Genomic DNA, 50,945 nt, shown 5'->3' on the forward strand with positions numbered 1-50,945 from the left:
CCCAAATCTCACACAGGCACTTTTATTAACATACAGCACAGATGTACAAGAAATAAATACTCAGAAATAAATTATCAGCATTTATTAAATAATAATGCTTAGTTTTCTGTCTTCATTTATGTTGGAAGTGGTAGCAGAGCTGTACGTTTTAATTAGTTTCAAAAATCTCTCAGTCAGAATATGTCATGTCATGTTTAGGTGGAAACTAGCGAGCTAACTTCCAGTTAACTTGTAACTCCGTTAAATTTAATAACTTCTGTTTTCATGGTGTAACTTAATTGTTACACCCGGTAAAGCAGCAACGCTGATCATTTTATTAAAGATGAAAGAATTTAGACTGTTTTTAACTCTCAGTGTTCCTTTGACTTTGGGACCTGAAGGGGATGGAGTACCGCAATATGGATTTTAGGCCATATCGCCCAGCCCTAAGAGAGCCAAATTTGCGGCTCAAGTAACATTGACTACATTGATATTAGGGCTGGGCGATATGACCCAAAATTCATATCTCGATATTTTTTAGCTGCATGGCGATATAAGATATATATCTCAATATTTTTTTTAAAAAAGCCATAAGTTAAGAACAAAAAGAGAGTTCTTAGTCACACTGTGTCCCAGATGTCACACGGGCATTTTCTTTACATACAGCGTAGATGTACATGAAGAAATTACTCATAAATAAATTATCAGCATTTATTAAATAATCATGGTCCATAAATAAAAGAAAACAATGTTGTTTTTGTGCATAACAAAAAGCTCACAATTGTGCAGTCAAAATGTAAACTAATAGAAGCTGAGCATAATAACAAAGAGACAGATTTCACAGCTGCACCACGTCTCTGAACAGGTGCCATTTGTGGTCCTTATACACACACAGTACGGTAATATTACGTTGAAGCACAGTACGTATCACTCCGCGAGGCGGCTCCATCAAGCGGTGCAGCTCCTTAGCTTAGCAAAGTCATATTAAAACATTTTTTGACAGATTGCTGAGCGCTGTGCACCACATAAAATCGGTTCGCGGTCAGTAAGCACAACCAGAATTCATACATAAGGCGCACTGTCGAGTTTTGAGAAAATGAAAGGATTTTAGGCCGTGCAGCCCCTTCGGGCTGCATGTCGTTAGCGCGGTTAGCTCGCTAACGCGTTGACGCCGTCCAGCCCCACGCACGGGGCGATCCGCGGTAACTCGCTAACGGAGATTTTCCGCTTTCATCTTGTCATTGCCTGCAGGTGAAGCTATGGGGGAGGCGGAGTTGTGTTCAGTGAAGGAGAGGCGAGGCCGAGTAACGTTTCGTAGAGACAAAAGTGGACGAAAGAGAGGCAAACCTGCGGCTCCACAACGTAACATAGACTATATCGATATAAACGATATTGTCACATCTTATATCTCGTATGAAAATATATCGATATTTTTAAAAAACTCGATATATCGCCCAGCCCTAATTGATATAAACGATATTGTCACATCTCATATAAAAATATATCGATATATTTTAAAACTCAATACATCGCCCATTGTGAAGCACAGCACGTATCACTCCACAAGGCTCCTGCTTACGATGCCGTAATGCTTCGACAATCCATCAAGCGGTGCGGGTTCATAGCTTAGCAAAGTTGTACTAAAACATTTGACACATTTTCGAGCGCTGTGTACCACATAAAATCGTTTCGAGGTCAGTAAACACAACCAGAATTCAGTTGCAGCTTCTTAACGTTGCCCAACATTATACCAGTATTACCGTGAATGGTATGATATGGCCCAGCCTTAGTCCCAGGTATTTAAAACCTAGTGGGAGCTGTCCATTAAGAGGATCGTTGACCCACTTTAGGGACTACTTAAGTGAGTCAATGATCATTGACAAGCCATGGTGTGAAAAAAAAAGGCTATGGGTCATTATCATAAGAGATTTTGTGTGAAAGCATTGGGAGACCCTGGCTCAGCCCATCATGTGCCTGCTGAAATCACCTCACCGGTTTAGACATTTCTGCTCAAAGGTAGTCGTTTACCCCACATATCCACATCACAATACAACCCCTTCACACATGTGTGTGACGCGCGCGCACGCACGCACGCACACACACACACAAATGGCGAAATGTAAATTATGTAACTGGGTAAAAACAAATGTTTTTTTCTCTTTTTCTACGTTTTCAATTCCGTTGCGTGCTTTGTCTCCACACTACTTCCTGTTATTGGGGGAGCGCGGTGCGCACAGTCCCTTGGCCTTACAGATCTGCAGGTCCGCAGAGATCTGAGCAAAAGCAAATACTGAGCGAGGGGCTGTGTAAATGGATAAAAGCAAACACTGAAATAAGTTTTTGCACGCAGCAGTGAATTTTGTTCGCTAAAAGTTAGCCTTTCTTCGCTCAAAAAAAGTTTATCCTCAAAAAGCAACACTCGTGCTGGCAAATTCTTTTTACGTGCGCTCAGACGAGTGGCACAAAAATAACGCCATAGTAGACGGTGAGTAAATCTAAAAACATATCTTCGCTTTTCTTTAAAACTCCCGCCTTTGTGCTCAAGCGTTCTTTTTTACCAGTGGTTGTCGTTCATAAGTCCTGCAGGGAAAGACGTAGGATACACGTTTCGTAGAGGATCTTTTAACATGACAGTTTTACATACCTGTTATCTCAGATATCCAATAGTCTGCATTCACGGATGATTTCTTCATCGAGCTTTAGTAAGGTTTTAGATTTCATCGCCTGCTGCTAAATTCTACTGCGCCGAACAGCGATAACACCGCGTCACTTCCGTTTTTCTTCTTCTTCTTCTTCATTGTGTTTCCGGCAGGCTAGTCGGAAACTTGTACTAGCGCCCTCCCAATGATTCAAGTTAAGCACTGTCTCATTTTACATCGCGGGTCTCATAAAGATAATGATGAGATAATGGGTTTCATGTCTTGTTAGTTGTTTCCCTCCGTGCTCTGTGCGCAGGCTGCCCCACTCACCCCAGCACTGTTAGTATGCAAATCAGAGCAGAGCAAAATTATGCAGCCAATCTCTATCGTCACAATGTAACTGACAGTGAATTATTTTAATGTTTTAATTTTATATTTGTTTTAAATATTTTTTTAATTTTTCCTTTAGTTGCGAGACTTTGTTTTAAACTTGGTGTAGCGGAAGTAACGCTCAACACGGACTGTGCCTAAAGTGGGTGGACCGCAGGTTTTGACTCTTGCCACCGCCTTGAAGCTGGACTCAGGTATATAAAGAACACATGTGAAAGTATTGTGGTTAAGCTAAATGCAATTTATCAACCTACCTTTAAGGTGAAGTGCAGCTGTGAAGAACGCTACGGCAGGCGTTTAATGTGACTCTGTTAATTTGAGTTTCCATGAAATGAATGTCTTATTTTATTCATACTTTATTTTGCAAATTTATTTGAGAATTAGGCCATTTAATTAAGATAGATTTTATGTTGTTGGTTGTAAAGATCTGGATGGAGATTTTTTTTTATTCTGTATTTCTATTTTTCAGTTTTATTTTTCAAGACTTGATTTATTGCCTTTTTCTTTGTAACTTGGCCTACTTTTTAAAGTTTTGTTAATATTCACATTTCTCTCTGCCCCCTCGCCTGTCTAGAACCGGCTCAGATGGTGTTACTGATCTGACAGAAGTAAACAGTAAATCACAGTTTCATACTCCTAAAGAAACCAAGCAGTAACTGTCTGCGGATTTTGCGAAAACTTATTTGATACTCTACTGCAGTAGAGTCCGAAGATAACATGATCCTGAGAATGAGTTTGTCTTCTATGCTTTGTAAGGACCTTGAGTAAAGGTGCCCACAAATAAAGTGCAATAATAAATTATTATTATTATTATTACTACTACTACTACTACAGAGTACTGTGTGAGAAATTATTCTTAAAATAGAGATAAAGACTAACCGACTGTCACCTCTGTAACATAAAACCACTGTCTTTGAGTAAGACCTGGCTTTTTCAATGTAATTGAGATCTCTGTATCACCCTTCAAATTAATGCAGGCTATTGGTTTGGTCTTCTGAGGTGAATAAATTCTAAAATATCAGCGAATTTATTTCATACTTCTATTCTTTTTTCTGATGATCAAAACCCCAATTTTGAATATGCACAGACTCTTTTCAATCAGTGTATCATTAATTCTTTAATTTTCCAATGGACAATGAAACCAGGTCTCGTAAAGCAGACAAATTGAATTTTAAAATTAAATTTGTTCCAGCAGCCCTTTTTTACATTTCATATTTTTGATCCAAATCTAAAATTGAAATAATCAAAACAAGTACTATTTCCTTTTGATAGGCAATTCAAAATCAAATAATATATATTTGTTCTTTGATTGTCAGTTTAAAAAAAAGAAGAGCGAGTGATCCACTGATTCAGTCACTGTTACAATATGCCTGTGCTCACGTTTTGAATCCAGCAGTTTACAGGGAGCATTTAATAGTGAATAATATTTAATATTAAAAACAAACTCAGATACGTTTAATCTTCCTGAAGTTTTTTTTTCCCCAGATAGACTTTTTCTTTATTGTATGTGGATAAAAACTTGTTTGAATTTATTTGTGTTTATGTGAAGACATGATAACTATGCCATTTTCAAATTAAAAAAACATTTCAATACGTAATTTGCATTTAATACTAATGGTTCAAAGAATGTCAGGCTGAATGGTGGGCCCCCACACATTTTCACCTCACCAAATCTGACCTTCTTTGCAAAACGTTTGGACACACCTGTCTTAGAGATCACAGTTCAGAAAAAGAGTTGGTCTCAAAAAGATTTAAGGTTTTATGTAAACTTTATAAACATAACTTTTAAGTGCATATTGAAATTTAAGCCTACATCACAACATATGAATTGATAATGACTCAATATTATTTGTCTTGTGTGTGTCAATTTACAGCTTCTACTCCTGTGTAGTAAAACCTCTTTATTGAATGACAGAGAAATCTAGGCTATTAAACAAAAGCAACAAGCCAAATAAAATTCATGCTTTATTTTGTACAACAAAGCTTAGTTTAGTAAAAACGATTAAGAACTTGAATCTACAGCTGTTTTAAGCTGTTTTATATGTTTTTAGTATCACCTCTACAACTTAAAAGAATAACAAAAGTACAAATACAGACAAATGTAAAATTAGCCGGGCTTGTTTGTCCCAGTGATCACAGTGGCTATGATGTCAGAGGCTTGACCCTGGTAGGGTCTCCCAGGCAAATTGTCCCTGTGTGAGGGGCCAGCGATGAGCGATTTAGGTGACCCCTTTGAAGCAAGGAAAAACAAGGGACCAGTTCACCCTGCCCAGGACATGGATACTGGTGCCTATCCCTATGCCAGGCCTAGGGAGGAGGCTTAAGAGAGAACACCTGGTGGGCACGCCTTAACCCATGGGGCTCTTGCAGACTCCGCACCTGCAGAAAGCACTGTAGAGGGCGGGTGCAATGCATTTTGGGTCGCAGTGAAGGGCAGAGGCTCCAGGAGTTGTAACCCTGGCTCATGGTAGGAAAACTGAAGTTGACAAATAGAATGTCACCTCTCTGGTAGGACATAAATCTGAGCTAGTGCATGAGATTGAGAGGGACTGGATATAGACATAGTAAGGTTCACCTGAATGCATGGCTCAGGCGCTGGAGACGTTCCAGACTCTTCCAAACTCTAGATTCCCCATACACAGAAAGGCAACAGGCAGGGATGGGTATACTAATATCCCACCAAGTTCACTGTCTGTACAATAGGGTTTTCCCAGTGGACGAGTGTGTCTTTTCCCCTGCACCTTTGGGTCAGGGAACAGGTCCTGGTCCTGATTATAGGTGAATGACAGTTCAGAATATCCAGCTTTATTAAAGTCAGTAGGTGGGGTGCTGGAAAGTGACACATCTGGACAATTTATTTTCCTATTTTTAGACTTTAGTGTGCAATATCATGTAGACATGAACATTAGAGGGGTGTGATTTTTTGTGATGTTTTGTCACTGGACTTTTGTGCCAACCACCATGTCTGAGCATAAGTTATTCGCATAAGTGCATGTGGTACTAGGACACCCCAGGTCAAAGGTCAAGGATAGATTTTGTCAATGTTTTATTGGTGGTCTTGGACACATGAGTGAATAGAGGAACAGAGCTGCCAACTGATCACCACCTGGTGGTGAGATGGATCAAGTAGCAGTTTTCTGAGGAAGCCTGGGCACATTGAGTCTGAGTGGACCATGTTCTGCACCTTCACTGTTGAGGCACCTGCACAGAGCTATGGCTGGGAGTTGCCTGTTATGGGGTAATCCCTGTACAGATGGTGAATAACCAAGGTGAAGGGAGTTGTCAAACTGAAAGAGCTCCTGTGGTTATCCTGTGGGATTCCAAAGGAAACAGATTCCACTGGGCCAAGCAGAGTGTGGCTCTGGAAGAAGCTGAAACAAAATCTCTGGTGCAGGAGTCTGGTTAATCCATGAAACAAGACTTTTGATCTCCCTCAAAGAGATTCTGGCAAACTACCAAGTGACTCAGGAGGGCAAAGTGGTGCTGTACTCATATGGTGTATAGTATGGGTGGGGTGCTGCTGACTTGAACTGAGGAAACAAGAAATAGACAACCTGAAGGATTTTCTGAATCCCACTGACATGCTTTCTGTACATGAAGTAGAGTCTGGAAACTAGGGGGATGACTTGCCCGTAACTGGGGCTGAGGTCATTGAGGTAGTTAAACAACTCCTTGGTGGCAGGGCTGCTGGGGTGGATGAGATTCACCATGAGTTTCTCAACACTCTGAATGTTGTGGCACTTTCTTGGCTGACACACCTCTCTGCTTTTTCAATCTAAGGCTACAACTCTGACTGGAGTGGTAGCCTAAGAAGGGGGGACTGGAAGATGTGCTCCAATTACAGAGGCAACACATTATTCTGACTCCTGGAAAGATCTATGCCAGGGTACAAGAGAAATGACTGTGTTAATCGAACCACAGGTTCAGGTCCAGCTCTTTATCCTCATAGGAGCATGGGGTATCTGGCTTGTTGTCATCTGGTCTTTAAGTGATGACGTGATGAACCCTGCTTTTAGATCCTAACTGCTCCATGTTTATCAAGGCTGTTGTGTTTTTAACACGTTTTAAGGCTTTGTATCTTGTTCTATGTACACGACTTAAATAATAAAAATAATGTGGCATGCAGCCAATTGAGGTGGCTCAGACATCTGAATAGGATGCCTCCTGAGCTTTTCCTAGGTGAGGTGTTCCAACACAAAGGGGCCCAAGGGCAGACCCGGGCCACACTACAGAAATTATATATTATCGCTAACCTAGAACCTAATGCCTTGGTGTCCCCCAAATGAGCTGAAGCAGGTTGTCGGGATGAGTGATGTCTATAATTCTCTGCCTAGACTGCCCTAACATTTGGCCCTGGAAAAGTGCCATAAAAGGGATGGATGGCTGTAAAATCAGTGTTTTCCTTATACAAAAAAAGGCTAACAATTGGAATAAACAATTCAGAGAGTAGAGTTAATTACTATTCTAGACAGGATATATACCATATTGACCTGAAAATGGTATGAGCGCTTCCTTCAGGCTTTGAAGTGATTTGGTTCCTCATGAACATGTGCTCCACTATTAAACTGTTCCACCTAACAGCTTTCAAACATTATCTAAGAAGGAAGCTTTTAACAAACATGGATTTTCATGTGTCTTCTCAACTGTATCCTATAAGTGAATCTTTTCGCACAGGTGCTACAGAAATATGGCTTTTCACCTGTGTGCGTTCTCATGTGAGTTTTCAAGTTTGTCCTATCACTGTATCTTTTACCACAGAGGTTACAGGAATATGGCTTCTCACCTGTGTGAATTCTCATGTGAGTTTTCAAGTTAGTCCTATCACTGTATCTTTTTCCACAGGTGCTACAGGAATATGGCTTCTCACCAGTATGGACTCTTATATGAGATTTCAAGTTCATCAGATCACTGAACCTTTTCCCGCATGTGCTACAACAATGTGGTTTCTCACCTGTGTGACTTCTCATGTGAGTTTTTAATGCAGACAGGTAACTAAATATTTTTCCACATATGCTACAAGAATATGGCTTCTCACCTGTGTGACTTCTCATGTGAGTTTTTAACGCAGACATGTAACTAAAAATTTTTCCACAAGTGCTACAAGAATGTGGCTTCTCACCTGTGTGGACTCTCTGGTGTTTTGTCAGTTTGTATTTATATTCAAAGGTTTTTCCACAAGTGTCACATTTTAAAGACTTTTTACTTGTGTCAGTTTCACACTGACTCTCTGACACAGGACAGCCGTCTGCTGTGTTACTGTTTCTGTGATGTCCTCTCTTCTCAGGCTTTGCATTTCTTTTTGATCCTGAGTCTACATGCTCACTTTCATCCTCATCTCGACTTTCTGGTTCAGGAGAGTTGTAAGAAAGAAGCTGGTCACTGTTTGGTTCAGGTTCCTCATAAGTAGAAGTCACCATAAAGGTATCAGTCTCGACCTTCAGCACAAGCACCTGACTAGTGCAGAGTTCCTCTGGTTCCTCTTTAATCTGTGGAAGCTCTGGGTCCTCCTGGTCAAGACTCAAGTTGCCCCCCTGGTTAAAAACTTGCTGGTCATCCAGATCCTCCTCTTGCTTACAGACATGTTGTTGCAGGAAGTCTGAAGGGACAAACATAATAGAAAAAACGCATCTGATAAAAGATTATTTTCACTTTAAACATATGAAAATAATAAAACAACTCAAAATTTACATATAAACATTTCTGCCGTGTCAAAAAATTAATAAATAAATAAATAAAAATCAGTGACCAATATAACCACCCTTCTTTTCAATAACTGTCATAACCCTTCAATTCATGGAGTCTGTCAGCGTCTTAATCTGTTGATGACCAACCGCTTGTGCAGCAGCAACCACAGCATCCCAGACACTGTTCAGAGAGGTGTATTGTTTTCCCATCCTGTAAATCTCCCATTTAAGCAGGGCCCACAGGCTCTCAATAGGCTTTAGGTCCGGTGAGGAAGGGGGCCATGTCATTATTTTTTCATCCTTAAGGCTAGCCATTCAGTGGAATACTTCGATGCATGCGATTGTCCTGCATAAAATTCATGGTCTTCTTGAAAGATGCAGATTTTTCCCGTACCACTGCTTGAAGAAAGTGCCTTCTAAAAAAAAAATAAAAATCTTTGCAACAAAATGTTTGATGGTCCTGTGGTCACGCCCCAATATTTGAGCAATTTCAAAAGTGCTGCATCCCTCTGAAAGACCGTACACATTTTTTGAGTTTTAAGAGTCTTTTAAATTTCTCTTTTGGCCCATTTTGCCTGAGGAAGAGAAGCTGCCTAAAAATTATGCACACATTTCTATAAAGTGGTGACATCCTTAGACCACGCCTTCACTCATTACGCAAATAAACATCACCTGATATGCTTAAGTCCAATAAGCACTCAAGTTTATACAGCTCAAAGTTTAAAAATATGCATAAAATTATGATATGGCCAAAATACGCTGTTCAAACAATGTTTGACTGCATTGTTCTGGACAGAGATCTTGGATGTTGTTCCGGGGAGCCACTCGCCTAGCTTGAAGGTCACTGCACAGAGTGCTTCCATTACCACTGAGACCAATGTTTCAGCTTCTCAAAGCTTCTCGTTCTCCTTCATCCTGATGTTGCTATCACTTGGTATTATCTACCTTTATTACTATGGCCATTGTCCTCTGCTTGTCCACCACTACTATACCAGTTGGTTAGGACTACTATGATTATATTTAGAAATATACATTTTTGTATTTGATTAAATAGATATAAAATAGCACTTGGTGAAAATTTTATATTTATTCCAAGAGCTGCAGAACCTAAAGTTTTACACTGTCAAGATGGAGGCATATGATCACATTACAGCACGCAGTGATCAAACCCATATTTTGTTCACCACATGAAAGAGCTGTTAAGCATTTATGCACACAGTGTGAATGCTCTCCAATCCAATCAGAACAATGTCATTTGTTTAGAAAGGCTGGACAAGTTTGTAAGTGATCCAATCAGAAGTAATCTTCTTGTGCAGTGACGTTAGATGTGCACATTTAATCTGCACCTGGTAAACAGGTTCGGAGAGTGGGTTTAGCCAACTCCCATACCTCCAGTTTCTAATCAAAATGTGACGAAATCTCAACATTTAGGAAGCAGAGAAGAGTACATGCACAGAGACATTTCAGATATAATGTCAATGAAAATAAGATGCTTTGCAAACCATGTGGAGCAACACTCTTCAGTAAAAACCCAACAAACCACTTTATTGTTTAGTCAATTAAATCAACTTTAGATTTTGTCTATGAAAGTTTTATGATATTTAGTTAACTTAAACTAGACTAAAACAATTTAAATGTCTAAATTATGACCAAAACTGAATGATGTTTTACTTGAATAAAACTAACTCCAAAAAAAAAAAAAAAAGAATTTTGAACAAAAATTCAAAAGTTAAAAGATGAATTAAACAAAAAATATTTATCTACGCAACATAACATTTTATTGTTTGTTATTAAAATATTTGAATCTTGTCCTATTTTCGCTGGAATTACATTTCCTATCCTTGGAGTTTTCAAGGCAGTAACAATGTTTTTACTATGTTTACTGACAGTGTTGGTCAAGTTACTTGAAAAAAGTAGTCAGTAACTAATTACTGACTACTTCCCCAAAAAGTAATCCCGTTACTTTACTGATTACTTATTTTCAAAAGTAATTAATTACTTAGTTACTTTTTAAAAACATGATTTACAACCTGAATAGGTGATGAAGCGATAGATCTTTCAGCCCAATTCTACTTTTTCTGCATAATCCAGCATACAAAATGTAATCAAAAGGAAAAGTCTCTTTTTAAAACTTGTTTTATTAGTTTTAATCTTTTAACTTTATGCATCAAGCAAAAATTTAATTATATTCAACATTCTCTGACTGGAAAAAAAATTGTTTTAACATTTAAACCTATTTTCTGCACCTTCCAGCACATAAAAATATAATATTTTTTGTGTTTGTACTGAGTCTTTCAAATAAATGCAAGTGGTGCAGGTGTGCCGCAGCGGTCAGTGGAAGAATCCGCGAGTTTCTCTGAATTTCCCATTACGTGGTAGTGTACTGGGTGCTTTCTTGGAAGTTTATGGGGTTTTTTCGCTGTAAAAAGAAGTTTTCTTCCCACGCAGTGCAAAGCGTACGCTAATGTTTTTGTCACTTTTTAGTAAGTAAGGTCAGTACTTCCACGTTTCAAACGCTGCATGCTCATACTCTCTCCTGCACTCGATATATTATCCATTGTTGATCTGCACACAGCTGTTGCCACAAACGTCACACTCGCTTACGTCATTGTCATGAGACACTCTTGCAAAAAATAAATAAATAAATAAATCACGGTTATAGTAACGCAGTAACGCAGCGTGCTTACGGTAAAGTAACAGTAATCTAATTACCTTTTTTGCAATAGTAATCCCTTACTTGATTACTTGAAAAAGTAATCGGATTATAGTAACGTGTTATTGCCCATCTCTGTTTACTGAGCACAAACATCTAACTGGGAATAAATTAAGTTCCATTTTATGTTATTTTTGGGTTGTACCATTATTTACATTCTCAAGATTGTTTCTTTCTAAACTTTTAGCAACATTTGTGGGTAAATATAAAGAATTTAAAAATGATTCAGCTTCAGTAAGCAAAGAATTGTATTCAGTTTGGACAAAATGCTGCATTAAAATCTAGTCTCACCTCTTCAGTCTAAGAATTTAAGTCAGTTTATCAGCTGACTGATAGAAAGTATAGAGTTAGCTTAGGAAAGGTATAATAATAGAGGTATAATGATACTTGCATTTGGCTCTTAAATTCATCCTCTACCTCTAAAAGTAAAAGTAATTTGGTGTCTCGTTTGGAATCCTACACGAGTCATATTTGTTTTTACTAAGAATATTACATGCCTTTGTCATGTTTTTCACATTTCCAGATTGTATCCAGTAGTCTGAGCCGCTCTTCCCCAGTCCAGACGATGATTCCTTCAGCCTCCTGCTTCACTACAAGCGAGTCTACATCCTGAGTGGTGGAGACTTCCTCCTGTTCCTCTTTAATCTGTGGGAGCTCTGGGCTCTGCTTGTTCAGACTGGAATTTCTCTCCTGGTTACAGACCTGCTGGTCATCCAGACCCTCCTCTTCCTCACACTTCATGTTGTTGTGGGAGGTCTTGAGGGACAAACGGACACAACAAAAAGGTTACTAATGAGATGACAGGGAAACACAAATGTGACAAATGTTTTGAGACAAAATATGAAAACGATAAATAAAGTGGAGGAATGATAAGATTGTTTTTTTATAAATATTTGCGAGATACATCTTACAGGGTTTTTGTATTAACGAGTACTGCAACAGCAGTGAAAAGCTTTCAGCTGCAATATTCTCATTTGGATTTATCTTCACATTATTAGCTCAGTCAGTGTGCACAACTGAAAAGACAGTTCATTTAAGTTCTGCCATGTTTCATCAAATACCAGTATTACTGAGGAACAGCAAAATGTGCAGGTCCACTGTAAACACTTATGGTGAGGACTCTGTCAAGAGTAACATAATAGAGAAAGTTTTGGTGCTCTACTCAAAGCTTTGAGGCATCTACCCGTGCCAATTACACACTCTTTTTGACAACATATCCCATATCGCTTATGTGGTACATGTGGGTTCTCTCCGGGTACTCCAGCTTCCTCCCATATTTCAAAGGCATGCAGTTAGTGGGGTTAGGTTAATTGGTGACTGGTTGCCCATAGGCAAGAATCTGAGTAAGAATGGTTGTCTGTCTCTGTGTGTTAGCCCTGCATCAGGTTGGCGACCTGTCCAGGGTGTACCAAGCTTCCTGCACTACGACAGCTGAGATAGGTTCCAGACATAATCCCACTCTCCGATAACAGACATCAGTGCATTGATGTCTGTTGTGGTGATGAGAGAGCTGAGCGTAAAAGCAAAGCCATCAGTTTATGGTCCCACCCTCACCTACGCATCCATCTCCACATTAGTCGCTCATGAGCTCTGGGTAATGACACATCACATTACAGAGAATAACTTCCTCCCAGAGTAACAAAAACTGTAATTTAATGACATCCGGAATCCGTTTCTGACCTTGGTCAGACACCTGGGGCTGAAGCCATGCACATCTCCACAAACACATAAGAGATACACAACAGGTTACTGCTGTTATGTGGTTGTTTTTTCACCATCAGTGGTGTCATTTTTAGTAATATATTATTTTTATTGCTGTTATGACTACTGTCAAAATAAATTTCTCTTCAAATTCACATTGTAATATAAGATAGCATATCATAATAGGTATATAAGATATAATATAATCTATACAAATTTACATAAATGACATTGCATAAATTTATATTACATATTATAGTCTAAGGAGCTTGGAAAGAAAAGTGTCTGGACTTCTTTAAGTTGCTTGAAGACGTTTCACCTCTCATCCGAGAAGCTTCATCAGTTCTAGGGTCAAATGGTGGAGAGTTCCAGATTTAAGCCCTGTGGCAGTAACCCTCGAGAGGGACAAAAAGACCCCCTAAGATCCTCTACCTAATCACATAACATATTACATATTATACAACACATTGGGTAAATTCCCTGCTTATAGAGTCTAGGGGAAACCAGCAAGTGCCATTAACTGGTCTAGACTGGTTGCTCTTAATGATCTGTTACTCTATATTTTTCACATGTTTGTACAGGATATTGTATTTGATTTAATTGTTATGTGCTTATGTGGTACATGTTTTTTGAGTTTTGCTGCCATGATGCCAGGACTCTCTTTGAAATGAGATTTTTTACCTGGATAAATAAAGGACTATTAAATATAAGTATAGATGTATACGTATACAGCATTATAATTTATTGAATACATAACAGAAACATTGCTGAAATGGCGAATATTGAACCCCTTGTTAACCTCGTTTATAAGAACCCAGCTGCGGGTTTTGTAGTCCATCTCTTGCACAGTCTGGAGTCACTGCAGCTCTCTGAACTGTGCTTCTCTTTTAAAGTGCTTATTAATTCCCATTCACACCTTTAATCGGCCTCGTTACGCTTTCCTTCAAGGTCGAGGAAAAGTAGCTAGAATAAGGAGACATAATAGGAGGTATTTCAGGACTATCTGGACCTGCCCCACTTTCTCTGTACGTATCTTTGATTTAAACGTGTAAAGCCGCCTTTTTACTAGTCACGCCCCTCCCGTGTCTCACTGAACTTCGGGCTGAAAGGTTTTCATTAAAAAGAGAGCGAGAGAAACTTGTGTTATTCCTATTATAAACAGCTCGTAGCTCCTTGCTGGTTTGAGATCTGAGCCTGCAAACTGAGCTCTGATCAGGGTCCTACAGGAGTCGTATTCCCGCGTTAGCTCATTGACGCCGTTTTACACACCTGTGTGACTTTATCTCGGATATCCAACAGTCTGCTGATCTCTTCACTGATGTCTTTTCAATTTCTGAGATTTCTTCGGCTGCAGTTCGTCTCTCCTTAAACTCTCGGACACTGAAGACGCTGCTAAATAGTAAGAGTCACGTCACTTCCGCTTTCCTTCTTCTATTGCATTTACAGCAGACTAGACCCATCAAAGGTGTGTTGCTGCCCTCCTTACACAAAAAAGTCCTGTATTTTTGTGCTTCAAAGCTCTTTTCGACAGCAACCTTTTTTCACGGCGGAAAAAGGATAAACTGCATGTATCATTTCAAATTCTCAAAGACTGCTGGCATCGCTACCAGAACACTGTTAAAGAGGCAAAAAGGGAATATTTTGCAAATATTATTTCTTCCAACTGTCATAACCCACGTGTGTTATTTAGGACCATTGACACTGTTCTTAATACTCCTTTGAATGTCTGTTTGGAAGTTTCTCCTGAGATTTGCAATGATTTTCTGCAGCAAGAGTCCTGACAGGGACTAGAAAGAGAGAGCATATTTCTCCTGTTTTGGCTTCCCTTCATTGGCTTCCTGTTAAATCCAGAATTGAATTCAAAATCCTGCTCCTCACATACAAGGTCTTAAATAATCAGGCCCCATCTTATCTTAATGACCTTGTAGTACCATATCACCCTATTAGAGCGCTCCGCTCTCGCTCTGCAGGCCTACTTGTTGTTCCTAGAGTATTTAAAAGTAGAATGGGAGGGAGAGCCTTCAGTTTTCAGGCCCCTCTTCTGTGGAACCAGCTTCCAGTTTGGATTCGGGAGACAGACACTATCTCTACTTTTAAGATTAGGCTTAAAACTTTCCTTTTTTCTAAAGCATATAGTTAGGGCTGGACCAGGTGACCCTGAATCCTCCCTTTGTTATGCTGCAATAGATGTAGGCTGCCGGGGGATTCCCATGATGCATTGAGTTTTTCCTTTCCAGTCACCTTTCTCACTCACTATGTATTAATAGACCTCTCTGCATTGAATCATATCTGTTATTAACCTCTGTCTCTCTTCCACAGCATGTCTTTATCCTGTCTTCCTTCTCTCACCCCAACCGGTCGCAGCAGATGGCCGCCCCTCCCTGAGCCTGGTTCTGCCGGAGGTTTCTTCCTGTTAAAAGGGAGTTTTTCCTTCCCACTGTCGCCAAAGTGCTTGCTCATAGGGGGTCATATGATTGTTGGGTTTTTCTCTGTATCTATGAAGCGCCTTGAGGCGACTTTTGTTGTGATTTGGCGCTATATAAATAAAATTGAATTGAATTGAATTGAATTTCTGAACTTTTTTATTGAAAAGGTTGTCACCATCAGGGCTCTTATCACAGCTCCTGACTCTGACCCCTCTGTCTCTGTCCCTTGCGCTGCTGTTTTCACTCAGTTTGAGCTTGTGACGCTCTCCTCTTTAGAGGATGTGGTTCGCCATATTAAGCCCACAGGTTCCCCACGGGATCCTGTCCCTCCACAATTCTTTAAAGAAATTTTTCCTAGTATACAACAGTATGTCCTTGACATTATTAACAGCAGTCTGTCTTCTGGTGTGGTTCCTGCAAATTTCAAACATGCAGTAGTACAGCCACTGCTTAAGAAACCTGGCCTTGATCACACAGTTTTAGCAAACTATAGGCCTATTTCCAAGCTGCCTTTAGTCTCCAAGGTTTTAGAGAAAATTGTTTTTAGTCAACTGAAAGATTTTCTAGATGAAAATGGAATCTTTGAGGTTTTTCAGTCAGGTTTTAAAACCCTTCACAGCACAGAATCTGCATTACTAAGGGTTTTTAATGACATCCTTCTGGCATGTGATTCTGGTAACCATGTTGTTCTTGTCTTGCTTGACCTAACTGCTGCCTTTGACACAGTAGACCACAATATTTTAATTTCTCGATTACATGATGTAGTGGGTATTGGTGGCACTGCACTCAATTGGTTTAGGTCTTATTTGTCAGATAGAACTTTCTCTGTCAGCCTTCTCGGTTACGAATCGTCTTCTGCTCCTCTGTCATGTGGTGTCCCACAGGGCTCAATTTTAGGGCCACTGCTCTTTTCTCTGTATCTACTGCCTCTGGGTTCTATCCTTAGAAGGCATGGGATCTCATTTCACTGTTATGCCGATGACTGCCAAATTTATTTGACACTAAAACGCAAGGATGCCATCTCCATAAAACCTCTCTTGACATGTCTAGATGACATTAAAGCTTGGTTGGCTCGAAACTTTTTAAATTTTAATAAAAAGAAAACAGAAGTGTTGGTGTTTGGACCCAGTGGTCCCTGTGAGTCCTCCTCTGTTGTTTTAGGATCCCTGGAAGTCTATTTTAAATCTGTTGTTACTGACCTTGGTTTTAAGTTGGACAGTGATTTTAAATTGGACAACCAAATCAGAGCAGTGGTGAAGTCCAGTTTTTATCATTTAAGGCGACTGGCAAGACTAAAATCTTTTCTTTCGAGGCAGCACCTTGAAACAGTGATCCATGCTTTTATTTCTTCCCGCCTGGACTACTGTAACTCACTTTATGTGGGGGTCAGTCAGTCATTGCTCTCACGTCTGCAGCTGGTTCAAAATGCGGCTGCACGACTCCTAACAGGAACTCGAAAAAGAGCATATAACCCCCGTGCTGGCCTCTCTGCACTGGCTGCCTGTGTCTTTTAGAGTTAATTTTAAAATTCTTATGTTTGTTTTTAAATGCCTACACAGTCTTGCCCCGCCTTACCTCTCTGAGCTTCTTCATCCCCACATACCCTGTCGGTCTCTCAGGTCAGCTGACCAGCTGCTCCTGGAGGTACCGAGATCCAGGAGGAAGCTCAGAGGGGACAGGGCCTTCTCTATTGTGGCTCCAAAATTATGGAATAATTTGCCCATGCATGTTAGAGAGGCCCCTTCACTGTCCACTTTTAAATCACGTCTTAAAACCCACTTTTATTCCTTGGCTTTTAACCTCAGTGAGACTTAGTTTCTTTTTTTAATGCAGTAGTTATTTAATTAATGATTTCACTCTTCTTTTATTTGTTTTTTATTTATATCTCATGTAATTTTATTTTACAGTTCCAATGTACAGCACTTTGTGTCAGCTGTGGTTGTTTTAAAGTGCTTTATAAATAAAGTTGATGATGATGATGATGATGACGGCAGCATATAGAATAAATCCAATAAAAAGGATATATAGAACATAGGACGTACTAAATTGACTTTTGCTACGGTGTTTGAGTGTAATTATGACTAAAAAAATGCACATTTGCCTTTTTGCGGCATATTTTAGTAGAAATGTTATATGTTATGTTTTATGACACAGTGCACTTTATTATAATGTAACCTTTATTATAAAGGACTTGTCCTAAATACATGGCAAATTGTCAAATGTATGGACAAACTAAGGTGCAATGCTTTACCTTCCTCTCCATCCCTGTTAGCAGGATGAAGGCAACCTCTTGTGTTGTGCATTCTTGGTTTTCAAATTTCAGTTGTTAACCTCAGTGTAAAAGCTTCACTGTGCCTTCGGCAGCTTCAACATCATCAGTAAAGAGAGATTTAAATATGTGTAATATCACACTGTGTCAATTTGTTCACCGGAGTCACAAGCTGTAACACTGATGCTGCGTTAAGGGACCATGGGAAAGATGGGAGAGACAAGTGTCCTCTACAAAAGCCCTAAAACCCTTCACTGATGAAAACTGTGGATTAACTTCAACCCAGAAAGTTCAGGAAATCAAAAATCAACTTTAGGTGTCAAATGAATAAATGTGGAAAGCCATTAACTCTCCTGGGGTTTGAGCTTTGATGCAGCTTTAGTGTAAGCCATGGATTTACTGGTCAATCTATGGTTCCACCCTCACCTAAGGTCATGAGCTCTGTGTAGTGACTGAAAGAATGGGATCACAGATACAAGCAGTGTAAATGACTTTTCTCCAAAGGGTGGCTAGTTTCTTCCATAGTGATAAGGTGAGGAGTTTGATCATGTGGTGAGAACTAGTACAGTTGTAAATAAAATACTACATTTTTAATTGGAAATCAAAAAGCTCACTATGCATAAATGACTATATTAATTTTCATTGAGAACACATCATATTAGAGAGAATAACTTCCTTCCGGACAATAAACTGTAACCTGACGCTCTGGTCACGTCTATCGCGTTCGGTGTGGACGTCTATTGGGAAATCTGAAATCGGAGCCTCTTTCACAGAGTTCTGCCGGAGGTTTCTTCCTGTTAAAAGAGAGTTTTTCCTTCCCACTGTCGCCAAAGTGCTTGCTCATAGGGGGTCATATGATTGTTGGGTTTTTCTCTGTATCTACTGTACAATATAAAGCGCCTTGAGGTGACTTTTGTTGTAATTTGGCGCTATATAAATGAAATTGAATTGAATCGAATTGAATCCAGTATTCCCTGTTACAACCTTTCTCCTCAGTCTGCTGAGTATCTTTGTCAACAGCAGCTGAGTGTGAGAATGGATTATGCACTCTGATAACAAGTGCAGCAACATTTTGCAATGCTCACAAAGTTTCTCCCTAAAGATTTTCACTTAAATGAAAAGTCTTTCCCTTTTGACCATCTCTGAATCGAGGAGGGGGGCCTGAGGGTACATCTTTCGCCATCTTGCAATGCTGTGATTGCAGCCATTCCCCAACTCTCTGTGAATGGTACTCATGGCCATTGATCAGTGGGCTTTGATCAAGGGTTGGTGATCAATGGTCATGAGAATTTGCATAATCATGATGAAGGAACTGACCTCCCAGTCCGTTGTTCCTACAGCGGATCCAGTCATTATGCAAATGTACTGTTTATAAGATTAGGAAAACCTGCAGTCAGCTGAGACTGAAGAAGTCACTTGGATGAGCGACGAAACGTTTCTCCCACTGAAAACGATACGTCCAGATGAACAAAATCAACCTTTGAAGATTTACCTAAGTGGATGTTTGAGAATGCATCAAGACGTAAAAAGCTAATAAAATGGTAAAAAAGGACTTCCTGCGGATACTTTTTGTCCTTACTCGTCTGCAGCTCCGTCAGCATGTGTAAAATGCTCTTGTTTCAGTTGCTCTAATTTTAGTTTCTGCTAAAGAGGGGATCATGTTCAGCTCAGCTTGTTTGATTTTATTTCAAACTGATACTGAAGTGTGTACTTAAATCGATAGAAAGCAGAGTTTCACTGGTCTGGCCCACTCAAGATTAAAATTTGGTTTATGTGATTGACGACTTAAAATGAGTTTGAGATCTCTGTCATTCACTATTCCTTTAAGTCAGTGCTCAATGTGAATCATTAGGGGGCGCTAGTACGCCTTTCAGTCCAATCTGCCAGAAAAGCAATAGAAGAAGAAAAAAACGGACGTGACGCGATGTTTTGGCTGTTCGGTGCAGTATCTGAGAGACTTGGTACTGCAGGCGAAGAAATCTCAAATATTAATAAGCTATGATTGAGGAGGACCAGCTGTGAGCGCATACTGCTGGATATCCGAAACAAACAGGTATGTAAACACGATCGACTACAAAACGTGCGTCTTACTTCAATAATATTTGACACAATACTAGACGTGCAACGGGAAGTAGTGTGAAGGCAAAGCACGGAAACGGAAAAGAAAAGGGGAAAAAAGAACATTTGTGCACAGTTACATAATTTACATTTCACCATTAAAGTGTGTGTGTTTACACACACTTAAAGTGTTCAGTGTATTGCAGGGATGGGCAACTCCAGGCCTCGAGTGCCGGTGTCCTGGAGGTTTTAGATGTGTCCATGATACATCACAGCTGATTTAAAGGGCTAAATGACTCCTCAGCATTTCTTGAAGTTCTCCAGAGGTCTGGTAATGAACTAATCATTTGATTCAGGTGTGTTAACCCAGGGTGGGATCTAAAACCTGCAGGACACCGGCACTCGAGGCCTGGAGTTGCCTACCCTTGGTGTATTGTATGCACTCTAAACGACCATCTTTGAACAGGTGATTTCAAGTCACATGATGAGCTGAGGCAGGGTGTCACAATGGTTTGACACAAAATCTCTTATGATATTGACCCTCTTTTCACACCTTTGTTGTGTGATGAGAGACATAAGGGGCAACTCCCACCAGGTTTTAAATTCCTGGAACTATCCACCATTTGGCTTTAGAATTTTAAAAAAAAGTGTATCGGATAGGAGGTGAAACATGCAATCTAGCTACTTTCTTTCCAAGCGCCTTAGACGACTGTTACCTGAATGACTGAATGATATATTGTTAAGAGTTTTTCTTCCCCACTGTTGCCAAAGTGGTTGCTTAACATTTGATTGTTGGTGTGTTCTTTGTATTATTGTAGGGTCTTTATCTTACAATAAAAAGTGCCTTTAGGCAACTGTTGTTGTGGTTTGGTGGTATATGAATAAAATTGAATTTAATTAAAAATTAAATTGATTTGAATTGAACGGCAACAATTAAAGAAGAAAAGGAGTATAAATAAAGGCAAGCAGCTAAACAATAAGAATGGAATAGACAATTAAAATTTATCAATAAAAAAGACGGCTATGGGACAGGAGCTTGGTACATGTTTGTCATGATTTTAGAGAGCAGCGATGGCACAGAATAATCCTCGTGGTGGTTCACTGGGGGTGAATACTGGCCGGATTAACAGTTTTTCTGTGCTAAGAGCAGCAACTTGTATATTTTTTCTGTGTTCGTGGAGGTGTGCGTGTCTTCAGCCCTGGGTGTCTGAACCAAACCAAGATAGGTCAGAAATGTGTTCCAAATGTTATTAAATAATGGTACATTGATTCTATGGAATTGGTGAAAGAAAATGAAAATATTGCAGAACTAAATCTCGTCAAAAATCACATGAAGTGACCCACTACCCCCCCCCCCCCCCCCCCGCCCCCACCTTCCACAACTAAAGAAATGAAGAGAGGAGGGAAATCCTTCAGACACAAAGGACCATGATCTTTTTATATTTACAGCTTAGTTATTACAAATGCCTCATTATCATTCCTTTTTTTAAATCTGTGTGTTCCACATAATCTGACCCTCTTGGCTTGCTTCCAAGAGAGTTTTTGCAGTATACTTCCACAGTCCTTTTTCCTTTTTCCCTTTAGGGCTGTTCGATATAACGATATATATCGGATGACGATATTAAAAACGTCTATGTTTCATTTTACGCTATCGTTTGTTTCGTGGTGTCACAAAATAAACTGTTTACGGCAACATTTTTTTCATTATATTGATGGTCACAGTAGTGGCTATATTAATTTTTTAAAGTTCTCTCTTTCTTTAAAGTTCTCTTTATATTTGATATAACCACACTACAGACAGAGAAGCAGTTGTTGTTGTTTTTTTGCCTTGTCCTTAGCAACAATGACGGTAAAACCACCATGTGTCCGCGTGTTTATTTTCCACATAAACCTTTCACAATAAAGCTCAAGATCCTGTTGAGACTTTTCAAAATAAACTGAATCACGTGAAAGAGCAGATTATTTACGGATGAGAAGCAAAAAAGAGCCGCCAGGTGCTAAAAAATAAACCTTAGACTCAAACGTTAGAACAGGCTTTTCCCCGCAGCACGCCGTGTAAGAAATACTCACAAAGAAAACGGCGACCGTTACAACTTATGTCTAAAAATGTATCGTTTCAATTAAAACACTCGACTCCAGGTACGAGACGCCCAGCTGGAAACACTTCATGCAAGTCGAGCTGCCCGAGATTCACAGAATTTATAGAAAATGTTAAATTTTTGTGATTTATATCGTTCCCAGGACGATGGATGTCTTAATATCGGGATATGAGATTTTGGTCATATCGCACAGCCCTAATCCCATAATCAAAAAAGTTAAACACATTCACTTCTTGCTACTTTTCAAGAACCCTGTATCAAGTTACATTGTGTTACCATCTGTTCTTATGTATTGTTTTACTGCTGTCCTATTATTATTATTTTTTCTTCAATAATGGTTGAAAAATTGTTACCATTTGCTTTAATATAAATTTTAATTCATGTAATTACTGTTTTATTTCAGTATACAACAGTGAAAATCAAACTGCCTTAAATGAAGCTGGCATCAGCAATTGAATGTTGTGCACTCTGAACTTTGTCAGTAAAAATGTGATAACTCGAGTCACTCACACAGGTGCTCTTAAACATTTGTCCAATTTGTACACTCCAAATTTCACTCACATATGTGAGCAACATGCTCTCAGTGTACAGACTTGCTAGAATATATTTGCTCAGATGTGCCTTCCTGTCATCATATTAGTAACCTTCTTGTTATGTCCCCTTATCCTTTAAGATCCCCTACAGCAATATGAAGTGTGAGGAAGAGGAGAGTCTGAATGACCCGGAGATCTATAACCAGGAGTGGAACTTTGGTCTGAGCGAGGATGGTCCACAACTTCCACAGATTAAAGAGGAACAGGAGGAAGTCTGCACCAGTCAGGATGTAGTACAGGTTGTAGTGAAGCAGGAGTCTGAAGAAATCTTCGCCTGGACTGGGAAAGAGCGATTCAGAGTGCTGGATAACATCTGGAAACACGAGGAAGACTTGCACTGCACAGGTATATAAAACTTAATAGTTGTTGGGGGCGTTTTTCTCTGTGCACAGACACACTCTACCTCTCCTTTTATTCTTCAACAAAAAACATGTATGGTGCTTTTTGAATTTGCTTAACTTGCTGAACAGAATCAACTTTTGGGAACCAGGTGCAGAACGACTCTTTGCTGAACAGAAGAGTGTTCTGGATTCTTTGTGGTCATGAGGCTATCACAAGACAGCAGTTCTCTTGTCCGTATTGCCAAAGCTTGAGAGCCCAACCAGTCAACCCTAAGATGGCTGATTTGCATCCTTCTTAGCTCAGATTGCATAAACCAACATTTTTTGATATCTCGGCCAGGGTTGTTATCTCTGCCCTGTGGATGAACATAAAGGCCACGACACAGTCTCAGCTGCAGCAGAAAGGACTGAGAGGCAGAGAGAGCTGGAGGTGAGTCGACAAAACATCAGCAGAGAATCCAGGACAGAGAGAAAGATGTGAAGCTGCTTCAACAGGAGGTGGAGGCCATCAATCAGTCTGCTGATCAAACAGTGGAGCACAGTGAGAAGATCTTCACTGAGCTGATCCATCTCATCCAGAAAAGAAGCTCTGATGTGAAGCAGCAGATCAGATCCCAGCAGGAAACTGAAGTGAGTCGAGTCAAAGAGCTTCAGGAGAAGCTGGAGCAGGAGATCACTGAGCTGAAGAGGAAAGATGCTGAGCTGAAGCAGCTCTCACACACAGAGGATCACATCCAGTTTCTACACAACTACCCCTCACTGTCAGCACTCAGTGAGTCTACAGACTCATCCAGCATCAATATCCGTCCTCTGAGCTACTTTGAGGATGTGACAGCAGCTGTGTCAGAGGTCAGAGATAAACTACAGGACATTCTGAGAGAGGAATGGACAAACATCTCACTGACAGTCACTGAAGTGGAAGCCCACAGCTTGTTGGCCTTATTGTAATAACACTGCACTTCGTAGATCAGTGTGTCAACCTCAAGGTGCTGACAAAGGAGCAAAAATCTACTTGGATTAAGTCTAATAATCACTGTTGGCATTGTGGGTGGCACCACCGGGCCAGTGTTGGTTAAACCTCCTAGGACCTGGCATCCACATATATGGACATCACATTTTGGGTTATTTAGACCAGAATACTATCTAAATCCACTTGAACCCCTAACTGTACACATTTTCCTGTTTAGAAGCAAAGTTACCTTCTACTATGTAGGCAAAATAAAATTGATTTATTTTTTATTGTCTTTCTTTTTCTTTAGATTCGTGGCAGATATGTAACCAGGAGAGGAACTCCAGACCAGGAGGACAAAGATCCTTCACAAACTAAAGACGAACAGGAGGAATTGTCCATCAGTCAGGAAGGAAAGCAGCTTTCACTGAAGAAGGAAGCCAAAGATACCATCATCTCGACCAGGCAGGAGCTGGGCATCAAGTGGAACACTGAAGTAAAGTTGCACATACCGTATTTTCACAACCATAAGGCGCACTTAAAAGTCTTAGATTTTCTTCAAAAAGTGCGGCGCGCCCTATAGCGCAGTGCGCCCTGTGTGTTGTAAGGAGGACGTAGTAGAGAACACCATGAGAACGCTAAAGGGTGAAGTGTGTGCGTTGACTTTATCGCACATACCTGTGTAAAAGAACAGGTATGTGCGTTATGCAGGACATCGTTGTTTTAACAACCCTGAAAATGGCAAAGAGACACGCTTACGAAGCACAGTTTAAACTGAAGGCCATCAGCTACGCGGAGGAACATGGAAATCGAGCAGCGGCGAGAGAATTTAAGATTAATGAATCGATGGTTCGCAAGTGGAGGAAGCTGGAAAACAAGCTCCGGCAGGTCAAGAAGACGCAGCTGAGTTTCCGCGGACATAAGGCGATCATCGAGCAAAGAACGAGCGGGAGAAGCGTTTCGACGGTCACCATTCGGCTAAAAGCAGTTTCACTTTCACTTTTTATGAAACGGTGCCATTTTTCCATCCGGACCAGGACTACGGTAGCGCAGCAACTTCCAGCGGATTATAAGGAAAAGCTGGCCATCTTCCGCTCCTACTGCAGCAAACACATCGGCGACAAACACATCCAGCGATGGATGACCGATGGAGACCACAGTTTCACCAAGAGTGGAAGGCAGCGCCGGGCGAGTTACGCCACAATTTGCCAATGGATTGTAGATGCTTGGGCTAACATGTCTGCTGGCACTGTTGTTCGAGCTTTCGCGTAAGCCGGCATCATTTCCGAGGAGCCGCACGGCACGGAAAGTGACTCTGACAGTGAAGACAGTGAACCTGGCATGTTTGATGGAGATTTAGCGCAGCTGTTCAATTCAGACACAGAGGATGAGGACTTCGATGGGTTTGATGATAAAAATGTGAGTACCAAACTTTGTTTTGCTCTTGCTTTATTTTTAAATATGCACACTTGTATGCTTGTATGTTGTTGATGATGACGATTACTGGTAATAAAAATGTGAGTAAGGTACCGAACTCAGGTTTGCTCCCGCTTTATTTTTAAATACGCATACGGTACTTGTATGCGCCCTATGATCCAGTGCGCCTTATGTGTGTGTTAAATACAGTAATGGCACACATAACTGAGACTGCGCCTTTTAGCACAGTGCGTCTTATGGTCGTGAAAATACGGTAATATGTATGCAAAGCTGTAATGGATGGATTTCTTACTACAAAACTGAATAAAACTCATGTTGGGTCCTATTCAGACCTCAGAGATATGTTATAGGGGCACATGAAGAATCTAAAGACCAACTGCAATAAGCAGCATTAATGCATCTGTTTTGTAAACTTTTTAAATATATTGACAATTTAAAATTAATTTAAAATTGACAATTTTCCCTATTAGTGCCGAATGTTTAATTTGAAAATAAATTATCGATTTTAAACTAAGCTTTTCACAAACCACACAACACTATGATAGGTGTGTCCCTGTGCCACGTTTCTGGGTCTTCCTGTCTTACCCTTTGGATTCCAGCACAAGGCCTGTGTAGTGATGTTATTGGTGGACTTCCTGAGGGTGTGGCCAGCTGTTGATGAATATCTGCAATATACACAGGGTTGTGTTTGTCTTGCTACATGTTTATGAAATATAGAGAAGTGTAAGTTTTTAAAATGCCCGGCTTGGTGGATGCTCTAATCTCTCTTTAGCTCTTGAGCTCAAGAAAGGTCAGAAGACGGTTCCAGACAATAACTTAACGCCCACTCATATCCTGGGCCATGTGACCTCAGTAAATCACATGATAGGGTGGGGCAAGGTCTCTCGATGTCTTTCTGAAAGTGCTGTAACAAGGTTTAAGAATTTAATTCACCCACTGTTGTTATCCTTAATGCCCTGTACCAACGCAGAGCAGCTCCCTGAATGCTACTCCAACAGAGGTCGATTATCTTGTTAATAATTTTACCTCCTCACTACGTACGACTCTGGATACTGTAGCTCATGTGACAAGAGAAGAATCAGAAGTACCTGACTCTGTAGTATAACTCTCAAATACGCACCTTAAAGCAGGTAACAAATACATGTGTACTGAGTTTTTGTAACCTTGTAAATCAAAATATGTGAAAATTTGGTGTGTGTGTGGTAAAAAGAAAAAAGATTTGTGTTTGTTGTAGCTCAGAATTCTTTGCCAGCTAAATCCGTATATATATATTTCTGCACTACGTCACACCGACACACAGTTTACTCAGTTCCACTTTTTGTGTCAGAGAACAGATGGGTTTGGCTGTTGAAGGGGTGCTTTACTGAACTTCAGGTCCTGGAAGAATAAATGCCCTTTTATATGCCAGCAATACATGTTTTTATTGAACATTTGAAGATAACACAACACAAACTCTAGAAGAGGACATAAAGTCAGAGATAGAAACGACAAGGAGCAGGCGCATCTAGTACACATAGAGCTGTCACAAAAACTCACAGAGCTCAGCAGCCAGCGCAACAAATTCTGAATCCTTGGCTTTTAGTTAGCAGTTAGCATTAGCAACACATGCTCCATCCGCTGTGAAAGGGCCCTTATGCTAAGACATCTGGGATAAACACTGGTTTGAGCGCGGAGTCAAGGAGGCGATTTACGTGAAAAGGGAAAGACAATCTCTGAATCGAGGAGGGGGCCTAAAGGTACATCTTTCGCCGTCTTACAATGCTGTGATTGCAGCCATTCCCCAACTCTCTGTGAATTGTACTCATGGCCATTGATCAGTGGGCTTTGATAAGTGGTTGTTGATCAATGGTCGTGAGAATTTCCATAATTATGATGAAGGAACTGACCTCGCAGCCCATTGATCCTTCAGTGGTGCTAGGTTCAGTCATTATGCAAATTTACAGTTTATAAGATTAGGAAAACCTGCAGTCAGCTGAGACTGAAGAAGTCACATGGATGAGTGACGAAACGTTTCGAAACGCTACATCCAGATGAATAGGATCAACTTTTGGAGATACTCTGGATGGGATTATTATTTGTTTGTGATTTTTATTTGTGACCACGATATGTCCTCCAATGAACATATTAAACAAATATGGAGGACTGCTTTCTTCCATTTGCACAAAATCTGTAAAATTAGAAATATCCGGTCTCAGAGTGACGCTGAAAAACTAGTTAATGCATTTATTACTTCTAGGACTACTGTAATTCATCATTATCAGGATGTACTAAAAACCCATGAAAAGCCTTTAGTTAATCCAAAATGCTGCAGCAAGAGTACTGACAGGAACTAGAAAGAGAGCATATTTCTCCTATATTGGCTTCCATTCATTGGCTCCCTGTTAAATCCACAGTTTAATTCAAAGTCCTGCTATTCACACACAAGGGCAAGTACCATATCACCCAATTGGATCACTTCGCTCTCGCACTGCAGGCTTACTCATTGTTCCTAGAGTATTTAAAAGTAGAATTGGAAGGAGAGCCTTCAGTTTTCAGGCCCCTGTTCTGTAAAACCAGTTTCCAGTTTGGATTCGGGAGACAGACCGTCACAGTTGACGCTGGCCAACTGTGGGAATGTGAGGAAGGAGCTGTGAATGCAAGCAGTGCGTTTATTTACAGTGCATGGAAAATAACAATAAAACCCGAATGCGTTCCCGACTCCCGTGACATGTCCTCTTCCCAGTGTTAGTGTTCTTTGTCCCCGCTCCTCAGTGTCTGAGCACCCCGTGCTCGCTGCCCTCTCATCTCCACACTTCTCCTGGGAAAATAACAATGCAGCAGATTAAACTTACTAACTGGCCAAGAGACTAACATAAAGCCACGCAATGATCCAGCGTCGGAGAAAGCTCCACCACACTCTTAAGTAGCTCCTCCGACGAGGCTTGATCAGCTGCCCCATGAGGCGACTGTTGCTGTGATTTGGTGCTGTATCAATAACATTGACTTGAAGAGAGTCAATAGTCAGCTGGTAACACAGAAAATACAGCATTAATATTTATTTAGAAGCATTAGTTTGTCTGAGAATCTGTTTTTTACTGCAAAATTTTTGTCCTGTTTTTAAATCTCACCTGATGCATGATCATCTTTTTATTTACGGAAATTAGATTTCCAAAATGTCTATCACTGAGTCAGCTAAACAGCTTATCCCCAGAACATACCTTTTACTGGTACATGTGAGAACCATGTTTACCATGTAAGGACCTGCTAATTGTTGAGGTTACATTACAGTTGATCCAATTTATGTTTTTCTGATATTATCATTTTGTCCCTTCAGATCCTCCACAATGTGACTGTAAAGACAAGGAGGGCCTCACAGATCAGCAGGTCCGTAACCAGGAGAAGAACTCCAGTCTGGACCAGGAGGATTCTTCACAGATTAAAGAGGAACAGGAGGAACTCAGTACCACTCAAGTGGCATAACCACTTGTACAAAAGCAGGAGACAGAAGCTTTTCCTGCTCGTGAAGAAAACGACCACAGTGAACCAGAACCAAGCAGTGACCAGCTCCTTTCTCACAACTCTCCTGACACTGATCAGGAAGAAAACAAGGATGGTGACTCACACAGAAAAAAGTCAGATCAAGTCGTAGCAGGACTGAGAGTTCAAAATTCCAAGACAGTACATTTATGTAGTACCTGTGGGAAAAAATGTAATAGGATGGAAAACTTGAAACAACACATGCAAATTCACACAGGTGAGAAGACGCATTCTTGTAGCACCTGTTGGAAAAATTTTACTCTAAAAATGCATTTAAATGAACACATGAGAATTCACACCGGTGATAAGCCTCATTCTTGTAGCACCTGTGGGAAAAGATTTAGTTTAGCAGCAAATTTGAGAGCCCACATAACAATTCATACAGGTGAAAAAACATATTCCTGTAGCACATGTGGGAAAGGATTTAATCACAAGACATCTTTAAAAATACACATGGAATTGCATACAGGGGAAAAGCAATATTCCTGTAGCAGCTGTGGGAAACGATTTAGTGTGGCAGCAGCTTTGAGAAGTCACATAAAAATTCATACAGGTGAGCAGTCAAATTCCTGTATTACCTATGGGAAACAATTTAGTGTGGAAGGAACTTTGAGAAGTCATATAAGAATTCATTCAGGTGAGAAGCCATATTCCTGTAGCACATGTGGGAAAGGATTTAATCATAAAGCTTCTTTTAAAATACACATGGAATCACATACAGGTGAAAAAAGATATTCCTGTAGCACATGTGGGAAAGACTTTAGTGTGGCAACAACTTTGAGAAGTCACATAACAGTTCATACAGGTAAAAAAAACACATTGTTGTAGCACATGTGGCAAAAGTTTTAGTTGTCTTGAGTACTGGAAAGCCTACATCAGTGTCCACGCAGGTGAGAAACCACATTGCTGCAGTACATGTGGGAAAAGTGTTAGTTCCCTCACAAACTTAAATTCACATGAGAGTCCGGTGAGAAGCCGTATTGTTGTGGTGCCTGTGGAAATGGGTTTTACTCATATGTCAAGTTTGAAAAGACACATGGGAGGCCACACAGATGAGAAGCCACATTGTTGCAGTGTCTGTGGGAAAATTTTTAGTCGTACGTCAAGTTTGAAAATACACATTGGTTTTTCACCTGTGTGGCCTCTATATTGTTGTAGCAGCTATGGGAAAAAATTCACTTCTTCGGTACAGTTGAAATATAGGAAAACATGCTACATGCTAAGTTTCATTTTTAGAAAATGTTGGTGGCGGAGCTTATGTGTCTCTGACTACATTAACAGGTACATTTGGTAAATGTAACTTTTTCTGACTGTTTTGGCTTTTTACCCAATATAAACAGTATAAACAAGTTTTGTTTTTTTTGTTTTGTTTTGTTTTTTTTAAATCCTTCTAGGAAGGCTGAAGATTTTTGAAAGCTCAGTTTCTGTGTTTCCATATGGACAAGAAAAACAGAGTTTGTCTCACAACTTTAAAGGTGTGCACCTTTACCACCTTTATCTGACACCATTCCGTTATTATTTGTGGGCTTTTGATTGACATTTGATGGACATTTCTTCACGTTGCTTTGGTTCGGTGTCAACAGTGCTTGAGATCACATGAGTCTTAATGTAATCAGAACTATTTGCCAAGTTATTATAGGTGTTAGGAAGGTTGTTTTTAAAATGTATTCCGCTACAGATTACAGAATACATGGCCCCAAATGTAATTTGTAATGTATTCCATTACATTAATCAATGGGAGTAATGCTTTTTACAACTACAAAAATGTATTATTACTGTGTGATGATACATTAGAGCAGAGGTCTCAAACTTAAATGAGCTGTGGGCCACTTCTGACACTGTCATGTCATTGGAAGGCCACTTTAGTGTTCAGGTAGTACAAAAAACCCCCAAACAAATAAACAAGAAAACACCCACAACCAATTCCTAAAATATGATCTTTTGTTTGTTTGTTTTTCCATTTCAAATATTGTATTACAAGACAAAACTGCAAACGTGAACGCAGTCTTTTATTGAACTACCAAATAAATATATTAATACTCTCTTTTGACCAGACACGTGACAGCTTTTCTGCTATAATTTCGTTCGTATTTACCAAAATAAAAATGCAGACATAAGTGTACACATTAGTTTTTGACTGCTAATGAAAAATGTTTTCTTTTTGTACTCTGCCAGGATTCCTGGATCGTTGACACAGTGTCTTCAGTCTTAGACTTTGTCATGGTTTAGGTTTCATGTTTGCTGTTTAACTGTGTCAACCTTCTGTTTATGTGCATTATGTGTAGTTCTTCTTACTGTGTTATTAGTTAGATTATATTCAGCTGTGTACTCACTGGTCTCTAATTGTCATCATTTGCCAGAGTATTTGAGACCCAGGCATTAGTCTTGTTTGGGTTTCCACCAGCGTGGAATTACCAAAAATATTTAGGGGATAGCCTGACATATGAAACAGGACAAAACAGCTGTGTAATCCATTTATTTCAACAAACTAACTGTATTCTAAATATCACCTTTTTAAATGGTAACCGTAACAGAATACAGTTACTCATATTTTGTATTTTACATACATAACGCTGGTACATGTATTCTGTTACTCTCCAACATTGGTTATTATCTAATATTTTGGACTAATGTTTAACTTTGATAGTGTTGTGTTCCATTTTGAAAGGTTTGTAATATGTGGTTGGTAGAAACTGGCGAAAGATGCACGTGGTAATTATTTTATATGTATGAGTCACTTTAACAGCCCAAAGTTGACCTCAGCTGTAAACCACCTCAAGCATAATGCAACTTATACATGTATGGGTGTGTGGATATGTGTATGCATATGTATATATACACATATTTACATATTACATACATATTACATATTTACATATATTTAATATTTATGGATGTATGTGTATTCGTACATGTGTGTGTGCATCCAGGTGGAAAATAGCAGTGATACACCTCCTGCTTTCAGGCCTGCAGGTATCAGGCTTGTGATGTTTTACTAAGTCTTACAGAGGACAGAAACTGTTTTTTGGAGTGGCACAAATAACTTTTGTGGAATCCTATTTGATGCAAAACACCTGATTGCTCTCTAAATAATTTAAAATGGGTTAAAAATGTCTGTGGCATTGGCTTTATTTTTAGGTAAATAGTTGCATATAACTTTGTTGTTTGCAAAACTTGTGCATAAGTTTTTAAAACATACAATTTCTATTTGCATTCCAAGTTAAGAAAATTATTTGTTAAACTTGTTTGTGGTTTTTACAGTAAAACAATTTACTTTTTCGTACTCTGATTTTGTTTATTTTGTCTGATTTTGAAACTGTGTTAATAAAGTATGTCAAAAGGAAAGGTAAAATCAAAATGCCATAAAAACAACAAAAAACGTGGATCTTAAAAACAATAGAACTATATCTGTTGAATAATGATTCTGATTTTCACTATGACACTTGCTTTTCAGTTTAAGTCATGGACCTAAATGCGTCACCTTTTGTTTCCGTTATAAAGAAGAGACTCACACAATAACTGATACTAAGAATAGAAGTGGTGCAGAAGGAAGTTCAGCTGAACCAAGAAACCTTTTCTTGTTTGATCTGTTTGGATCTTCTAAAGCAGGGGTGTCAAACTCAAATACACAGTGGGCCAAAATTTAAAACTGGAACAAGGTCGCGGGCTAACATTAATATTTATTGAAAAAAAGATCTTCCTCCAGATTTAAGAATGAATCTCTTCTTATGGACTCAAACAAGTTTTGCTGAAAAACTGAACATGGAACAAGCAAAGCTTAATACTAAACAATATATGTTAGCTGTATAATACCGGTAGGCCAGCTCTAATAATAATTTGGTATGGCTTCGCGGGCCAAATGTAATTAGGCTGCGGGCCAAATTTGGCCCATGGGCCAGAGTTTGACACCTATGTTCTAAAGAATCTGGGGACTATTGTCTCTGGACACAGCTACTGCATGAACCGTATTAATGGCTTTTAGGATGGAGAGGAGAAAATCAGAATCGGAATACTTTATTAATCCCGAAGGAAATTAGGGAAAAGAAAAATCTACCCTTGCCAATAAAGCATCTTTACTTTACTGCAGCTGTGATGAAAATAAAGCAACAGTGTGAGTGTGAGGCATGTAAAGTGTTAAGCATACTTTGATGGTCTGCAGTAAGACACCTTAAGCATAATGAATTGTCAGAGATGGGCATTACAGCTAATTCTCAACTTGAATAATTGGGAACGATAAATTCTTTATCCAGGTTTCTGCAAAGCTCCAGACTTTGTCAGGAATTGATTTTTGTTGGACTGACCTGATGAGGGCAGTATTACGCCTTTGACACCTCCAGTCTACTGTAAGTACAACAGAAGAAGAATAGTGGCAATGGCACCATTGAGAGATTCTATCGCAATCCTGAGTTATGTTTGAAGACGTTGGTTTGGCGGTATCGGTTGCTGTTGCTAAGACTGCTTGATATCAGACCCGGGATAAAGTCACACAATACAGTTGTGTAAATTTGTGGAGATGTGGGGGTTGCGGGATCATCGCAGGATTCATGTGGGCATGTGGACATGTGGACAATTCCCGAGGATCTTTAGAGGCATTCGGAGTGTGTGGATAGAGGCTCTGGTGACTTAAACTCCAGTGACATGTAAAGTAATAGGCAACAGCTTTATTTAGTGACCAACGCGGTTTGTAGTCTTCATCAGCGTCATTGCAAAATGTCAAATGGCTTGTGTTTAAATAAAAATCAGGAAACAGAAAAAGAAATCTCCAATTAGACCAATCACAGCTTCACAAATAAAGCAGTTGACCAATTATCATTTAACAGGTTGGTATTGGTAAATTGGTTAAGCCACAGCCCAAATAGGTTCTGGACTGAGCCACTTCAGATTAAAAGGGGAGAAAAGATAAATGGCCTGTATTAGTATAGCGCTTTATTAGTCCCTAAGGAGCCCAAAGCGCTTTACACATCCAGTCATCCACCCATTCACACACACTGGTGATAGCAGCTACATTGTAGCCACAGCCACCCTGGGGCGCACTGACAGAGGAGAGGCTGCCGGACACTGGCGCCACCACCAGTAGGCAACAGGTGAAGTGTCTTGCCCAAGGACACAACAACGGAGACTGTTCAAGCCGGGGCTTGAACCAGCAACCTTCTGATTACAAGGCGACCTCCCAACTCTTGAGCTACAATCGCCCCAATGTAAAAAATCACTGCATGTCTTAATGTAATACATGCTAAAAAAGTACACAGAAACCTGCAAACAAGTTAATATAAAAAATACAGTACCTACAGGAACATTAAAAGGAAAATGAAGCTCTGACAAGCCTATCTGTTATGTTTTTACCTCTCTTAAGTTATCATTGGCGGTTCTTTAAAAATCCCTAATGATAAGCTTGGATCACTTTGAAGGTTATACCAATGTTTTAAAATGATTTCTTTAATGTTCCTGGGTGTTTGTGTAAAAGTTGTCTAGAAGACAAGATTTGATTTATGTTTTGGAGGTTTCTTGATCTCTAAATAAAACTTCCTACTTTTTGAGTCGACCTTTTTTTTTCTGCAGATCTTATCAAGTCCTTCATAATTTCTTTCTTTAACTTTTTTCAACATCTCTTCTTTATTCTCATAGTATTGTTCTGGAATTTCACAGATACGTTTAAGGCTAATCAATTGGCTTACAGGTAAGCTTTTTTTGAGGTGGCTAGGATGGAAACTTTCATGACCCAGACCTAGTGCTAGATTTTTTTAATTATACTCTGCAAAACCTTTCCCACAGTTACAGTAGAGTTATTTTAATCAGTGCAGCATTTTCTTTTGTTTTGCAATGTAATGTATTCCAGTAGGTTTGGGGGTACAGAGAGGTACAGAGATTTCTCTTTTTTGTTACTTTTTTGTCAAGGAAGTTAATTTCTTTAGTGTTGCAATTAAGGGTAAAACATAAACTTGCAAAATGTCCATTTAAGGATTCTACAAACTCCAGTAATGAAGTAACTTGTACATAATCTATATACCATAATAAGTGGGAGGAAAGTGCTATTGTAGTAGTAATATAAAATTAGTTCTTTAGTTCTTCCAGGTGATCAAGAAATAGAAAGGCAAAACTGGGTGCCAGAAATGTTGAGATATGGTATGCTGGGTGTTGGTACCACACTGGCTGGTCTGAGTGTTTCAGAAACTTCTAATCTGCTTAAATATTCCAGCACAAACATCTGTATGATTTACAGAGAGTAATCCAAAAAAGAGAAAATATGCAGTGCCCTTAAAATGACAGTGAGTTTCCTGTACTCGGGTCTCCAGAGTCACCAGGTCTCAACCCAACAGTGCACCTTTGGAATGTAGTGGAACATGAGATTTGCATCATGGATGTGGAATTGACAGATATGCAGCAGTTGTGTGAAGCATTCAGGTCAATATAGACCACAAATATCTGAGGAACGTTTCCATCACTTTCCTGAATCTTCACAAAGAATTAAATCAGCTGTGAGGACGAAAGGGGCTCCAATCCAGTACTAGCATTGTGTATCTAATAAAGTGACCAGTGAGTGTATATTTATTAGTAAAATGTTAAAAGATTAGTATCAACAGCATACTTTAACTGCTTTCATGATCATATTCAGATCATGCTGCTGTTCATTTCTTTGTTTATTCACAGTGTGTGATGATCACTGGCAGTCACATCTAAAAATTAGATCCCAGACAGCTGTAAGGTTATCAACATCACCCAATGAACAAATGACTATGATTGAATGTTTCTGTGGCAACATCTGCAAGAATGCAAGAGCCCGTGAAACCATAAGCTAAATTCTCAATAGGTGACCCCTTTTAATCCTTCTTGATCTTTCTTATCATCACATTAGTCACTATTTTCTTGTGTCCCTTTGTTGAACACGAAGGTCTGGATGATCAGCAGGTCAGTGACCAGGAGAGGAGTCTCAACCAGGAGGACCCAGAGCCTCCACAGATTAAAGAGGAACAGGAGGAAACCCACAGCAGTGAGGAAGGAGAGCAGCTTGAACTGAAGCAGGAGGATGAAGGGATTAATGTCTGGACTGGAGAACAGCTGGATTTGTTGTGTAAACCTGGATTACGGCTGAGCAGAATAGGTATGTGAATCTGTAATATACAGACTTCATAATACCGAAGTGAATATGACTTATATCAAAAGGCCAGGTGATGACATCACAAAGACACGTGCATTACCGCCTGGCATACTACCTTACTGAAGACATGTTTTCTGTTAGCACAGTAAAATAAAAACTGGATTTAAAATCTTCTGTTTGTTTAAAAAAAAACAACTACATTTTCCACAATATAGATTTAAGTCATGTTGGCCCAGAACTGTATGCAGAATGTAGGAAAATGTTAAGACAATGAAAAATGTGCATAACTGGCCACATGGACCAAGTTGGAGTAGCGAGCTTTACGCCTCATAAATGATGACTTTCTGCATGTAAACAGAATTCTTTGCTGTTCACCGCATGAGAGATAATATTTAAAACATTTGTGCACCTTAAATATCGCTCACATATCTGAGAGACCTGCTCACAGTGTAACTTCTTTCTTGTGTTGTGTCCATCAAGACCTCCCACAGAAACATGATTGTAAGGAAAATGAGGATCTGGATGACCCACAGGTCTGTAGCCAGGAGAGGAACTCCAGTCTGGACCAGCAGGACACAGATCCTCCACAGACTAAAGATGAACAAGAGGAAATCTCCACCAATCAGGAAGAAGAGCAGCTTTCACTGAAGCAGGAAACCAATATGAGTAAGTAGCTCACTGTTTACGCTAATATTAGCAGCTAACTAGCCAATTACCTTACTGAGACGACTGTACCACTTCGTCGTCAGAAGCCGCCACATGCTTCCTTTTCAGATGCTTGTGAATCACTGTTGTACTGCCATCGAAGGGCTGTTCCATTTTGGAGATTTTGCATTGGAAATTCTTCTCTTTTATTTTCTCAGAAGGCTCCCAGACTTAACGACAGCTGGCGTCCTTGTAGATGCATTGCTGCTTTCTTTTGTTTCAGTCCATTATTACACTCTTAAATCCTACTTTTTCCTGCATCTTTCAGGATCTTACAAAGCTTCAAACGACGCTTTGCTATTAAATTAGTTGTTGACTTTTAAAGTCGACGTAATCGTGACTAGTTGACTAATTGTGGCAGCCCCAATAGAGGCACATGAAAAATTTAAAGACCAACTGAAATAAGGAAACTGACTGATTCCAAAAGCCAAAATTTCTAGCTTCCCAGTGGCCCATCTGGCAAGACTGTCCTATGTTGGTAAGAATTGTTATAAATGAGCCCAACGAATTGCAGTCATCGCTCCTTCGTTTGTGCTGCGCTCCTGCACCTGCAGGCGCACTTACAGTGAATATCAAATTTAATAACAGGAAGTTAACTAAACATGTAATTCTTTTCCTTCTTGGTTTTGGCCAATTGACAAAAGAACAGGTTATTTGCATGGCTGTGTTTTGTAAACACAGGGTGTTGTGAGTAGAAGAAACAGTCATGAATTTTGGCAAGTCCTAAGCCTAATCAGGGTCACCTCATCCAGCCATATCTGTATGCTTTATCAAAAAGGAAAGCTTTAAGCCTAATCTTAAAACTAGAGAGGGTTTCTGTCTTCTGAATCCATACTGGCAGCTGTTTCCACAGAAGAGGGACCTGAAAGGTGAAGGTTCTACCTCCCATTCTCCCAACCAATCAGGCAATGGATAATTAATCTAAAAAATACATAAATACTGTAGTGAGTGTCCTGTAAATTTTAAGTAAAGTGTTAAATGTTTTCTGCACTTTAACTTTTAAATGACAACATTTTGTTGTTTTGTTTGATTGTATATTGTCTGTATTTTCTCACTGTAGATGGTCTGTAGTTGATATCACATATTTGTGATTCATCACAAGAGTTTAAATCACTTGAGAAATGTACGATTCCAAAGTTAAATCGATCACAGAAGAAGAGTGTTTTTCATAGAGTTTGTAAATGAGCAGCCAAAATGGTTTTAAATTAGTCAGCAAAACAGCTTCTCCCCACAACATGCCTTTCATTGGTATATCTGAGCAACATGCTTATCATGTGGAACCTGCTAATGGTTAAGATTACCTTGTAATTTCTGAAACATGTGTTGTTGTTGTCTTTTTTTTTTTTTTTAATCTGTCACTTCAGATTTTCCACAACAAGACTGTAAGGACAAAAACCCGCTTGTACTGAAGCAGAAGACTGAAACTTTTCCTGCTTTTCCTGAAGAAAGTGACCACAGTGACCCAGAACCAAGCAATGAACAGCTACTTTCTCAAAACTTCATTTTCATAAGGTTTTTGGAAGCTCGGTTTCTGTTTTCACACATGGACAAGACAAACAGAGTTTGTCTTGCAGCATAAAATTTGTGCACCTTTATCACCTTTTTCTGACGTTATTGTTTTATAGTTTATGGGCTTTGTCTTGGCTGAAGTTTCTTCATTTCTTTCGTCATGGCATTGGCAGTGCTTGAGATATTTTTGGTGTCTTGATGTAAAAAGAACTATTTCTCAAAAACACAATTGGAATTGTCTGTATAAAAAAAATACATGTGTTCATGAGGTAGCCTTAATTAAAGCCAGTTGTTTATCTGAAGTTCACAGTTTGAAGGTGTTTAAAGCAGCAAACAGTTGCAATCACTTTTCGCTGACTTGCACACTGCTAGAAGTCCTGTTGTTGTTTTTGTTGTTTGTTTGTTTTTACATTTTCTTTACATTGGCTTGACATATTTGGGAAGTGCTTTGTATACAGAAAAGGAATATTTTCGGGAATGACAATGTTAAGCAGTTACTCATATTGTTTGTGACCCACATACTTAGGTTGTTTATTCTCTATGTTTATATCATAACTTGTACTGCTTTTATGTGGGCACCTGTTGATACCCAGCTGTTGTTTTGAGATATAATAATTTGGACTAATGTGTAACTTTAACAGTGTTCCATTTTGAATGGTTTGTGATATGTTGGTTGGTAGAAACTGAAACTGGATTTGAAGATGCACTTGGTAATTATTTTATATATATGTGAGTCACTTTGATGGTCCAAACTGTCCAAAAGTTGTAGAATAATTTGTGAAATTTATAGCTTACATTTAACTGTGCAAATTGATTTAAAGGCATAAAAATATCTGTAGTATTAATTGCTTCTTACTATGAGGTTGGCATAACAGTCATTATTCCTGACCCTATGGGCTGACCTTACTATAAAAATGATGGATGAAAAGGTAATTGGAAGAAAGTCCAGAAAGTTATGCAAGACAAATGTTGAATATTATAGAGGAATGCAAAGTTGTGTAAATTCATAGACTGGTCAAAGTGACACATTAATGAACACATTTAATAGATAAATGTTTTTAAGAAAATGATTTTGACAAAATTGGGGAAATCAATCTAGTTTAAGATGGAATTAAATCAGTTTAAAGATAAAATATGGATGATTATATAATAAAGGAGGAGGAGCTCCTCTCCAATAAAGGAGCTCAGAAGTGCCTCGGGAGTCTTCATCTTTATTCATTTTTGTTGGCTTTTGGCCTGCATGTGCTTAAGGCGAACAGGCTAGAGGTCTTTCCTTTCTTTTAAGTTTCTGATTAAGTTGTATGTTCAATAAAACTGTTGGCATCTCCTGTAAATTTTGTGTTTTTGTTTAAATTGTGTTCCAAAAGCCTGAACCAACATCTTTCCGGCCTGAAGAAATTCTGCAAAGCCTTTAAAATTTGCAACCCCACAATCCTGCTGCTCTTTGAAAAACTAACAGTACTTCTAAACGAGATGTTAAACAGGGCTTCGTGTGATCTGCCTTTTGGTGAAGCAACTGGCCAGAAAGATTCAACACATTCAAGGGGCTTCATCATACTGACTTCCTTCTCTTCCTTCTCGGACTTTCCAGGTCCTCAACCGTACTCCATCAGAGGCTTCTGAAGTTGTTTTTCAGAACAAAAGTGGAGCACATAATAGCAAACACTGAACACACAACTCCCCTGTCTGCCAAGAGCATGTCTGAGAACTTCCCTTTATAGCACAATCAGTGACGTGAAGACACATTGTTCAAACAAATCTGCGATGGTATTTTCAGATTAAGTTAGCCAATTAGACATTACAGTGGACTTAATGCAGTCCACAATTCCTTAGGAGGTACTCAACATGAATTTAAACCAGCCTGAATTTAATTAAATAACACACCCCTCCCTCTCTGAGCTTCAGTAACACCAATTTGCATCAAAATCTTGATTAAATCAAAATTCAAGAATCGTTTTAACTGTCTGAGTTAGGTTCAGTCTTCACAGTCACTGGAAGCTCTAATCTTACCGACGTACAGGTTCCAGACCACAACTGAGGCAGCAAATCCAAAAGTGCTTTTCTCCACAGAACCAAACTAGGTCGGTCCTGAAAAGAAGTAACTAACAGGTGTTATACTAATTCATAATGTTTATTATTTTATTACACCATGCAGGCTGCACTTCATTTACCTCAGTGGCAATATAGTGAATTAGACATGTGTAATTAATCTCGTTTGACGTATAGATAGGTGGTCTTGTTATGTATTTAACCCATGTAGAAATTCTCTGCCCACTCACAATTTGAAAATTGTGAAAATTTGTTTATGCTTTATTTTTGTTTATTCCTTCTATTGTCTAATATAACTTTGACCCGTGTCCACCAGGGGTGGTGAGTGACCTGGATGGACCCAGATAGCACTTTAGCTCAGTCCTACCACTAGTTGATACTAACTTACTTATATTTTTTCTCAAGTGAATTTAGTAATTCACCTAGCAAAAGTCCCTGTCCTTGAGATCGTCACTGTCTCCTCTGGCAGAGCTTCGACACCATTCAGAGGGAGACTGGGAACATTGAGTCTAAATGGACCATGTTCAGCACCTTCATTGCTGAGGCTGCACCACTGAGCTGGGGTCTGTGTCGTGGTGGTAAACCCCTGTTGTGACTGTGGTTTTACATCTCCTATAAATACTACAAGATTTTTATTCTATTGTATATAGTATTTTATTTTATTCTAGTCTATTGTGTACAGTACCTTATTCTTATTCTTATTCTATTCCAGTGTTTTCTAATTTTTGCTATGTAACTTTCTACTGTAACAAAAGAAATTTCCCACATGTGGGACTCGTAAAGGTTATCTTATCTGATGTTATCTCTTATCTTATCACCCAGGACTGACCTGATGTATTAAATGCACTGAAAAAGTAAAAAAAAAAAAAAACCAAAAAAACATGACCCTCACAGTGCTCACCAGCTGGCCCAGATGGGCGTAGGCACGATTGAGCAGTTATATCATGGCGTCCTCAGCCTCGAGGTGGGGCTGGTAACAAACTGAAGGAGATCCTGATGTGGCCTAACTATAGGGCGGAGCTGGTTGAGGATGAGTCTTTCCAGGCTCTAAATGTATGTAGTTTATTTATATTAATGTATTTGTATATTGTTATTTCACTTCCACTTCATGGACCGTACCAGAGAAATCAGGAGACCCTCGTTTATTAAAAAGATTTTATATAATTATTTTTAGAGTGACTATAATCAATGAAGGGATTATTCTTTGTTCTGTAAAATGATTAATGCTGGATCAAACTAAAGGGTTTTACAATAAATCAAACTTAAATCAAAGTATTTTCTTCTTTCTTTATTCCAGGATATCACTAATAATCTCATGGCAAAATTGCAGTTTTCTGCAAAGTACCAGACTTTATGTTGGACTGGACTGACCTGATGAGGGCAGTATTACGCCCTTGATACCTATAAAAGAGCAATAAAAGAAGAATAGCGGCAATGGTGCCATTGAGAGATCCCGAGTTAAGTTTGAAGACGTTGGTTTGGCGGTATCGGTTGTTGTTGCAATAATGTCTTCAGTTCAGCATCTGAGAGAGTTTATCAAGGAGAAATTAAATGCTGCTACAGAAGAAATCTTCTCAGAGTTTGAAAAAACGATCGTCCGGTATGAGGAGGAGATCCGTCAGCTAATACCGCTGGATATCAGACCCGGGATAAAGTCACACAATACAGGTGTGTAAATTTGTGGAGGCGTGGGGGGTTGCGGGATTGTGTGATTTACTTGGGCATGATCTAAATGCTTTGCATAAATGCATTGATCTAAACTAGTAATACACCCCAGTAAAGTGTATGCAGCTATATCTGTGCAGTGTTGAGAAGGTTACTCTTAAAATGTTTTTTACTACAGATTACAAATAAATGGCCCAAATGTAGTTTGAGTAACTTAAAATACATTTCAATGTGAATAATGTATTCTGAATACTTTGGTTTGGATTACTTGATATATTTTCCATTCTTTTTACAACTACATGAATGCACTATTGTCATGTGAATTATTGCTATTTCTGAAGGCTACTAGCCACCTGTTACGCTCCTGTTTAGCCCCTAATCTCCTCAGTATGTTCAGCTGGTGCTAATTGGCCCCACCTAGTCTGGTGTTGATAAAAGCATACCTGAGGCAGGCTTTCAGGAAGCTCACTAGTCTTTGCCTTGGTAGCCATTTTAGCCAACCTGCTATGCCAATTTGAGATAAAACCTCTATCTCACTAACACTCTGGTATTCATCTCCTTTTTACTGTTGCGGCTTTTGAGCCGGTTTTCTGAGAGTCCATCCTACCTGACGAATCATCGTACCCATTGTTTCTGCGCATGCGCACAATACGAAATAAAGTTGCGAGCCGTCTTACCTTTGTGAAAATCAGCTAGAAAAATACTCTGACTGATAAAATTCAGTGCCAAACCATCCTGCCTTTGTGAATGTGACCTACAAGCATACTTTAACAGCTAAATTAAGTGGCAAATCGTCTTACCTTTGTTAATCTGAGCTAGAAACATACTCTGACTGGTAAAATCAAGTGCCACACCATGATACCTTTGTGACTGTGACCTACAACCATACTTTAATGTGTAAAATGTAGTGGGAAACCATCCTGGGCTTATGAATATGAGCTACAAGTATACTCTGATGGGCAAAGTTAAGTGGCAAACCGTCATACCTACTTAAATTTGTGGTGAAATTACTCTGTGAAAGCAGAAATGTGCAGTAGGACTTGCAGTAGGACGTTTTGCCAAAGTAGGATGGTTTGTCAGAACACCGTAATGTCGTATAGAAAAAATATTCCCACCAAGCACACTCACCAATATTTTGTTTTCGAACTCCATTGCAGTTATTTCACACATTAAACCTTTGATAGAAAATAATAAAACAAAAGTAAACTGCAATAAATTACAGGTAGCAGTAAAACTAATAACTCTTTTATGCTATGTCCACACCAACATGGGTATTTTTCTATGCATTTGGTCCTTTCGTCTGCACGTAAACAGCGTTTCGAATCACCAAAAAGGTTGGAGAAAACTCAGTTTTTGCATTTACCTGTGGTCGACGAATACGGAGTTCATCGCACAATGTCAGAGATGTGTGCCTTTCACATCACGCTGTGCGCCATGTTATTGTTTACATGAGATTAATTTCTGCAATGGCAGATTCAAAATACTGTTAATCTTACTATCTGCAGTTTTTACACACTTGCATATACACAAGCAGCTATTGTCCCTCCATTTAGAAAGGTGGAGGTGTCATGGTGTAATTATTTTACGTGTAGTTTTTCTTTTCCCCTGTGTAATAATAGTCAACATTGCTATCAAAAAGTGGGTTCAAAAACATAAACAACTGTGGGATACTGTTTGTGCATGATTTGGACAGCCTAGCGCATCCTCCCGATGCAGGGGAAACAAATTCTGTTGGGGGTACCTACTGTAGGAGCCATATGAGTTGTTCCTTTTTTGACTAAGTGGGTTGGTTTAAATGGACTCACTGTATTGGTGCACGGGTGTGGGGCGTGTCTCATGGGTGTGGTAGATGATAAATGTGGTTGCACTCACCTGTTCACAGCACCTGATGTTGATGAGCAGAAAGGTAGGGTGAGCATGAGGCAAAACTTTCTGTTGATCGCAGCTTGAATGATTTTGATGTATTTTAACTGGAACTGAATGGTTTTTGTATATTTGTGCACTAATTGATGCCATGAACCAGGTTGTAATTTGACATAGTAGTTAGTGCAGTTATTGGAGAGTTGCAGTTATTGGTTTGTGCAGTCTGTGCATTTGTTTAATAGTTAATCCCATGTGCTGATTTATATATTGGACAGTTGCATGTGGAATAAAAGGAGCAAATGGTACAGAAGTGTATTTTATGCGTTTATTGTTGCGCGTCATCTGTGTCCTCATGTTTAGCCTGCCGCGGCCATAGGTTGGAGGAGCCGCAATACCTACCTTGGCACATGTGCAGGTGAAGCCAAAGGCAAGCTATGCTTCATCATATTTTCTAGTCTTTGGCTTTGAAGGAAGTTGGTTTGGAAACATATTTGGCGATGCTTCAACCTCTGCTTTGTGTTTGTGTGGGAGCCCCGTCAAAAAAACCTGTCCGTTATTCTAGCAGTGTCCAAGCATTCTTCTTCGTTTGTTTTGTGGTGTCGCAAAATTTATTTATTTATTTTCATTGGTTTCATCTTCACTGGCTATCAATCAAGATGAGGCAGAACCTGGTAGCTCCAAACAGAAGGACCAGCCAAAACAAATTGAGGATGTTATTCCTAAACCAGGGGCTCCCCCTGTAGGATGGACATTGTTTGGTTATGATAAATCTTACACAGATCAGAAAACTCTGCTATCCAAATTATGCCGCAAAGCGGTCTCCACCACCGACTCAAACACGACATTTCTGTTCGACCACCAATCATTTGAAAGGTTGTGGAGAGAGTTTATAGATGAGAAGCAAAAAAGAGCTGTCAGGTGCTCAAAATAAACCTTAGACTCAAGTGTAAGAACAGGCGGCTGTTACAACTTATATCTAAAAATATATGGTTTAATGCATTGGTCAAAACACAAAGACTTCCAGTCTGCCGTCTTAAAGTACTTTAAGCTTTCATGATCATATTCAGATCATGCTACTGTTCGTTCGTTTGCTTGTTTATTCACATTGTGTGATGATCACTGGCACTCGCATCTAAAAATTAGACTCTGTACGGTTATCAACATCACCCAATGAACACATGACTATGAGTGAATGTTTCTGTGGCAGCATCTGCAAGAATGCAAGAGCCCTTGAAACCATAAGCTAAATTCTCAATAGGTGACCCCTTTTAATCCTTCTTGATCTATATTATCATCACATTCGTCACTATTTTCTTGTGTCCCTTTGTTGAACACGAAGGTCTGGATGATCAGCAGGTCAGTGACCAGGAAAGGAGCTCGAGTCTGGACCAGCAGAACACAGAGCCTTCAAAGATTAAAGAGGTACAGGAGGAAATCTCCATCATTGGGGAAGGAGAGCAGCTTGAACTGAAGCAGGAAGCTGAAAACATTTATGTCTGGACCGGAGAACGGCTGGTTTTGTTGTTGAATCCTGGAGTAAAGCTGACCATAATAGGTATGTGTTTGTGTGGGAGCCCCGTCAAAAAAACCTGTCCGTTATTCTAGCAGTGTCCAAGCATTCTTTTTTTTCTTTTTCTTTTCTTTTAACATTCCCCCTGCAATGGCTCTGCACCCCCCACTTTGGGAACCCCTGTAGTAGGCTAACGTTGTGCAATGTGACGAAATATATCTGATGATGAAATTAAAACATCTATCGTTTTGAATGACACACTATTGTTTGTTTTGTGGTGTCGCAAGACACATTTAAGGCAATATTTTTTCATTGGTTTCTTTACTGGCTATCAATCAAGATGAGGCAGAACCTGGTAGCTCCAAACAGAAGGACCAGCCAAAACAAATTGAGGATGTTATTCCTAAACCAGGGGCTCCCCCTGTAGGATGGACATTGTTTGGTTATGATAAATCTTACACGGATTAGAAAACTCAAACGCAAATTATGCCGCAAAGCGGTCTCCACCACAGACTCGAACACGACATTTCTGTTTGACCACCAATCATTTGAAAGGTTGTGGAGAGAGTTTATAGATGAGAAGCAAAAAAGAGCTGTCAGGTGCTCAAAATAAACCTTAGACTCAAGTGTAAGAACAGGCTTTTCCCCAAAACACGCCATATAATAAATACTCAGAACGAAAATGGCGGCCGTTACAACTTATATCTAAAAATATATGGTTTAATGCGTTGGTCAAAACACAAAGACTTCCAGTCTGCCGTCTTAAAGTACTTTAAGCTTTCATGATCATATTCAGATCATGCTACTGTTCGTTCGTTTGCTTGTTTATTCACATTGTGTGATGATCACTGGCACTCGCATCTAAAAATTACTCTGTACGGTTATCAACATCACCCAATGAACACATGACTATGAGTGAATGTTTCTGTGGCAGCATCTGCAAGAATGCAAGAGCCCTTGAAACCATAAGCTAAATTCTCAATAGGTGACCCCTTTAATCCTTCTTGATCTTTATTATTATCACATTCGTCACTATTTTCTTGTGTCCCTTTGTTGAACACGAAGGTCTGGATGATCAGCAGGTCAGTGACCAGGAAAGGAGCTCCAATCTGGACCAGCAGAACACAGAGCCTTCAGAGATTAAAGAGGTACAGGAGGAAATCTCCATCATTGGGGAAGGAGAGCAGCTTGAACTGAAGCAGAAAGCTGAAAGCATTTATGTCTGGACCGGAGAACGGCTGGATTTGTGCAATCCTGGAGTAAAGCGGACCAGAATAGGTATGTAAAAGTGTCATATACAGATTTCATAATATAGAAATGAATAGGACTCATCAAAATGTCACAAATGGTAAATGGCCTGTATTTATATAGCGCTTTACTAGTCCCTAAGGACCCCAAAGCGCTTTACATATCCAGTCATCCACCCATTCACACACACATTCGCACACTGGTGATGGCAAGCTACATTGTAACCACAGCCACCCTGGGGCGCACTGACAGAGGCGACACAAAGACACATGGTGTGCATTACCGCCTGGGATACTGCCTCACTGAAGACATGTTTTCTGTTAGCACAGTAAAATAAAACCTGGATTTCAAATCTTCTGTTTAATAAAAAACAAAAAATTCCACCAGATTTAAGTCATGTTAGTCCAGAACTGTACACAGTATGTAGAAAAATGTTGAGACGATGAAAACTGGATTATTGGCCACAAGGACCAAGTTGGAGTGGCAAGCTGTATGCCTCATAAATGATGACTTTCTGCATGTAGACAGAAATCTCCGCTGTTCACTGCATGAGAGAGAATATTTGAATATTGCTCGCATATAGAATAGAATTCAAGTTTGTCATTGCACATGTCACAGGTACAAGGCAACAAAATGCAGTTTGCATCCATCCAGAAGTGCTTTAGCCATGATATAGATATATTACAAATAGATATTAGCAATAATAATAATAATAATAATAATAATAATAATAATAATAATAATAATAATAATAGATACTTTATTGATCCCCATGGGGAAATTACTTGTTTTTCTCTGCATTTGACCCATTCACTCAGTGAAGCAGTGGGCAGCCCACTAAGCAGGCGCCCGGGGAATAATATAGATATGTGAGTATATTACAGAAATGGGTCTATTATGGTATGTTATAATGTACACGGTATGAAGTATGTTATGAATATGCTATATCTATAAGTATGTACAGGCTGTAGTGAGTACAAGCTATGAACAGGATATAAATATAAAAAAACTATACAGAAATATGAGATATACAGAAATGTGAACTATGCAGGTTATAAACAGTTGTAGATTTAAAAAATTATCATACACTAACATAATTATCCCCATTAGGACTGAACAATCAGTTTAAAATATTGATTTGAAACTAAGCTTTTAACAAACCATCACATTGTGCTGTAATGTCATCACAGCACAAGACCTGTGCAGTGATGTTATCGGTGGATTTCCTGATTGTGTGGCCAATCCATCATCACTTTCTTTCAGAACTGGTATTGCTATTGGTTCCTGGTTTGTTCTTGACTACCTTTTTTTTTTTTTTCTTTTTTTTTCTTTTTTTTTTTTTTTTTTAATCTTCCCTGGCCACTGGATACAGTGTATTTGCTGCAAAAAGATGTTGATGAATGTCTATAACATACAGAGCGCTGTCTTTGTCCTGCTCCATGTTTATGTAAAACATGGAGCAGGACTTACAAACAGATTTTAAGAGAATGCTAACTGCCCTAACAGTACTGACCTTATGAAAGCATACGAGAGAAGAAAATTAAGAAAATATACAAACAGGGTTCCATTGCACTAAGAATCATGAAACTCTCATTCCTTGTGTGAGGTGATATGGCATTATTAAAGAAAAGTCTCCCATATCCTATTTAATAAATAAATAAAAAAATAAAAACAACTCCCACTATGATTTGTGCATAAATGATTCTTCAGTTTGTCTAACATGGCCTCCTTCACTCAGTTCAATTCTATTTTATTCATATAGGGAAATACAGTGGGATGCAAAAGTTTGGGCAACCTTGTTAATAGTCATTATATTCCTGTATAAATCATTGGTTGTTACAATAAAAAATGTCAGTTAAATATATCATATGGGAGACACACAGTGATATTTAAGAAGTGAAATGAAGTTTATTGGATTTACAGAAAGTGTGCAATAGTTGTTTAAACAAAATCAGGCAGGTGCATAAATTTGGGCACCACAAAAAAGGACATGAAATCAACATTTTGTGGATCTGCCTTTTGCAGAAATTACAGCCTCTAAATGCTTCCTGTAGGTTCCAATGAGAGTCTGGATTGTGGTTGAAGGTAATTTGGACCATTCCCCTTTATAAAACATCTCTAGTTCATTCAGGTTTGATGGCTTCCGAGCATGGACAGCTCTCTTTAACTCGCACCCAAGATTTTCAGTAATTTTCAGGTCTGGGGACAGAGATGGCCATTCCAGAACGTTGTACCTGTGCAACGGGTGAAGTGTCTCGCCTAAGGACACAACGGCCGAGACTGTCCAAGCCGGGGCTCGAACTGGTAACCTTCCGATTACAAGGCGAACTCCCAACTCTTGAGCCACGAAATCAAATCCTTCAGAAGCTGCATTTGTAGGCTGACTGCGTTACAGCGATTCGACGAAGGCTGTCCAAATTCAAAGACCCCTCCAAATGCGGCCGACAAACGTGTCCTTCATTTCCAGATTTGAAGGATGGGTCGGGTGTATCCTTCGCTGCCCAACCTATCCCAGGATTCATAGCGTGGCCCAGCCAATTCCAGTTTCCAACAATGGCAGCAGCTTCTTAGTTTTAATATTACCTTTATTACTCCTTCTGAAGCTCAATAAGGATAAAACTGAAATCCTCCTTATTGGCACCAAATCCAACCTTTTGAAGGCAAACCACTTCTGACTCACTATCGATAACTCCAGTTTTCCCTTCTCCTCAGGTTAAGACCCTTGGTGTCATCCTAGACTGTTCACTTTCCTATAAATCTCACATCAATAATCTCACCTGTTCTGCCTATTTCCATCTACGCAACACTAACAGATTTCGTCCTTCTCTTGTCACCCAGTCTACATCCATTCTTGCCCAGTCTTGTTACCTCCCGACTACTACAACTCTCTCTTGCATGGTCTCCCCCAAAAATCCCTCCATAAGATTCAACTGGTTCAGAACTCTGCTGCTCACATTATCACCAGAACTGCCTCCTACCAGCACATCACCCCTGTTCTTCAGGAACTTCACTGGCTCCCTGTGAAATTCTGGATAGTTTTCAAACTTCTTGTGCTCATCTTCAAGGCCATTCATAACCTCGCACCTCCTTACCTTTCTGACCTGTTAACCACTACCTTTTCTGTCCGCTCACTTTGATCTTCTTCTTCTATCCAGCTTTCTGTGCCTTCCTTCCGCCTCACCAGGATGGGAAGCAGAGCTTTTAGCTGTTCTGCTCCCAGGCTGTGGAACTCTATACCCCCAGGTATAAGAAAGATTGGCTCTCTCACCCAGTTTAAATCTCAATGAGCCTAATCAGGGCCACCTGATCCAGCCATAAATTTATGCTTTATCAAAAAGGAAATTTTTAAGCCTAATCTTTTTTTAAAAAGAGTGTCTGTTTTCCGAATCCAAACTGGCAGCTTTTTCCACAGAAGAGGGACCTGAAAGCTGAAGGCTCTACCTCCCATTCTCCCCAACTTTAAGGCAATGAATGGTTAATCTAAACAATAAATAAATCCTGAAGTGAGTGTCCTGTAAAGTTTTTGAATAATTTTAAGCACATTTTTAAATGTTTTGTGCACTTTGATAACAAAATTTAAGAGATACCACTTTGTGCTTTTGTTTGATTATATATCGTCTTTATTTTCTCATCGTAGATGATCTGTCTAAGCCATATGCTTACCATGTAGAGACCTTCTAATGGTTGTAATTTCTCAAATGTATGTTTTTTGATTTAGATTTAAGATTTCCACAACAGGACGAGGATGGGCTCACAACTCAGCAGGTCTGTAACCAGGAGAAGAACTCCAGTCTACACCAGGAGGATCCTTCACAGATTAAAGAGGAACTCTGTACCAGTGAAGTAGAAAAACGGTTGTTCTAAAGCCAGGAGACTGAAACTTTTCCTGCTCGTAAAGAAAATGATCATAGTGAACCAGAACCAAGCAGTGACCAGCTCCATTCTCACAAATCTCCTGACACAGATCAGGATGAAGTCAAGGGTGGTAACTCGCACAGAAATGAGTGGGAGCAAATCGTATCAGGCCCGAGTGTTCAAAATTCCGACACCGCACATTTATGTAGCACCTGTGGGAAAAGGGTTTTTTTTTTTTGTTTTTTTTTTTTTTTTTTTTTTTTTGGAAGTCAAGCTTGACTAGACACATGCAAATTCACACAGGTGAGAAGCCACATTGTTGTTGCACCTGTGGAAAAAGATTTAGCCGGAAGTCGCACATGAATAGACACATGCAAATTCACACAGGTGAGAAGCCACATTCTTGTAGCACCTCTAGAAAAGATTCAGGTAAAGGGAAACTTGAAATAACACATGCCAGTTCACAAAAGTGAAAAACCACACTGTTTCAGCACCTGTGTGAAACATTTTAGTTCTCCAGTACAGTTGAAAATGCAATTAGGAAAAGATGCTACATGCTAAGTTTCATTCTTAGAAAATGGTGGTGGTAGAACACAAACAGTGTTTGGGTCATTGAAAACTGAAAATTTAAAAAGGCTTTCGGAAGCTCAG

At 39.4% G+C, this 50,945-nt stretch overlaps 3 protein-coding genes, 1 long non-coding RNA gene and 1 pseudogene across 4 annotated transcripts; 4 read left to right on the plus strand and 1 right to left on the minus strand.

Moving 5' to 3' along the window:
- The first annotated feature begins 2,428 nt into the window (after positions 1-2,428).
- Positions 2,429-11,978, plus strand: LOC146687043 (uncharacterized). Its single transcript, XR_014916272.1, has 4 exons — positions 2,429-2,464; positions 3,088-3,202; positions 7,851-7,975; positions 11,929-11,978. It is a non-coding gene; the product is annotated as an uncharacterized LOC146687043 (long non-coding RNA).
- LOC146687044 (uncharacterized) lies at positions 4,764-14,508 on the minus strand. The gene is made up of 3 exons (XM_085437984.1): positions 14,376-14,508; positions 11,903-12,161; positions 4,764-8,604 (listed from the first exon to the last, which is right to left on the minus strand). The coding sequence occupies exons 2-3, from the start codon at positions 12,144-12,146 to the stop codon at positions 7,619-7,621; spliced, it is 1,230 nt and encodes a 409-aa protein (XP_085294110.1). The 5' UTR covers positions 12,147-12,161; positions 14,376-14,508; the 3' UTR covers positions 4,764-7,618.
- A 5,249-nt stretch (positions 14,509-19,757) lies between these two features.
- LOC146687045 (uncharacterized) lies at positions 19,758-25,101 on the plus strand. The gene is made up of 3 exons (XM_085438011.1): positions 19,758-19,854; positions 22,632-22,896; positions 24,152-25,101. Exons 2-3 carry the CDS (start codon positions 22,647-22,649, stop codon positions 24,217-24,219), a joined length of 318 nt encoding a protein of 105 aa, XP_085294137.1. The 5' UTR covers positions 19,758-19,854; positions 22,632-22,646; the 3' UTR covers positions 24,220-25,101.
- Positions 25,102-28,578: 3,477 nt separating this feature from the next.
- LOC146687046 (uncharacterized) lies at positions 28,579-30,802 on the plus strand (annotated as a pseudogene).
- A 10,776-nt stretch (positions 30,803-41,578) lies between these two features.
- Positions 41,579-50,303, plus strand: LOC146687047 (uncharacterized). The gene is made up of 4 exons (XM_085439481.1): positions 41,579-41,821; positions 45,021-45,236; positions 46,257-46,469; positions 50,158-50,303. The coding sequence occupies exons 1-4, from the start codon at positions 41,659-41,661 to the stop codon at positions 50,301-50,303; spliced, it is 738 nt and encodes a 245-aa protein (XP_085295607.1). The 5' UTR covers positions 41,579-41,658.
- Positions 50,304-50,945: the final 642 nt, after the last annotated feature.

Source organism: Copadichromis virginalis, linkage group LG18, assembly GCF_057382275.1.
Source record: "Copadichromis virginalis isolate Kocher_CV1m ecotype Utaka linkage group LG18, C_Virginalis_male_GT1.1, whole genome shotgun sequence".
Lineage (NCBI taxonomy): Eukaryota > Metazoa > Chordata > Actinopteri > Cichliformes > Cichlidae > Copadichromis > Copadichromis virginalis.

Coding starts and splice junctions, on each gene's coding strand:
- LOC146687044 (XM_085437984.1), bottom strand. CDS start 12,146: ATGAAGTGTGAGGAAGAGGAGGGTCTGGATGACCAGCAGGTCTGTAAC. Junction 8,605..11,902: donor ATGTGAAAAACATGACAAAG/GCATGTAATATT, acceptor TTGTCCCTTCAG/ACTTCCTGCAACAACATGTC.
- LOC146687045 (XM_085438011.1), top strand. CDS start 22,647: ATGAAGTGTGAGGAAGAGGAGAGTCTGAATGACCCGGAGATCTATAAC. Junction 22,897..24,151: donor GGAAGACTTGCACTGCACAG/GTATATAAAACT, acceptor CTTTTTCTTTAG/ATTCGTGGCAGATATGTAAC.
- LOC146687047 (XM_085439481.1), top strand. CDS start 41,659: ATGTCTTCAGTTCAGCATCTGAGAGAGTTTATCAAGGAGAAATTAAAT. Junction 45,237..46,256: donor AGTAAAGCTGACCATAATAG/GTATGTGTTTGT, acceptor TTGAACACGAAG/GTCTGGATGATCAGCAGGTC. Junction 46,470..50,157: donor AGTAAAGCGGACCAGAATAG/GTATGTAAAAGT, acceptor TTTTTGATTTAG/ATTTAAGATTTCCACAACAG.